This window comes from Budorcas taxicolor, chromosome 4, assembly GCF_023091745.1.
Source record: "Budorcas taxicolor isolate Tak-1 chromosome 4, Takin1.1, whole genome shotgun sequence".
In the NCBI taxonomy this organism is placed as follows: domain Eukaryota; kingdom Metazoa; phylum Chordata; class Mammalia; order Artiodactyla; family Bovidae; genus Budorcas; species Budorcas taxicolor.
Window position 1 is genome coordinate 121,648,658 of NC_068913.1, and position 71,250 is coordinate 121,719,907.

At 46.5% G+C, this 71,250-nt stretch overlaps 2 protein-coding genes across 2 annotated transcripts in view; one reads left to right on the forward strand and one right to left on the reverse strand.

The window, feature by feature from the left end:
- The first annotated feature begins 28,069 nt into the window (after positions 1-28,069).
- LOC128046853 (rho guanine nucleotide exchange factor 5-like) lies at positions 28,070-50,181 on the forward strand. Its single transcript, XM_052639046.1, has 14 exons — positions 28,070-31,181; positions 31,743-31,800; positions 32,227-32,291; positions 32,491-32,744; positions 39,740-39,900; positions 40,541-40,693; positions 40,992-41,121; positions 41,351-41,425; positions 41,829-41,918; positions 43,247-43,404; positions 44,220-44,381; positions 45,838-45,908; positions 48,992-49,096; positions 50,024-50,181. The coding sequence occupies exons 1-14, from the start codon at positions 28,070-28,072 to the stop codon at positions 50,179-50,181; spliced, it is 4,752 nt and encodes a 1,583-aa protein (XP_052495006.1).
- Positions 50,182-68,200: 18,019 nt separating this feature from the next.
- LOC128046371 (homeobox protein NOBOX-like) overlaps positions 68,201-71,250 on the reverse strand; it is a 12,089-nt gene continuing 9,039 nt past the window's right edge. Inside the window, exons 6-10 of the mRNA XM_052638440.1 lie at positions 71,166-71,250; positions 70,618-70,691; positions 70,159-70,381; positions 69,392-69,690; positions 68,201-68,496 (exon numbers count right to left, since the gene is read on the reverse strand). The exon at positions 71,166-71,250 is cut by the window's right edge and continues 25 nt beyond it. Of these exons, the coding sequence (XP_052494400.1) occupies positions 68,201-68,496; positions 69,392-69,690; positions 70,159-70,381; positions 70,618-70,691; positions 71,166-71,250 (977 nt within the window). The remainder of the gene's footprint in view (positions 68,497-69,391; positions 69,691-70,158; positions 70,382-70,617; positions 70,692-71,165) is intronic.

Here is a 71,250-nt window from a genome sequence, read left to right on the forward strand (position 1 = left end):
TAACTTAACTAAAGCCTCACAGCTAATAAGTACCTAGTCCAGAATCAGACCTAGGCAATCTGATTACCAAACCCATAGACATACCTATATATAAAAATCAAATAGCTTATGATGTTCCCAGAGAAGAAGGAAGTGCAGGAAAAGAAAAACTTTCAACATCCAGTCAAAGATAGGCCTTGAGCTTCACGAAGAAAAGGTACTTAAGTTTGTTAAAGAAAGCAATTTCACTTTATACTGGTGTAAAAATGAGGGAGCAAGAAAGGATTGGGAGTCCAAGGGTCCAGAGTAGAGGAAGAGCCTGTGAACTAGGATAGTTAAACAGAGAAAAGTGCAAGAAAGAGATAACAATGAAGTTTTAAATTGATGGTTTGCCAAATTCAAGAGCATTAGAAAGAGTGCTTGTAATTTGTCCAACATGGATATAATTTTTAATTCCAATAATTCCTAACACAATATTTAAATGGTTGTTTCATTTTATGACAGATGTTGCTTACTACGTTGCCATGTGCAGAAGCATATCCCCTTTAGCAGCACAGGGCTTGGAGGGAACAACGTGATAAGGGGTCCCAGCTGGAGCTCAGATTCAGCAGCCCCTTAATGAGTCAGTTGGCAGAGGCTCCAGGGGACTGACATCTCTCCCCTTGAACCTGTTCCTGCTGCTGCTACTAAGTCACTTCAGTCGTGTCCGACTCTGTGCGACCCCACAGACAGAGGCCCACCAGGCTCCCCCGTCCCTGGGATTCTCCAGGCAAGAACACTGGAGTGGGTTGCCATTTCCTTCTCCAATGCATGAAAGTGAAAAGTGAAAGTGAAGTCACTCAGTCGTGTCCGACTCAGTGACCTCATGGACTGCAGCCCACCAGGCTCCTCTGTCCATGGGATTTTCCAGGCAAGAGCACTGGAGTGGGGTGCCATTGCCTTCTCCGTGAACCTGTTCCTAGACAACCAAATACTAAGAAAACATGTGAGACCTTCCCTTGGGCAAAGAGATTCACATTTTGTTTTCTTATTTCCAACATTTTCTGATCTTTCACCTGGGATCTATAGAACATTTCTCAGTTACGTATTATCTCTTCATGTGGGGAAGGACAAGTATCAGTTTCTCTCTTTATCCTTACTGCCTTAACGCTCCTAACACAAATAAGCACTCAGCAAACACTCCTTAAATAAAGGATGCTTTAACTATCAGCTGCATTTCCAAATTTTCAGTGGAGCTATCTTCTGATTGCTAATCTTCCTTAAGTCTCTCTAATTGTGAGTTGTAGTTACAAAGTTTGATCATCTGATAATTATGAAGTGCTTACTGTATGGTAAGCACTACATAAAATACTTTTAAAATAATCTTCGTATCAAAATCTGTAGAGTGGGTACAATTGTTATCCTTATATAATGATGAAGAAAATGAACTTCAGGAAAGTGAATTGATTTACTCAAGGACACAAAATAAAATAAATAAATTTATTTCCTTGAATTTTATTTATTTTAAAAATCAAGGAAATAAAATGCAAGTTCAGGCAGTTTGGCTTTAAAATAATTCTAAACCACTCTTTTGTAGAGGATCTGCTGATCTTCATAAACTGAATGGCTGGCATCTGTCCTGTTCATAGCAGACCCTCAGTAAACTGAATGAACAAATCACAGTCCCTGTGTCCTAATTTCTACCCATAACTTACAGGCCTGGGAATGTGTTACCTTGTATCCGTTTAAGTCAAAGATCTTACTATCCCTTAGATTTATCCAGTTCTTGTTTTTAGTGTATTCTTATTTGATGAATATTAATAATCAAGAATGCAGTATTGGTCTAGGATCACAGAGAGGAAAGGAAACACATTTGGGTAGAAATTTAGCATTTACTGTAAAAACTGCTAAGGCTGTTTATTCATTTCTCTCACAAGGAACAGTGGTCATTCGCTTTGCAGAGGAGCGTGTCCACCTGCTGAACCTGTGCTTCTGGAAGGCCAGGATGGGAGGTGCTGTCCTTAAAAAACCCAAGCAAGAGGGTGGAGGCTGTTATCAGTAATAGCTGCAGTAAGGATAGGAACGGGAATCCACGTGTGGCGGCGGGCTCACTTGCGGCCTGAAATTGGCACCTGCAGCATATTTGGCATGTGGACTGGGGATTGCCAACCGCAGACCTGTAGGATTGCTGTTTACCACTTACTGTGAACGTAGATTATCATTGTTAATATGGGCTGTTGAAAGAGGGCAAAAACAAATGAGCAGAGAGCTGGAATGCTGTCTGACTGGGTGAAAACACAGCTGTTTTCCCAACCAGCAAGGGGAGTGTCTTATGCTTCTTACATTCTTGACAAACTTTGGATAGCATTGGCTCATTTTGATCTTTCTTTAACCTGTGCTTCTCTTTGTTTCTAATTTTTGAAGTTGTGTTGGGCCAAAAGTAGAGGTGGATCCTTGAATACAGTGTGATTCAGTCAACAGAGCACTGGCTTAGATTCAGGACATCCCAGTTCCCATCCCAGTTCCCCCACTGACTCGCTGTGACTTTAGAGAAGTTTTTTACTCCTCTGGCCTATAGTTTCCTCATCTATAAAATGAGAAGTTGAACTAGACACTCTTTGTGGGTCTTTCTTATTTCCTACTTTCTGTCTCTCTTAGTTTCCTCACGTTCCATTGGAATTTGGATGTTGAATTTTTCCAAAGGAATACAGAATGAGTTCCATGCAGAGACAATGAAATGGATTCTTAAGATAATTGAATGTCTTGGGCTCTAAACATAGTAGGAACACAATAGTAATGGCTGAATTAATAAATGAGTTGAACATTTAATGTTCCAGGAAATAGGAATTGTATAAGGCTGGCTAAAGCATAAGGTGAAATGCCCACTCTAAGAAAAGTTTAATTTCATTAGCCTTCTCAGATGTTGTTAAGAGTAATTTCACTGGATAGGTTCTGGGACCTGGAATAAACTTAAATAATGTCTAATTTTGTATATCTAAAATAATCATTTTAATATATGGTATTTATTGAGCATTATTAAGTTTCAGATATTGTAGTGAGATACATGCATTATGTTTTTTTATGCCTGAGCACCTTTGCTGTCCACCTGAAACTATCACAACAGTGTTTTTTAAATTTATTTATTTTTAATTGAAGGATAATTCCTTTACAGAATTGTGTTGCTTTCTGCCAAACATCAACAGAGATACGTGCATTATTATCTTGTCTAAGCTTCGTAACAGTTCCGAGTTTACTACTTTTATTACAGTCATTTTTAAAAAGAAGAAATGGAGGCACAGGGATGGTAAGAGTTATAGGAAAGTGTATGACACAACCTGAGTTCTAATCTAGGTCAGCCTGACACCACAACCACATCCATAATCACTAAGCATACTGCCTCCCTGTAGCCTGGACTTCGGGAATCTTTCTCTACATATAGTAAAGTTAGACTCAAGAAAATCACCCTGACTATTCTGAAATTCCGTTTAATAAAAAGATAAAAATATAGCTAACAGAGTTTCAAAATAAATATAATGAACAAAGTAGTAATATACAAACGAATTGTTTAACTGAGCAAAAATTCCTGGATACAGTAGAGACAAATGAACCACACAGAGGAGAACAAGTGAAAACCACTAATGACTATGATGAGAGATGTACAGCCTCTCCAGTGATTAGAGGAATTAATTTTAAAGCATGAGATACCATTTGTTTGCCCATCAGCTGGACAAAAAGAAAAAGATTGATATTTTATAGTGTGGCTGAGCATATGGGCAATTAGGAATTTCCCCATAGTCTTGGTGGAAATATAAATTGATTTCATGGTTATTTGGGAATATGTCTTCCAAAATTAAAATTTGCACACCTGGTATGCAACGATTCCAATTCTAGAAACATATCCTATATAAATATTCACATATACATGTTAAAAATATGTATGTGTAAATTTATTTTAAATTGAAAATTTTGTAGTAGCAAAATGCCACAAATAACCTTATATCCTTCAACAGTGCAGTTGTTAAATATTATATAAGCCTACATTTTGGAATATTTTATATAACTATTATAATAAGTTTTAGTAATTAAGTTTAGTATGGGTAAACAAGTAATATTTGGAAGATTCTCATAAGTAAGAAAAGTCATATTGATATAGTACTTGATCATAAAAATACACAAAGAAGTCTGGGATATATGGTCAGCGCATGTTATTTCCCAGGAATAATAGGAAACGGTTTTCTTAACCATCTAGCAGTCTCTGCCACCAGTAACCAGAGGCTCTGAGTTCCTAGCTCTCTGGCCCTTTAGGGCATCAGTGAAACTCAAGAGGCCTGGTGGTACTAAGGCTGGAGAAGAGAGACTTGAGTCTCCTCCCAGGTGCACAGCAGCAGCTCTGCCAGTGATACAGATGGATTTGTGTCTGATGTTATGTGAAATACAATCCAAATAAAGCTTCAAGGCAAATCCTCTAGGCCCCACTACAGCAGACCTTCTGAATTGCTAATACTCCCCAGATCACTTCCTGAGGGCTGGTGTCAGCCTTGATCATCAAATCTTTAGATAGTAGGAAATCCCATGGACCTGAGTTCAGGTATACCAGTTTTGGAGGAGGGTGGGGGTTGCCCCATCTTTGAAGTGTTAATAAGATGCCACCCACCCTGTCTGTTCCAAAGAGGAGCTGGTAATTCCAAAATGGTAATATACACATCAACAATTTTTAAGCTGAAAAGTACTAAACATTATTTTTAGATCTATAAAATTGAAAATCATCAGTTCTCTCCTCTCACCTTATTTCTTTTCTCCTCCCCTTTCTCTATGTACTTTTCCAGTTCAGTCGCTCAGTTGTGTCCAACTCTGCGACCCCATGGACTGCAGCACACCAGGCTTCCCTGTCCATCACCAAACCAGAAGTTCACCCAACCTCATGTCCATAGAGTCAGTGATGCCATACAACCATCTCATCCTCTGTCGTCCCCTTCTCCTCCCGCCTTCCATCTTTCCTAGCATCAGGGATTTTCCCAATGAGTCAATTCTTCGCATCAGGTGGCCAAAAGTATTGGAGTTTCACCTTCAACATCAGTTCTTCCAATGAATATTCAGGACTGATTTCCTTTAGGATAGACTGGTTGGGTCTCCTTGCAGTCCAAGTGACTCTCAAGAGTCTTCTCCAACACCACAGTTCAAAAGCATCAATTCTTCAGCCCTCAGCTTTCTTTGTAGTCCAACTCTCACATGCATACATGACTACTGGAAAAGCCGTAGTTTTGACCAGACAGACCTTTGTCGGCAAAGTAATGTCTCTGCTTTAGGCATCATTACTTTTTCCCTGACCCCTTATAAAACACACAGGATTTAAAATGTGCTCTCTTTAACTAAAACCTACTATAATTCGATTCTGTACAAGATATTGAGGAAGACCCAAAGAAGATTGTCTGAACAAAAGTTATAACTGGGCAAAGGGTTAGATTTGGGATAACCCATTAGACAGATAAATGATCCTTTCTTCCCAGAAGGCAGGATATAATAGGAGATTGGACACTGATGCTTGAAGATGATGGAGAGAGTGGAGAAGTCTGCATTTCCAGTTATCCAAAATGCTTTTCCCATGTTGTTCGTATTGAACTGGAAGAGCAGAAAGGAACCAGAGAGTGAAGTTGGTAAAAAGTCAAGATGCTAAATGATTGAATCTTCCAGTGTGCAGTGGTCATCCAGTACTCCATGCCTGGATCTTTCTCCATGGCATTCAGCAGAACAAATTATTAGTGTGTGTGCAGTGGGAGTCTTTCTGTGGGCTGCAGCAATGCTACTGATAGAGCAATATGGACTTCCTGAGCTATTTTTCCTTTTATGAAGCCAAGGCCTACCCAGTAGGATTTTAGAGGCACCCTAGAGTCCCTTGGACGGCAAGGAGATCCAATCAGTCCATTCTGAAGGAGATCAGCCCTGGGATTTCTTCGGAAGGAATGATGCTAAAGCTGAAACTCCAGTACTTTGGACACCTCATGCGAAGAGTTGACTCACTGGAAAAGAGTCTGATGCTGGGAGGGATTGGGAGCAGGAGGAGAAGAGGATGACAGAGGATGAGATGGCTGGATGGCATCACCGACTCGATGGACGTGGATCTGGGTGAACTCCGGGGGTTGGTGATGGACAGGGAGGCCTGGCGTGCTGCGATTCATGGGGTTGCAAAGAGTCAGACACGACTGAGCAACTGAACTGAACTGAGGCTTACAATGATCAGATCTCTTCCTCTTGCCTTCAGATACCCAGAATTGCTTTACCAAGACTGTCCTTTGTTTCACAATCACAAATAAGCATGCAGATGCATATATTCATGCTAAGTTATAAATAGTAGGTATTAGGGAACTTGTTTTGATAAGAGTTACAGTCCTAGATACCTAGAGACTGACATTCTCTTGCCAATTTCACCTATTTTAATCCTCACCTCTTCTGAAACCAGTGGCCACAGGAGATTTTTAGCTACTGTCTAAGTTAGCCTAGACAGCATATTAAAAAGTAGAGACATTACTTTGCCAACAAAGGTCCATCTAGTCAAAGCTATGGTTTTTCCAGTGGTCATGTATGGATGTGAGAGTTGGACTATAAAGAAAGCTGAGCGCGAAAGAATTGATGTTTTTGAACTGTGGTGTTGGAGGAGACTCTTGAGAGTCCCTTGGACTGTAAGGAGATCCAACCAGCTCATCCTAAAGGAAATCAGTCTTCAATATTTATTGGAAAAACTGAAGCTGAAACTCCAATACTTTGGCCACCTGATGTGAAGAATTGACTCGCTGGAAAAGAGCCTGATGCTGGGAAAGATTGAAGGCAAGAGGAGAAGGGGACAACAATGAGATGGTTGGATGGCATCACTGACTCAATGGACATGAGTTTGAGCAAGCTCCAGGAGTTGGTGATGGACAGGAAAGCTTGGTGTGCTTCAGTCCATGGGGTCGCAGAGAGTCGCACACGACTGAGTGACTGAACTGAACTGAAGTCTCTAAAGTCTCTAAAACCTGCCAGAAGACAACACAATGGCAAAAACAAAACCATGCAAAACAAATATCCATTAAGTTTCACAAGCGGGGGCCAATTACGTAAAGAGCAGTAATCCCCACCCTCCATACAATGGAAGGTCATGCAGTTAGCAGCAAACAAAAAACAATGTGGAGGAACTTGCCTGGTGGTCCAGTGGCTAAGAGTCTCCACTCCCAATGCAGGGGGCCCAAGTTCAATCCCTCGTCAGGGAACCAGATTCCAGATGCCACAGTAAGACCTGGCATGGCAAAAAATATAACAAACAATGCGGATGCTCTTCTGTATCTTATACAGAAAAACCTCCAAGTTACATTAAGAAAAGCAAGTAATAGGAGGTATGGATAATCTATGGCCATATGTGCTTATATACACATAAAATAACTCTGGAGAGATACAGAAGAGACCATAATAGAGAGTCTGGAAACTGGAATGATGGTGACAAGCAACAGCACAACTAGGTTGAAGTTTATAAAACTTCAACTTCTTTAAGAAAAAGAGCATACATTTATGACTATCAAATTAGTTCTGGCCTTGAAAGGGGCCCTTGGTAGGGACGCTGAAGCTTAAGTTTCACCAGCATCACAATAAATCTACCTCTTAAAACAAGTAAAGGAAGCAGAATGTCAAGAAAAACTTTTGAAAGCTGTTTGCCATTTGAGCCACTTTTACCTACTGAAAAGCTAAATTAACAAAACAATCTATAAATTGTATCAATATTTCCTCAGATTAGTCTTCCAAGGCAAAATAATTAAAAGTAAAATAAACAAATGGGACCAAATCAACTTATAAGCATTTGCACAGCACAGGAAACTGTCAACAAAATTAAAAGACAACCTACACAATGGGAGAAAATATTTGCAAAAAATGAAACCAAGTGGTTAACATCCAAAATATATAAATAGCTCCTAAAGCTCAATATCAAGAAAAAACAAACAACCCATCAAAAAATGGCTAGAAGACCTAAATAGGCATTTCTCCAAAGAAGATATCAGTTCAGTCGCTCAGGCGTGTCCGACTCTGTGACCCCATGAATTGCAGCACACCAGGCCTCTCTGTCCATCACCAACTCCTGGAGTTCACTCAAACTCACGTCCATTGAGTCGGTGATGCCATCCAGCCATCTTATCCTCTGTCGTCCCCTTCTCCTCCTGCCCCCAATCCCTCCCAGCATCAGAGTCTTTTCCAATGAGTCAACTCTTCGCATGAGGTGCCCAAAGTACTGGAGTTTCAGCGTTAGCATCATTCCTTCCAAAGAACACCCAGGACTGATCTCCTCTAGAATGGACTGGTTGGATCTCCTTGCAGTCCAAGGGACCCTCAAGAGTCTTCTCCAACACCACAGTTCAAAAGCATGAATTCTTTGGTGCTCAGCTTTCTTCACAGTCCAATTCTCACATCCATACAGGACCACTGGAAAAACCATAGCCTTGACTATATGGACCTTTGTTGGCAAAGTAATGTCTCTGCTTTTAAATATGCTATCTAGGTTAGTCATAACTTTCCTTCCAAGGAGCAAGCGACTTTTAATTTCATGGCTGCAGTCACCATCTGCAGTGATTTTGGAGCCCAAAAACATGAAGTCTCTCACTGTTATCATTATTTCCCCATCTATTTGGCATGAAGTGATGGGACCAGATGCCATGATCTTCGTTTTCTGAATGTTGAGCTTTAAGCCAACTTTTTCACTCTCCTGTTTCACTTTCATCAAGAGGCTTTTTAGTTCCTTTTCACTTTCTGCAATAAGGGTGGTGTCATCTGCATATCTGAGGTTATCGATATTTCTCAAAGATATACAGATGGCCAAAAAGTACATGAAAAGATGCTCAACTAATTATTAAATTAAAATTACAATGATGTAAAATTACAATGATGCAATCAGACTTGCTATCATCTAAAAGTCTACAAATAATAGATGTTGGAGAGGGCATGGAGAAAAAGGAACCCTCCTCCACTGTTGGTGAAAATGTAAACTGGTGTAACCACTGTGGATTATAGGAGTATAGAGTTTCCTTAAAGAACTAAAAATAGAGCTACCATATAATCTAGCAAACCCACCCCTGGTCATTTAACCAGGACTTGCATAACAGGAGGGGCTTCCAGGTGGCACCAGTGGTAACGCAGCTGCCTGCCAATGACATGAAGACATAAACAACACAGGTTCCATCTCTGGGTCAAGAAGGTCCCCTGGAGGAGGGCACAGCAACCCACTCCAGTATTCTTGCCTGGACAATCCCACGAACAGAGGAGCCTGGCGGGCTATGGTCCATAGGGTCGCACAAAGTCGGACATGACTGAAGTGACTTAGCATGCCAAGTATATCAAAGGATAAGTTTTATACCTTTAAATTTCCAAACATGTCAATGTGTAACGTGTGATTTTTGAAAAATCGTATTTTGAGAAAGTTAAGACAGATTTTTATGCAAAATTCACACTAACTAACCTAAAACTCTAAAGCAGCGTGAAACTGTTTAGAGGGCAGCCTGTTGAAGTCCCAAACCTTCACAAGGAGAATCAAATCCATATTTGATGTAAACCAAACCAGAGTAAGGAGAGATTGAGAAACAGAGTGTTCACATTCAAAAGTCTCAGTATTTACTCAATGATGGAATGCATTTATTATTTGAATTAAGACATAGTCCCAGGGATTTTTTTTTTTTTTTAGTGGAACCAACAAAATTTCTAGAAAATGATTCTGTAAGCTCCTGGCAACTATTAATTCTTCCCTGAGCTCACCATCACAATGTTTTAGCTCCTTTAATATAAGGGACCCCCTTTTTCCAACTCCTCTGCAGAAGACTGAAAAGAGCCATTCAGTCAGCATTTCTTCCTTTTATTTTCTTTGGGGATTTCGAGTTGCTTTGGTAAATTCAAAGAGGACAGGATCCCTTGTTGTTCAGTGGCTAAGTCATGTCCGACTCTGTGACACCATGAACTACAGCATTCCAGGCTTCCATGCCCTTCACTATCTCCTGGAGTTTACTCAAACTTGTGTCTATTGAGTCAGTGATGCCATCCAACCATCTCATCCTCTGTCACTTCCTTCTCCTCTTGCCCTCAATCTTTCCCATGAACACAATGAAAAGGATCCCTTGGGACATGTTTCAAACCCAAGTCTGAGGATGCAGAGCCTAAAACAATTCTGAGATAAGAGTATAGAGGACCCTAAGTATATGGAAGTATTCTGAAAATGAGAGAGCTGCCACTGATTAAGAGCTGCTAACTTAACCATTAGAATATATGAGATCAAGATTTAGAATATATTAGAAACCTTTTGTTACTTAAAAATGGTGTGTTCCTAGCACGATTTAAAGCCAAGATAGCATTTCAAGATTGATCTGTGCAAAGACAGCTTCTGTGACCAGAAAGGCTTGTGACCTAAAGCATTTATTTCCACCAGATGGTGCTATAGCTTCTGCCAAGCAGAAGATTCAGGTTTCCTTCAGGAGCTAGGAATCCTAAGTATGCTAGGACTGGGGACCAAACTGGTTGATGAGTCTTTCAAAGAAACACTTTGTACAAAGACATTCTGGTGGAGCTTGATGCGGGCTACGAGGGTGAAGCCTGTTTCACATGATCATGGTTCCACCACCTCCACACATAGCCGGGTCAATGTCTCAAGGCTTCACGCTCACCTGCTGCCCAGCCTTTCCAAAATGCTGCTCTAACCGCTGTCAGGCCCGTGTCAGGAATGGAACGTGCATATTAAGGAGTGGTGTACAGTGTCAGCGATCATGGGAATCTATCTCCCACACCACCCACACTTTCTATCCAGGGGCAGCTCAAGACTCAGCCTTTCCTTACCACTTTACTCATACTTTCCTTTAAGTTTCCCTGGGTTGGTATTTTTAATCTCTCTTTGGGCTTATCAGAGGCTGCTTTAGAATATTATCATTTGCATCTAAATTCTCCAACTTCTTCTGGGACAGAGTCCATGTCATAATTGCCCTTTGCCTATCCCACAATGAGCACCTTACCTTGAATTCATGCACAGTCATGAGATCATGAATGCAGACTGTCTAAAGAAAGTGCCCAGTTGCCTTGGCAGCCTGAGTAATCAGGCGGATGCTAACCACCTGGCCACTACCTAGGAGCTACGGGTGTGATGTCTTAAGTCACAACCTCTGCGGAGCTCTTTGATCGTCACCAAAAGGATAGAACTCTCCACCTAACCCTCAGATGTTTTACTTCTGTATTTTTAATGGCTTCATATCCCTGTCTTGAGGGAACCACAGAAGCAGGACTATCTGCATCATAAGGGAATTAGGACTTTTCTGCTACAGTGAATAGCATCTCTGTCTCTCTCTCCATCTTTATTCTCATCTCATTTTTCTGTCTCCCATTCCATGCTTTAACGATCAAAACTGGGACAGAGCAATACATGGCTGGTCACTCCCTCTCCCTCTTGTTGCCGCAACCTCTCTGCCCCCACAGGGAGTTACAGGCAGGTAAGTGGGAACCTAGGGGTGCAATGTCAAGAGGAAGCTCTGGGTCTGCTCATAGGAGTAAGACAGAAAAACTGCTGTGGGGCTAAGGGAGTCTTGGCTGCCTTCTGAAGAATAATGGAATAATACGAATAAAGGTAGAAGAGTTACACTTACACCTAAGGACAATCCCTGGGGACTTTGAGAGCTGGAGCAAGATCCTTCAAGAATTAGACATTAAGGGCTTGAGATTAAAAATGAGGCCAATAACAATGTTATCAGTTTTTACTTTCAGAAGGAGAGGTCATACACAAAAACCCAACTCTTTCTTTCAATAATATGATGAGATTTTCATCTAAAAAAGACAAAATATCAAAAAAAAGATACAATGCACATTTCCCAGCTTCTCCTAAATAAGAAAAAAATCAAATATATATCTACAAAATGATAGGAGAAATATTTAACTTTCTGTATATATGAGCACGTATTAGTGTATGCATGTACAAAAAGAAAATAATATGGCTCATAAACATACATGCACACACACATTCACACATGAGGTAAAATTAAAGGTGGGTAAAAGAAGAAAATAGGGCTAAAGCAAAATAAAAGTAGAAGGAATCAATTCAGTTTAGTCACTCAGTTGTGTCCAACTCTTTGTGACCCCATGAACCGAAGCATGACAGGCCTCCCTGTCCATCAGCAATTCCTGGAGTTTACCCAAACTCATGCCCATTGAGTCGCTGATGCCATCCAACCATTTCATCCTCTGTCGTCCCCTTCTCCTCCTACCCTCAATCTTTCCCAGCATCAGGGTCTTTTCAAATGAGTCAGCTCTTCGCATCAGGTGGCCAAAGTATTGGAGTTTCAGCTTCAACATCAGTCCTTCCACTGAACACCCAGGATTGATCTCCTTTAGGATGGAATGGATTGATCTCCTTGCAGTCCAAGGGACTCTCAAGAGTCTTCTCCAACACCACAGTTCAAAAGCATCAATTCTTCGGTGCTTAGCTTTCTTTATAATCCAACTCTCACATGCATACATGACCACTGGAAAAACCATAATCTTGGCTAGACAGATCTTTGTTGACAAAGTAATGTCTCTGCTTTTTAATATGCTGTCTAGGTTGGTCATAACTTTCCTTCCAAGAAGTAAGCGTCTTTTAACTTCGTGGCTGCAGTCACCATCTGCAGTGATTTTGGAGCCCCCAAAAATAAAGTCAGCTGCTGTTTCCACTGTTTCCCCATCTATTTGCCATGAAGTGATGGGACTGGCTGCCATGATCTAAATTTTCTGAATGTTGAACTTTAAGCCAACTTTTTTCACTCTCCTCTTTCACCTTCATCAAGAGGCTCTTTAGTTCCTCTTCACTTTCTGCCATAAGGGTAGTGTAAGGGTTCACAAAGAAAAATGACTAGTGAAAATCATAAAGAGTTGTTAGCACAACAGCATTCATGTAAACTGAAAATACAAACAACACAGAGTTCATTTCTATAATACAAAAGGAGTAAAGACTCAAAAAAAAGGAGGAAACTCGAAACCCATGGAACCAGAGGAGACAGTGTGCCTTGAAGATTGTAGTCAATCCACTTTCTGTACCCGTTCATCCCAAATCAAAGTTAAACAGGTAAATTATAGTAAAAGACCTAGGAAGTGCCATTATGGAGATTAGCTCCAAAGGGTGTGGAAGTTCAGAATAGAGAAGAGGGAAACTTCACCAAATAAAGTGACCTTAATGTTGAATCTTGAAGGATTTGTGTAAGAGTTTGCAGAAAGTAGGAGAAGGGAAAGTATAAGCTGAGGGCGATGGAAAAGCAGGTTTCTAAGTACAATCAAAAGATAAGAAAGGAAAGATTAGAGATCATTTGTTATACCCTTTTTTTTTTTTTTTAATATTTATTTGTGCCAGGTCTTAGCTGTGTCACGTGAGATCTCCAATCTTGTTTGTAGGATGTGGGATCTCTAATCAGCTGGCTTATGAGATCTAGTTCCCTGACCAGGGATCATACCTGGGCCCCCTGCTTTGGGAGTGCAGAGTCTTAGCCACTGAACCACGAGGGAAGTCTCAATTTGTTATACTCTTAAGTAACCATGTTGAGATGCAGATCCGGCCCTTAATCCCTGCTTTAGATCTTTCAGTGGCTTCCCCTGCCGTCAGGATAAAGACTCAGATCCTAAATGTGGTCCAGCCAGCCACGCCCAGGATTTCTGGTCTCCACTCACACCACAGTTTCATTTTGTGCCAGCGTCTCTCCCCCACCCTCTAGATCTGAAACACTCTAGCTTCTGTTCAGTTCCTAAAATGAGCCAGTGACTTTCCGGCCTTGGGGTTCTCCAATCCTTTACCTCCGCCTGAAACCCTCTTCCCCATCCTCTTTGCCTAGTTCATTTCTATTCATCCTTCAGAGTCAGCTGAAATATTACTCCCATCCTATTGATTTCTCCACTTCCACAGACTTATTCTCTTAAGTTAAACATATAAACTTCCTGCACCAATTAAAATTATAATAGCTATTAAGTAATCACTTGTTTAATGTTTATGTGCTGTCGTAATATAAGCTGATCAAATTTGCCTGTTATTCCAGGTATCTCTTGACTTCCTACTTTCGCATTCCAATCCCTGATGATGAAAAGGACATCTTTTTTTTTTTTGGTGTTCTAGAAGGTGTAGGTCTTCATAGAACCATTCAACTTCAGCTTCTTCAGCATTAGTGGTTGGGGCAGAGACTTGGATTGCTGCAATGTTGAATGGTTTGTCTTGTTAGCGAAACGAGATCATTCTGTCGTTATTGAGATTGCATCCATGTACTACATTTCAGACTCTTTCATTAACTATGAGAGCTACTCTATTTCTTCTAAGGGATTCTTGCCCACAGTAGTAGATATAATGGTCATCTGAGTTAAATTTGCCCGCTCCCATCCATTTTAGTTCACTGACTCCTAAGATGTCAATGTTCATGCTTGCCATCTCCTGCTTGAACATGTCCAATTTACCTTAATTCATGGAGTTTATAGCACTGGACTTTACTTTCACCAACAGACACATCCACAACTGAGCGCTGTTTCCACTTTGGCCCAGCCACTTCATTCTTTCTGGAGCTATTTCTCCACTCCTCTCCAGTAGCATATTGGACACCTACCAACCTTGGAGACTCATCTTCCAGCGTCATATCTTTTTGCCTTTTCATACTGTTCAGACACGACTTAGCAACTGAACAACAACAACAATAATATAAACTGACATGGTAAGGACTATGTGGACCATAATACCCCCAGCCTCTTATTCAATGCCTTGCACAAAATGGAAACACAACAAATATGTTGAATAACTGAGGAACTTAAATAATTGAATGAGAGTGCCTACTTGGGTTGAAGAGGGTGACTAACTATTGGAGATGGTAAAATCTAAGAGTTGAGGGTCCAACTAAGGAAATATTCATCCCATTCTCTCTATAAGGAATGAAAGGATATCCACAGCAGGATGCTCAGTGGATCTACTGGGAGAATGGGATGAAAATATTAGAACTTTTCATTATATTTATTTTCATCTCATTATTATTTGGTTTCCCTGGTGGCTCAGATGTTAAAGAGTCTGCCTACAATGCGGGAGACCTGGGTTTGATCCCTTGGTTGGGAAGATCCCCTGGAGAAGGAAATGGCAACCCACTCCAGTATTCTTGCCTGGAGAATCCCATGGACAGAGGAGCCTGGTAGGCTGCAGTCCATGGGGTCGCAAAGAGTCAGACACGACTGAGCGACTTCACTTTCACTTTGTATATTATTTACAACTGAATAAAACACACTGTAACCATTCTAGGGAAAGATGTGGTTGTTCTCAGATATTATTTTCCAGGTGTTTTTTCCATGGGATTTCCCAGGCAAGAACATTGGAGTGGGCTGCCATTTCCTGCACCAGGTGGTCGTTGTTCAGTCGCTCAGTCGTGTCCAACTCTTTGTGACCCCATGAATCGCAGCACGCCAGGCCTCCCTGTCCATCACCAACTCCTGGAGTCCACCCAAACCCACATCCATTGAGTCGGTGATGCCATTCAGCTATCTCATCCTCTGTCGTCCCCTTCTCCTCTTGCCCCCAATCCCTCCCAGCATCAGGCTCTTTTCAAATGAGTCAGCTCTTCGCATCAGGTGGCCAAAGTATTGGAGTTTCAGCTTCAACATCAGTCCTTGCAATGAACACCCAGGACTGATCTCCTTTAGGATGGACTGGTTGGATCTCCTTGCAGTCCAAGGGACTCTCAAGAGTCTTCTCCAACACCACAGTTCAAAAGCATCAATTCTTTGGTGCTCAGCTTTCTTTATAGTCCAACTCTCACATCCATACATGGCCACTGGAAAAACCATAGCCTTGACTAGATGGACCTTTGTTGACAAAGTAATGTCTCTGCTATCCCCTTCCTCCAGGGGATCTTCCCAACTCAGAGATCACACCTGTATCTCCTGTATCTCCTACACTGCAGGTGGATTATTTACCTGCTGAGCCATTGAGGAAGCCCAAATGAGATGCAGAGGTCTATATATTAATATTATGCTATGATATATGTGCCCAAGCTAAAAATACCTATAGGTAAACTTTCAAGAACTGTGAACCTCTAGAGACCTAGGGAGAGTGTGAAGTCAAGCCATGAAGGATCTTGAAGGTCATACAGGCTACTGAATTTGGACTTTATGCTTCCAGAGATGGGGTCTCCTAAAGGGTTTTGTTCAGTTTTATTGAGGATAATGGACAAATAAAAATTGTATGTTTAAGGTACACAACTTGATGTTTCAATATACATACATATTATGAAATGATCACCACAATCAGCTTATTAACATTCATCACCTTACATAGTTACCACTTCTTTTTTGTTTTTCTTCTCTGCTAATTCTTTACACACTTCATGGTGAAAGGGGCTTCCCTGGGGCTTATGCTTCTATTTTGGCATATTCCATTCCTGCTATTGGTATGCCTTTCCTCCTCTCCACCATGAAGCAGAATACTTTTTAAAGACAAGTCAACTCAAACATCATCTTATCCGTGAAGCTTTTTCCTACTCTCCAAGCAGTACGCTCTCCTTTATGCCTGCATCACACTTTGCGTGGATCCCAGCATAATACTCCTTACACTCTGTTATCCTTATTTGCTACTTTTTCTCCTCAATTAGATTGAGAGTTCTTTGGGGGCAGAGAGCTGGTTTTTGTATATTGAGTTCTAAAAAAATGCATATTAAGTAAATGAAGGGGAAAAAAAGTGTAGGCAATCACTATTTATACCTTGAATAGCATTACATTTAGGCTAGAGCCAAAGTGCAAAGTTTGAGAAAAGAAATAAAGGGAAACCTTGCCTGGAGAATCCCAGGGACGGGGTAGCCTGGTGGGCTGCCGTCTGTGGGGTTGCACAGAGTCGGACACGACTGAAGTGACTTGGCGGCAGCAGCAGCAGCTGTTTTTCACTTCAAGCACCATTCCATTCCAAGGGTGAGAAAGAAAAACATATTCATCAGAATAGAAAAGGATAGTTAAGAACCACACTGGTCAAGTCAGGGTGGATTTAAAGGAGAAAGATGAAGAGACCACCGTTGGTCAAATTAAGAAAAGAACTGAGTTCAAAATCATTCCAAGGTGGGTCGGGGATCAGGTAAAAAGCAGAATCAAAAAGGCCAGAGAAATATAGAAAGAACTGATCCTGGATGAGCTGAGGGTCATTTAACTAAGTGGGAGGCCACAGAGCCAACAACGTGGGATGGTGGGACCGGGAGGACATGTGGTCAGGTCAGTGACAGCCCAGGGGAGAAATCTGATGCTTCAAAAGGTCACTATAATAATCCCTTTGCTCTCAAAACCTAGAACTACACAGGACAGTTCTCTGTCCTTTCCACACCGTGCTGGATCTCAAAGGCACTGACTCCAGTTAAAATGCACCACCTTCCCCAAATCCAGAACCCTTTTTTCCCCCATTGAATACATCTCTCATTTTAAAATAACTTTACTTTGAATTAGTTTACCTTTCCCAGCTCTTATCGCTTTCTTATTGTAAATGTATTCATTCAACATGCATAATTATCAGGCACTGTTAGGAAAGGAAACCAGCCCAGATCTTCTACCCTTGTACTAAGGTGATTCTATATATTAGCTTAGTGAATCACCACAACAACCTAGGGAGGCAGGTATTATTAAATATTACTTTCCCCACGTAAGACCGTAGGAAAACGAAGCCTAGAAAGATAAAGAGGAAGCACAGGAAGGTTAATAATGCCCAATTTTTGCATTAAGTAAGTGGTGAGCTGTGCTGTGTGTTCTCAGTCATGTCTGAGTCTTTACGACCCACTGGACGGTAGCCCACCAGGCTCTTCTGTCCATGGGATTTTTCAGGCAAGAATACTGGAGTGGGTTGCCATTTCCTTCTCCAGGGGATCTTCCTTGGCCCAGAGACTGAACCGGCGTCTCTTGTGTTTCCTGCTTTGCTGATGGATTCTTGACCTGCTGAGCCACTGGAAAGTGTTGAGGGTGGGATTCAGATCCACCCCTATCTGAATCTAAATTCCATCCTCTTTCTACTGAATCATTCTCTCTCATCTCTGGTCCTTTATAGAGGAAACGGCCCAAGCAAAATATCAAGATCTTGGAATAGGATGACTGGCCTTATTAAGAAGCCCGCTCACCAAAAACATGGAAAAAAATTAAAAAAAGAAGAAGACCGCTGTGCACAGTGAAGGGAAGAGACAACTGGGGTGCCGGATGATTCCCACATTGCAAACACCCCACAGACAGTGTTGCTCCATGGGGAGAGTGGTAATTTTCAGCTTTCCTACTTCCTAGTAATTTTCATCTTACTACTAGTCGAAAAGTCAGGTCAAGCCTTGTATGCCTAGCTCTCAATGACCCCAAGATCACTGACTCAAGGGTAGTGACTTAAGAGAAAAAAAAAAAAAAACGCCGCCGATAGGTCAAAGCTGGCAGATTAAGAGAAGGTCAAGTCTCTGAGACTTGACACTCAGAGAAGATGAAGGGCTAGAAGGAGAACCAAGGGAAGTCAGAGTGGAGCAGGAAGAATAATCAGGCTGGTTTAGAAGGCAGTGCCAGGAACTTCCATGATGGTCCAGGGATAAGACTCTGTGCTTCCAAGGCAGGGAGCGTGAGTTTGATCTCTGGTTGGGGAAATAAGATCCTACATCCCACATGCCGCATGGCACAGCCAAAAGATTAAAAAAGAAGAAGATGAAGGCAGTCCCAGCACCTCTGACCACACTACCCACCCCTAGGAGATAGGACGAAACAGCAGAGATCAGTCACTTCTGCCCAGGATCCAACTGGCTTGGCTCAGCCATTAGAAATCAAGGGCTATCTCACACTCTGGACTGAATTCTGTCTCCCAGTTGAGAACTAGACAGCTCTAGCTTAAACTTTTTGACTAACTGCACTCCCCAATCTTTTTCTCTTGCTGAGCATATGGCAAGTGAGAGGCCTGTGCTTACACACCTTAACTCTGAGTCTCCTGGTTTTCCCCATGTCCACCCACACCTTACACAGCAGCTCGGAGTAGGTTAAAGGCTTCTGGACTACTTAGGGCTTAACTCCTCAGAGTAATACAAAGTAGCACACTCTTTAAATATAGAGATGTATCAGGACCCTATTGGAGAAGAGACCAAGTGGCATTCTGTCCTAAAGCCTGTTCCAATGCTGGTAGGCCTGGTCAGCTGGGATCAGTGCAGTAGCCACTGGGCACAGTAATCTGGAAATGGTCTAACCAACTAGCTGTTGGGCTTATAGAGCATGGCAGTCCTAAGAACAAAACAGTCAGAAAGCCCATAAAGATTCTACTTACCTTCTCAAGTGATGCTAGTGGTAAAGAATCCACCTGCCAATGCAGGAGCCGTGGGAGATGCAGGTTCAGTTCCTGGGTCGGGAAGACCCCCTGGAGGAGGGCATGGCAACTCACTCCAGTGTTCTTGCCTGGAGAATCCCATGGACAGAGGGGCCTGGCGGGCTACAGTCCAGGGGTCACTCAGAGCCAGATATGACTGAAGCAACTTAACGCACTTGACTTATTTCATCATGGAAACCCCTGGAGTAAGGAGTGAGGTTAGGGGCTGATCTAATTGAAATGAACATACCAAAAATCTCTGTCCCCTACATGTGGGATTCTTGCCCTATGTGTGTAGGGGACTACACCATAGAATGCTATGGGTTCCCTGAAGTCTATGAAAGTGAAAGTTGCTCAGCTGAGTCCGATTCTTTGTGACCCCATGAACTAATAGAGTCCATGGAGTTCTCCAGGCCAGAATACTGGAGTGGGTAGCAGTTCCCTTCTCCAGGGGATCTTCCCAACCCAAGGACTGAACCCAGGTCTCCCTCATTTTAGACAGACCAGCTGAGCTAGCTACCAAGGAAGCCCTCCCTGAAGTCTGTGAAGCGGCATAAAGATAGACCCACTCAACCTTGGTCTCAGAGACCAGGAAAACACAAAGTGTCCCTGAAAACATCAGAGGAGAAATATATAGGCAGGAGAAAACGCACAGGCCTGAGATGTAGGCTTAGATACTTACATACCAACACACATACTTGTCCTGGGAAGAAGCCAGAAGGAACCCACGTCCTGGGAGATGTGAACTCAGGTCATACAAAGAGGAAAGACATGGACAAGCTATTTTGGAGAGGCCTGGCACTGGGAGAGATGGCCTCCTAGAGAGGCAAAAGCCAGCAGGAAAGGGAAAGATGGGGGCCTGGGGGATTGAGGGGTAGGGGGCAGGAGTGCAGGCAGAAAAGTGAAAAAGGAGCCGGATACACCCTTCCTCATGTAGGAAGAGACTGGTAGCCAACAAGGAAGAGAAATTAACACTGAGGCCTCATGATAAAGACTCAAATACAGACGAACACAGAAAACTCAAGAGACAGACTGGCCAAGAGGTGAGCTTCAGAAGAACACCGAAGCGGGGGCGGGGGGCGGTCAGGGGCCAGCTCAGGTAAAGACCTGGAGAAACACCCGGGAGAAGAAACCCCAGGCAGATCTGAGAGACCTAGCCGACCCCGGGGAGGCCCCGCGGTCGGCTCTCCGCTCCCACGCCCTCGGGCCGGCCCGCGGGCCCAGGGCTCCCCGCCCGGCCCCGGGCTCCCGTCCCGGCCGGGCCGGCACTTCCCAGCTCTGACGCGGGCGCTGCCTTCACACCAATGAGGCCGCGGCGCGGACCGGCCCCGGCCCTCCCCCAGGAAGGTGTGTCCCTGGTTTCCTCACCTGAAACTTCCGAGGAGAACCAGATCCCTCCCTCCCGGCCGGGCGGGGCGGCCGGGGCCTGCGCTGGGGACGGCCGGCCGGCGGGGGACCCGAGGGGACGCGGGGGGGCGCCCGGACAGCATGTGACACCGACCCAGGTGGGTGCCCGGTGCCCGGCTCCGGGCGGGCGGCTGTGGCGCCCCGGCGGAGGGGAAGCGAGGGGGCGGGAAGCCCGGGAATCGAGGCCTTCACCTTGGGAGCAGCCCCCGCGGGCTCCGGGGCGCGGGCTCCAGAAAGCGGGGGGGAGCGCGCCGGGCAGGTGGGCGGAGGTGGGGTGCGGGGCCCGAGCACCTGGCCTGGGAGAGGGGAGAGAAGCGGGAGGAAGGGCTCCTGCCTGGAAAACTTTGCTTCCGGCCTGGTCCCCGCCTCGGAAATGGGCACCCTGCCCTTAAGATGTTCCGCGGGCCGGTGATCAGGGCTCTTTCTTCCAAGTCCAGGCCCTGGGGAAAGCCCGCTCCTGTAATGAGGTGTAGCTGAGATTCCCTTTGTGGACGGACGCCCTCCCTGGAGGTGTTTTGCTGTCTGCTTTTTCCTACTCGGGCCGGGCCTTCCTTCGCTTATCTGCCTGTGGACTCGCCTACTGTGTGTGTGTCTAAGCTATTCGCTGGGAGCCGAGGAGGTGCCTCAACCTGTAAACAAGGGCTCGCGCCCTGCCCCCCTCCCGTTTCCCCACACCCGGGGAGGGCTCCCAAAGCTTCTTGCGGATCCCAGCATTGCCTTCAGAACCCGGCGAGGTAGGAAGGGAGCTGTGCAGAGCTGGGCTGGGGGCGGGGGTGTTAGAACACCCTTCTGAGCCCCGATTCGGAGCATCCCCCCCTAGCTCCGTTCCGCAAATCTCAGATCTAAGCCCCTGCTCGCCTTCCTGAATCTGGGGTTCCCAAGCCAGATTTGCCCTCCTGTCTGCCTAGACGTGAACTCTGGCCAGGACTCTTGTCAGATTGAGGGGAAGGGTGTGTCCGACAGACAGGGAGGGAGCGTGACTTTTCTATCTTTTGTCCCCTTCTGTTCCCCTACTGCTGTCCAGGATCTTGCATCCTTTGTCGACTCCAGAATTCCCAGCCCCTGACTAAAGAGCTCCTGATGTGGCCTCTTGTTCAGACTTCCTGGTTTAGCTCCCTACTCGCCCACCCCCACCCACCTCTGGCCCTGGCAAAATGGGGATCATCTATTCGCCAGTCTGTGGGCCTGAAATTGGAACCATGTCCATGGTGGGGGTTTCTTGGGGAGCTGGGGAGGGGAAGGGATGTGGGGCATCAATCAAATGAGATGTCCCACAGGAGGAATGTAGGTCGCTGTCCTGGTGGGGCAGAAAGAGAAGGCAGGAGGTGGGAGGAGGAATCTCTTATCAGAAGGATACAGTGGTTCTTAGTCAAGAGTCTTTATCATTTTGGGGTTCTTGGAGTGTATGGCTGTCCACAGTGTGGTCTGTCTGGGGTTGTCTGCAGCCTCATAAGCACAGTGCTTGTGGGATAGACAAGGAATATGTCATTCGTGGTGTCTGGAGCGGTCAGTCACACTGTGGTGTGGACAAGGACGGGATCGGGGTTACTCAAGTGGTGTAGACCCAAGCAGATGATTTACAGCATCTGGTGCAGACAGGGCTGAGTCACTCACCATGTCTGTGGAGTGAACTGGAGCTGGTCACGTACAGTGTCAACAAGGTGACCGTCAGGGTCTAGGTTAAGGACACAAACAGGTCACTCACACTTCTGTGTGGATGGCACCAAGGCCACTGGTGGGTCTGTGGGCTCTGTGTTAGCATTGTCACTAATGATGGTCTGTGTAAGCCCATTGGGGCTACAAAGCACTGAATGATGTGGTGTTTTCAGGCATTAGGGAATAGATAGAGGTGTTTATTACAGCTTTCACTTGGATGGTGGGGCTTTCCTCAAATATGTAGAACACAGATCTTAGCAGTTAGTGGTCCAGAAAGCTACTCTTATTTTGATGTAGCATCGAGGGCAGTAATGTCAAACAATGAATAAAGGCATCCATCTATGGGTCTTATTTTTGAAAGCAAAATGAGAATGTGTCTTTTGATTTGGTGGGTATTTTCCTAAAATAGAATATAGATGACACAGTGTATATGCAGAAGTATTGTAATCGCTAGAGTACTTCAGTGATTTGTGGTGTAAGTCAGGATATTTGAAACTAACACTGCTGCAAAATCCACTTCAGAAGTACGCTTGGCACTTGGCATTGGACTGAAGAAGCCGTAGTGTGATGAGGGGTGCAGGTGAGGAGGAGGGGTATCTTTGAAATACGAATTCACATCTGGTGAGTTGAAATAGGCCAGAGCTAAGGTATTGGGGGCTTTATGGTGGGGGGGCATTGAGTTCTGTCACACACTGTCATTGGAGTGACTTGGAGTTTTGTCCTGAAAGAAGTCACGTGTGAACAGGGGCAGCAGATGCAAAGATGACCTTGGCCTGGAGGAAGACCAGGTCACCCGTGCCGTGTTCTGTCTTTGCCTGTACTCGGATAAAAATGATCATTCACCCCCAGTGCAGAAAGCGATGAGGCGGTGGCACTAAGATAATGGGAAGTGCAAAAAAATCTCTCTTGATGCCTTTATGTGAGTAAAACTGCGTTTTACAGATCTCCTTTAGCTCTGTCACATTCCTGGTTTGTAATGCCTGATTCCCATAGGATTATAGCACAGGACGAAGAATAGGCATATGAGGGCTGAGCCGGTGACCACCAGTAATGCCAAAGGGGTAAAGATGGTGTTAAGAATAGTGTCAGTGGGAGACAGACATGCACTATGTGACTAGGGTGGAACGGAAGATGTCCATGCAGCACTTACTGTCTGTAGATAACAACCTGAATGTAGCAGAAATACACTTATGTATTTAGAGGCTGCTTGTTTAAGGACATGCCAGTGTTTGGGCCTGTCTGTTGTTGTTTAGTCGCGAAGACTCTTTTGCAGTACCATGGACTGTAGCTCACCAGGCTCCTCTCTCCATGGGATTTCCCAGGCAAGAATACTGGAATGGCTTGTCCAGGCAATCTTCCCCACCCAGGGATCGAACCCACATCTCCTGCATTGGCAGGCAGATTCTTTACCCCGGAGCCACCAGGGAATCCTGTGTATGGGTATAGGACCGGGACAATACACATGTCAGGGAGGCGAGACTACAGCTTTAATCACAGGGTCTCCTTAGGCAGGTAGGAGCCAAGTTTCAGAAAGTGTTTACGGTGAGCAAGTATATTATTTAACATGTGGCTGGGAGAAGAGGGTCACGTCACTGCAGGATCATCTATAGTGATTATACTATTCTGTACTTAGGCTGAGTGTTGGGGGCAAATCACACACTGTGTCAATTAACTGGAAAAGGACATAAAAGCCCTTGTACACAGTATGCGTGTGTTAGACATGGCCCCTTAGCCCATAGAGATAGTATCTGTGTGAAGGACCAGGAGCTTGTCACATGCGACAGCTGCAGGGTGGCTAGGGACATGCTCGTTTGGTTATGTCAAGCTGTCCCCATAGAATCTGCAAGGGTGGTTTAGTGTTTTGTATGTGTGTGTGTGTGCGTGCATGTGTGTGCTTATGTGAGTGTCTATGCACGTGCAATGTCTCAGCCAGACAGCCGGCATTGGGGGTGGTGGGTTTCCTCTCTCAGCTTAGATCAGACAGGGTAGGGTGAGTCCAGGTGGAGCTGTGAGTTCTATAGGACCCCAAGGTCTCCTCTAGACTAGTGACCAGCTAGCTTTCTTACAGCTGGACTTCCGGTTGCTCATGGTAGACTGAAGTCAGGAGACCATGTTTTGAGTTCACCTGTACTCAGGACACTTGAAGGTTAGCTGACTTTCAGTTTCCTCATCTGTAGATTAGGCAAAGTTTTCTGTGTGTCTCCAAAAGTCCATCCTGCTCATAAATCCAATATATGTCTCTTACACTTTCTTTCTCCCAAAATACATACAATTCTTGACATGTCTGCTACCATCAGTGTTACCAATCCTTTTTTTTTCTTCATTTTTTATGTTGCCTTCTTTAATCTTTATTAGGACTCTTTGCAAATGCTATTATCCCCTTTCTGAAAATAAGAGAAAAAAAATGTTCAACTACATGATTTCTATAATTATGTTAAAATTAGTAAGATACGAAAAAGGCAGGACTAAAAGCTGGACAACGTTCTTGTAAGTCTATGTTCTTGCTTCCTTCATCCATGCAATAAATGTTTGTTGAGGGCCAGCTAAGCTGCGGGAAGAAGGAATTGAACAGCATCTGTGTTTTCATGAAGCTCATGGTCTGGCCCAGAAAATAGACATTACATGCAGAACTCCAAGTGTGAAAGAAGTAGTCAAGTGTCCTCTGGGCAGGAGAAGAGGACTCCAGGTCTCAGAGCCACATCTGTGAAGGCCTAAGGGTGACAGGAAGGGGAGCTGAAGGCTCTGGAAGCCAGTGGGATGGGGGTGGTGGTGACCAACGAGGATGCTGCTGGAGGGAAGACAGAGGCCAGATTGTGGAAGGCATGCTCCCCACATATATTTGGGTTTCACCCCAATAGTTAGAGATTACTGAAGAAATTTACCAGAAGTGGGGCCTTTAATCACTCAGGCCGTAAGGAGAGAATGCCTCGGAAAAAGGGCAAGAGAAGCCGTGTGGAGGCCAGCAGCCAGCTGCAGTGACCTGGGTGCGAGAGGGCAGCCGCATGGACCAGACTCTAGCAGTGGAGATGGAGAAAAGTGCACAGACTTGAGTGAGATTTCGGAGAAAGGATCCAGAGGAGTTAATGCTCGATTAAATATGGGGAATGTCGGCCAGGAGGGAAACAAGAATTTTATTCTATCATGAAAAAATATTTACTGAGTGCTTAGTATGGGCCACGTATTATGTCCTGTTGTTCAGTTGCTAAGTCGTGTCTGACTCTTTGCAACCTCATCATGGACTGCAGCTTGCCAGGCCTCCCTGTCCCTTGATATCTCCTGGAGTTTGCTCAAGTTCATGTCCATTGAGTTGGTGATGCCATCCAACCGTCTCATTCTCTGCTGGCCTACTCTCCTTTTGCCTTCAATCTTTCCCAGCATCCAGGTCTTTCCCAGTGAGTCGGCTGTCCTAGGTATAGGCAATTGAGCAAAACATATGTTGTTCTTGATCTTCTGAAGCTCATTGTTTGAGATTGATGATAAACTAAAATACACACATAGCTACATAATTATAATTGCACAAGTGCTACAAAGGAGAAATAAATTGAGCTCAGTACTCTTGCCTGGACAATCCCATGGACGGAGGAGCCTGGTAGGCTCCATGGGGTCGCTGAGGGTCGGACACAACTGAGCGACTTCACTTTCACTTTTCACTTTCATGCATTGGAGAAGGAAATGGCAACCTACTCCAGTGTTCTTGCCTGGAGAATCCCAGGGACGGGGGAGCCTGGTGGGCTGCCGTCTATGGGGTCACACAGAGTCGGTCACGACTGAAGCGGCTTAGCAGCAGCAGCAGCAGCAGCAGCAACTAGATGATAAGTGCTACAAACAGGAGCAAAGTAACCCAGTTAGAGGGTTCAGTCAGTCAGTCAGTTCAGCCACTCAGTTGTGTCTGACTCTTTGTGACCCCATGGACTGCAGCACGCCAGGCTTCCCTGTCCATCACCAAACCCGGAGCTTACTCAAACTCATGTCCATTGAGTCATTGATGCCATCCAACCATCTCATCCTCTGTCGTCCCCTTCTCCTTCCGCCTTCAGTCTTTCCATCAGGGTCTTTTCCAATGAGTCAGTTCTGATGAGTCAGTTAGAGGGTTGGGGAAAACTTAAGAGGAAAAAATGTAGTCTCACAAATAACAGAAAAGGGTATGTGTAATGTCAAATTGGTGTCCACTGCAGTGTCAAATGTCAAATGCTGGCAAGAACCACCGAAAATAAGCATCCACAGAGTCTTGTTTAGAGTTAGAAAGTTGAAGATTGTAGGGGAGGTGAGCAAAGTGGCGCTGTTAAAGTTTGGTTGGAGGTAGGGGAGATGCAAGGATATGAGGAGAGTAGGTATGAAGAACTTCAAGTACATCATGGGAAGAGAAGAAAGACACAAACATGCTTAAAGGCTGGTGGGATGGTTCTAACAGAAGGTGAAGGTGCTAGAGAATGAGCTAGCCACTGCATCAGATCCTGAGAAGGCAGCTATGGAAGATGGCACTTAGAGATGAGGGTGCTCTGGCATAGTCAGAGGGGAAAGATGGACAGAGTGAAGTGTGGGTTGCTCTGAACTGCAAGAAACGGAAGCAATTCCTCTCTATTGGTTTGTAAATTCTTTGCAAAGTAGCAAAGAGAGGTGGGAAGATCAAAATATGACCAGTGATGAGATGAGTTCATGCTAGAGAGAAGGGGAGAGTAAGATGGTGAGGGGTCCCCAGTTTGATGGACCTCATTGAAGTGGGTACCCTTTGTATCACTCTCGTTCTCGTCTAATCTCATCTGGTTCTCATCTAAGTCTAGTTATCATTCCACTTTACTAAAGCTGTTCTATAATTGAAACACAATTTTTTTGTTGTTGTTAATTAGTCACAGGCTTTGCTAGACACTCTGGAAAATAAGGTGAGTGAAATTCAGACCCTCTATAAAGGAGATTGGGCTTCCCTGGTGGCTCAGAGGTTAAAGCGTCTACCTGGAATGTGAGAGACCCAGGTTCAATCCCTGGGTTGGGAAGATCCCCTGGAGAAGGAAATGGCAACCTACTCCAGTTCTCTTGCTTGGAGAATCCCATGGAGGGAGGAGCCTGGTAGGCTACAGTCCATGGGGTCGCAGAGTTGGAGGTGACTGAGCGACTTCACTTTCACTTTCATAAAGGAGATTATACGGTGCTGTGGTATCTCAGACACCGGCCATAATGGCCAGACCTGTTTAAATCCCATTAGCAGTTTAGAAGGAGGATTCCCCTCCAGACACTGCTCCTCTGGGCTGTAAGATCTAGGGCGTGTCACTCACAGTGTTTGTGAGTTATACCGGCCTGAGTCACTCTTGGTGTCCAGAGAGTCGACGGGGAGACACCATGACGTCATACCATCTAGAGCTTAATGACCACTGGGGAATGCTGGGAGCTCTCTGACAGCGGTCTGGTGCCCTAACGTAATTGTTTTCACCTGTCTCCGTCACAAGCCTGCAGGCTCCATGAGGACACGGTCTTTGTTTGCCTCCTTTGCTACTGAATGCCCCACCCTTGAAAGGGTGACTTGGCAAATATTTATAAAATGAACAAATCAATGATAAATTTTATAGAAGCCATGGCTTACTTTGTGAAGGACTTTTTGTCTCAAAGAAAGACTGCAAATGAAACCAAAGAAATGCCCCATGCTTGTTCTTTATGGTCTGTCCCTCTGGATGAATAACAAATAAAGCGGAAGAGGGGGTGGAAACTTGGTCTCTTATTCCTCTTTAGGATTCAGCGCTGATGGAGGCAGAGGAGCCCCAGCACGGAGCCTTGACTCCCATCCCTGCCGGAGCGGAATTCCCTGTTATCCGGGCAGCTCCCATGAGGAGCAGCCAGACCCCTGCCTTGGAGCCTGCAGCCGAAGAGGGCGAGGACCCAGGGTGTCAGTGGGTTGAAGGCTGCACACTCTTGGAGACCCAGCAGAGACACGTGAGGGATGCGAATGACCATGCAGCTGAGAGCATGACCTCTCTCCACAACGAAGCCTCTCCAGAGGTGGAGACTGACCAGGAAACCCTGACAGCTGAGGCCTGTAATGATACCCCCTCATGCCAGGAGGCCGGGCCCTGGAGCCTGGCAGACAGACAGGCAAGGACGCCAGCTTCCCTGGAGCTCCTGGCCTGTCCTGACCAAGGTGACTGTCTGGACACGGCCTCGTTATCCAGGGACCTGGGCAGCAGCGTGGAGATAGACTTTAAACCAGAACTCACGTCTTTGATATTGGAAACGGGACAAGCAGAAGGGAAGGAGGAAACATCCTCCGACACCTATGCCCAGACCAGACGCGGGCCTTCTTGTGATGACAATCACCCGGCTGAGACCAGGCGGCCCATGGAGGACTCGGAGTGTGGACCTGCCAGGCAGGAAAGTCCAGGCCTCGTGTGTCTCCAGGGAACTGAGGGGCTGGAGGAAGGGGGACCTCAGGGAGAGGCTGCTGGCTCTGCTGGGCTTTCCGGGGCTCCAGAGCAGATAGGAGAGCAGGTTAAAGGTGCAGAGGAAGAAGGGAGAGAGAAACAGCAGCAGATTCAAAATGACATGGTACTCGCAGGTCAAGGAGAAAGAGAGGGGTGTTGCCGTGGGGAGTTGGGGGATCTGAGTTATGGGGAGTGGGACTGGAGGGCTTGGAGCCACGGGGATCCAGAAAAAGGGGAGCAGAAGGGGAGGGAGTTAACAGGGCCAGAGGAGAATGAGGTGGGTGCTCAGGATGGGGAGAATCGAAGCTCAGCAAGTAAGTCAGAGAAAGGACGTGGAAAGCCGGAAGATCCAGGTGCACAGCGGGAAGCCAAGGCAGCAGAGGGGCAGGAGGAGGAAGTGGGGTCACCGGAGGAGGAACCAGGGGGCGGGGAGGGGGATACACCGGGGGGAGGAGGAGAAGAGAGCTGCATAGGACAAGGAGAGCCTGAGGGTCCCCCTGCGCTGGCTCTGGTCGCCCCTGAGGTCTCTCCTCTCTGTGGCCTGTCTCTAGAGACCTCTTCCCCCCCGACCAGGATCCTGGGGACTCAGACAGAGCCTGGAGCCGAGGTTCCATCCCCCGTCGCTCCGAGTCCTGCCCCAGAACCCACAGGATGCTCCCACCAGCCCTTTTCTTTACCTGGTTCCTGTCCTGCCGAGGAGTCCCCAGACCCAGAAACTGCTCATCGCCACCAGCAAGAGGGCTCTGAGTTGGGGCAGGAGACCACATGTGGTGGGGGGGCGGAGGAAGTCTCTGCCTACAGTCTCTCCGCGACCCCTCCAAGGAGCCCAGAGGCAGCTACACCCGGTCCCCCTGAAGGGCCCCCTGGCACAGCTGCCACACCGCCGGCCCGTTCCCTGGCTGCCTCTCCCAGGAGGGAGCCTCCTGTCCTTGCCAGTTCTCCAGAAACCTCCAGAGCCTCTCCCCTGACCGACAGTCCATCTCCCTGTGGGGCTCCTAAGACCCCCCCAGCAGCCCGCTACGGCTTCCCCTTGGCGGGCTGGGCTAGCCCCCCAGGGTCCCTGGGCAGCCCCACCGGAGCGGTCCAGCCCATGAGGAGCAACTCCTTCCCCGGGTCTCACGGGACAGAGCCAGCCCCGCACCTGGTGGGAATATCCCTGTCCTCCTCCCACTCAGAGTTGCCCCAGAGACCTCCCAAACCTGTCATCTATGGCTCTGTGCTCCCAAGAAGGGGCAGGAGAACTGTAAGGGACTGTGCCATCATTCCCGAAGCCTCGAGTTCCCCACCCGCTCCGGGGCAGGATTTTGGAGAACCGGCTTCAAATCCAGCCACGGCCGGCAGCCCCCCCGACAGTCAGCCGTGGGGCCCCACGAAGCACTGGGCCTTTGCCCCCGGGTCTCCTGCCTGCAGCTCCTCCCCAGCCCCTGGCACCCCCATAGACCTGATGATCCATGAACCTCCACCCCTGCCTCCCCCGGAGAGGAGGCACGTCCAGCCCTCCACGGTGGAGCGAGATGGCCATCCCCCTACGGTGGTCCCCATGCTAAAGCGGTACAGCCATCCTCCACCACTCACCCTGGGTCCGGGGCCCCACGGCCCCCCCAGGGCCCCCCCAGCCCACATTCCCAACCCCGTGGTGGCAAGGGAGCACCGACCGCTGCCCTCCACGCCAGATGCGCCACTCCACACTCAGCACTCTGTCTCTCCCAGGCAGAGATACAACAAGCCATTACCCCCCACCCCCCACGCCCCCCAGCCCCACCACCCCCTTGTCTTGTCGAGCATCTCAAGGATCTACAAGCCTCTCCCTCCTGTCCCCATCCTGGATCCTCCTACTGAACCGCCCCCTCTGCCCCCAAAGTCCAAGGGGAGGGGCAGGAGCTCACAGGGAGGACTCGTGAACTCAGGGGATCAAGGCAGGCCGAGGCCTGATTGTCAAGAGTGGACCGTCTCCACCCCGCCTTCTGCAGGACGGGTCTCCTGGCCTCCAGCCACAGGCCGGTCAACCCACCCTTTGGCTTCCGTCGGCAGGTGTAAGAGTGATGCACCCCCGGGCCTCGCTTTCAGTAACATGACGGCCCTTCTACACCCATCTTCCCCAACCACCCCATGGACTCCAGAGGTCCAGCAACCCACCTCTGAACCCGGGCTCTCAGAAGAGTCTGAAGCCCCTGCCAGAGGGTCTTGGAGAAGAACAGCCCCCCAGGAAGGAAGCAATGGCCTGAGGAAGTCAGAGGTAGGCCCAGCGAGGCAGCCGGAGAAATCGGGCCACATCCCCCTGGAGAAGGCATCGAGCTGGCCCCATCGACGGGAGCCGAGAAGGCCAGCGGAGGACGGCAGTGAGGCGGTGGCGGTCCCCGGTGAGGGGTCGAGTAAGCACAAGGACTGGCACCGGCAGGGCCTGCGAAGACCCTCCATCCTCCCCGAGAGCCCTGTAGGTGAGTGCGGAGCCTGGCCCACGGTGACCCCGCCTCAGAGCAGACTCTGTCCCGCTCTCCCCTCCTCATCCGTCTTCCGTCCTCCAGGCTCCTGCTGGTCCCCCTGCTGGCTTCCCTCACCCACATACCCAGCCCCAAGCAGAGGAAAGTCCTCTAGAACGTCTCTGAGCTCATGGCGAGGCTCTTTCTTCTCCCCTTCCTTCTCTCTCGCTCTACTGCGGTGTGTACTTTTATAGTGCATCTCTGTTTACCAACGTTGTTCTGGAACCTTCCCCCCCACAACCCCCCACCGCCGCTGCATACCTTCATTACAAACACTTGCTCGATGCCCTTCCGCTAGCAGAGAAGGCATCTTCTGCTTGTCCAGTTCACACTCTGCCGCAATGGGTGGGGATAGATCTCAAATGCTTTTGACTTGGGCTCTTCCCTTTCTCACAGATGCCCAGTTGAACCTTGAACCCACCTCCCCATGGCTACAACTCCCACTCTAGGTCTTAGGTTCCTTGACTCTGTCTGAACACCCCCTCGAAATCTGTTACTTGACCCGTTTTCCATTTTCAGACACAAGAGGTCCCGCCATGGAAGGATCCCCTGGCCTGTTGGATGCCATTGTTTTCCGGTGAGTCACCCTCTCTCCCAATGGGCACAGTTTTCTCTCTTTCCTAGGATACTGAGATTTTTATTAGCTGACAAAGGTGCAGAGACCGTGTCTTTTCCAGGCATAGGGAGGGGAAGGGACCGACACCAGGATTCCAGGGTAGGGAGATCTTTCGTCTACCCTGTTCTTGCAGCTGAATCCCAATCTCCCATCCATCTAGACCCTTTGGCCATGAACTAAACCCTGCTGTAAAATTTCAACCTGACATCCATAAGAGCGTCGAACTATGCAAAAGTGCGTCAGGCTACAGCTTGCCTCTCCAGAGGCTCTGGCCATGATAGTCTGGCACATGTCCCAGTGGTCAGAGATTATCTTATTTATAGTCACTTGGGGCTTCTCCGTGTCTGATGGTCAGCAAACACCATGGAGCCCTTCTTTATCCCACAGGGAGAAAAAGCCAAAGGAGGTGATGGGAAACTTTTCAAGACGGTGCTCCAAGCTCATCAACTCCTGTGAGTACCTTAAAACAGGCCTGTGGACCCGCGTGAGTGTTCTGCTTGAGCCGGAGAGGGGTTCGTGGTCATCAGCGGTGGGACTTGGCCATCTGTAGGGAGAAATGCCAGGAGACCACGGGGCTTGGTGACCTATCTCGGAGCCTCAACTCCCATCTCCCTAACTCCCTCCCTCTCCTGCACCTCTTCACCCCTGTAGCCCAGCTGCTTTACCAGGAGTACAGTGATGTGTTTCTGAACAAGGAGATTCAGAGCCAGCAGCGGTTGGACAGCCTGACGGAGGCACCGGGGCCCATCTCGCCCCGGCAGCCCCGAAAGGCCCTGGTCTCCTCGGAGTCCTACCTGCATCGCCTCTCCATGGCCTCCAGTGGCTCGCTGTGGCAGGAGATCCCCGTGGTGCGCAACAGCACCGTGCTGCTCTCCATGACCCACGAAGACCAGAAGCTCCAGGAGGTACCACCAGGCGGGGTGGGGCAGGGGCTGCGGAAGGGAAAGCAGGGTCTCCTCTGTTCACGCCCGTGTCTCCTACTCAGCACCCCCACCCCCACCCCCACCCCCACCCCCACCCCCACCCCCACCCCCACCACAAGCGGGCTGTCCCTACCACACTCACCACCGTGACACCGGGTCACCCCCCGCTTGCTGGGTTCAAGTTGCTCTGTGAACATCACCACTCTCCCTCCTATCTACCTCCTCCTCGCTCCATCAACCATTTACTCCTCCGTGCTATTGGTCTGAGCTCATACAAAGTGACCATGCCCCTGAATTTGATGGGAGGAGTATATACTCAATCTCATTAGTCTAGCTTCAGGCTAGACTTAAATTTCCCTCTGCAACCAAAGGTTCAGCCTACACTGAAGTTTTCCTCTTCAACCAAGACACATGCAGGGGCTTTTTGGTATTCCCTTGGTGAGTGGCCCTTGCAGCTGTTCTGTGGTTCATGGGTCTCAAAGAGGCTTTTGAATGACCATCAGGCTCTGCTTGGTCCTTCCTTCCAATAGCAAGACTACAGTAAAGGCTGTTGGTCTCATGTTAAGTTACTATCATTAATATATTTTACATGGAGCACTTATCTTAAAAATCAATCTAAAGTATGGGTTAAACCTTTCTTCCTGGAAAGACGGTATGGCACATTGGAAAGGCATTATGGAACAATGTTTAAGCATTAGGTTCTGGCTTAAACGACCTGGACCCACTTTAATATTTGCTAGCTATTTAACTTGGGCCAAATTATTGAGCTGGCCAAAAAGTTCATTCAGGATTTTCCATAAGATGTTATGGAAAAGTCCAAATAAACTTTTTGGCTAGCCCAATACTTGATCTTTCCAAGCTTCTGTTTCATTTGTAAAAACTCGGTTGCAAAGAATTCCTGGGAGAATCAGAAAAAGATAAATTCTATTTACAGTATTTATAGCAGTATAATTTACAATGGCCAAGACATGGAAGCAACCTATAAGTCCATTAACAAATGAAGGGCTAAAGAAGATGTGATGTGTATACAAACAGACTCACAGACATAGAAAACAAATTTATAGTTACCAAGAAAGAGTATGAATTAGGAGCTTCGGTTTGGTAGATGCACACTACTATATATAAAATTATAAACAAGGATTAACTGTGTATCGGGGACTATATTCAATATTTTGTAATAACCTATAATGGAAAAGAATCTGTAAAAGGATATATAGGTTTGTATGCATATGTATGTATCAGTCAGTTCAGTTCAGTCGCTCAGTTGTGTCCAGCTCTTTGCAACCCCATGGACTGCAGCATGCCATGCCTCCCTGTCCATCATCAACTCCTGGAGTTCACTCAAACTCACGTCCATTGAGTTGGTGATGCCATCCAACCATCTCATCCTCTGTCGTCCCCTTCTCCTCTTGCCCCCAATCCCTCCCAGCATGAGGGTCTTTTCAAATGAGTCAGTTCTTCACATCAGGTGGCCAAAGTATTGGAGTTTCAGCTTCACCACCAGTCCTTCCAATGAACACCCAGGACTGATCTCCTTTAGGATGGACTGGTTGGATCTCCTTGCAGTCCAAGGGACTCTCAAGAGTCTTCTCCAACACCACAGTTCAAAAGTATCAATACTTCAGCGCTCAGCTTTCTTTATAGTCCAACTCTCACATCCATACATGACTACTGGAAAAACCATAGCCTTGACTAGACGGACCTTTGTTAGCAAAGTAATGTCTCTACTTTATAATATGCTGTCTAGGTTGGTCATAACTTTCCTTCCAAGGAATAAGTGTCTTTTAATTTCATGGCTGCAGTCACAATCTGCAGTGATTTTGGAGACCAGAAAAATTAAGTCAGCTGCTGTTTCCACTGTTTCCCCATCTATTTGCCATGAAGTGATGGGACCCGATGCCATGATCTTAGATTTCTGAATGTTGAGCTTTAAGCCAATCTTTTCACTCTCCTCTTTTACTTTCATCAAGAGGCTCTTTAGCTCCTCTTCACTTTCTGCCATAAGGGTGGTGTCATCTGCATATCTGAGGTTATTAATATTTCTCCTGGCAGTCTTGATTCCAGCTTGTGCTTCTTCCAGTCCAGCATTTCTCATGATGTACTCTGCATAGAAGTTAAATAAGCAGGGTGACAACATACAGCCTTGACGTACTCCTCTTTCTATTTGGAACCAGTCTGTTGTTCCATGTCCAGTTCTAACTGCTGCTTCCTGACCTGCATACAGATTTCTCAAGAGGCAGGTCAGGTGGTCTGGGATTCCCATCTCTTTCAGAATTTTCCACAGTTTATTGTGATCCACACAGTCAAAGGCTTTGGCATAGTCATTAAAGCAGAAATATGTATGTATGTATGTATGTATTTTGCATGTGTATCTATCTGTGTGTAACTGAATTCTGTACTCTGCTGTACACTTGAAACATTGTAAATCAACTATACTTCAATTGAAAGATAATTTTTAAAAAGTTCCCAGTGCATAGTAATCAGTCAAAAAATGTCACTTTTTTAAATTGAAGTATAGATGATTTACAGTATTATATTAGTGGTTCAGTATTTTTATAGGTTATTTTTTATTTAAAGTTATTAGAAAGTAATGGCTATATTTCCTTGCACTGTGCAATATATTCTGTTGCTTATTTATTTTGTACATAATAGTATTTACCTCTTAATCTCAGACCCTTATCTTGCTCTTCTCCTCTTCCTTATCCCCACTGGTGATCCTAGTTGTTCTCATATATGTGAGTCTGTTTCTCTTTTATTATATACATTTGTTTCTTTTATTTTTAGGGTCCACATACAGTAGTCTATAGAACATAGACTATTTGTTTTTCTCTTTCCAGCTTATTCCACTAAGCATCATACTCTCTAGGTCCATCCATGTAGTTGGAAATGTCATGATTTCATTATTTTTATGGCCAAGTAATATTCCATTGTGCGTGTGTATGTGTGTGTGTGTGTGTGTGTGTGTGTGTGTGTGTGTGTGTGCATGTATTTGTATGTATGTGTACTACAGCTTCTTTATCCATTCATCTGTTGATAGACAACTATCAGCAACTTAGGTTGCTTCGATATCTTGGCTCTTGTAAATAGAGCTGGTATGAACATTGGGGTACATTAATCTTTTTGAATTAGTGTTTTCATTTTCTTTGATATATACCCAGGAGTGGAATTCTCGAATTATGTGTTAGTTCTATTTTTAGTTTTTTGAGATACTACCATAATGTTTTCCATAGTGACTGCCCCTATTTACAATCTCACCAACACTGTGCTAGGATCCTCTTTTCTTCAAATTTTTGCCAATAATTATCATTTGTAGACCTTTAGATGATGGCCATTTGACAGGTGTGAGGTGATTTCTTACAATTTTGGTTGCCATTTCTCTGATGATTAGCAGTGTTAAGCATTTCTTCATGTGCCTGTTGGCTATCTGTATATTTTCTTTGGAGAAATGTATTCAGGTCATCTGTCTATTTTTTAATCAGGTTGTTTGCTTTTTTGTATTGAGTTTTATGAGCTGTTTATATACTTTGGGTGTTAAGCCATTATCAATCACATACTTTGCAATAGGTTGTCTTTTTGTTTGTCAGTGGTTTCCTTTGCTATGCAAAAGCTTTTAGGTTTAATTAGGCCTCGTTTGTTTATCTTTGCTTTTATTTATTTTGCCTTAGGTGACAGATCCAAAAACATGCTGCTACAATTTATGTCCAAAAGTGTTCTGCCTATGTTTTTAAGGCATTTTATGGTTTCTGGCCTTACATTTAGGTCTTTAATTCATTTTGAGTTGGTATATAATGTAATCCCTATCAAGAGACCCATGACATTTTTCACAGAACTAAAACAAATAACCCTGAAATTTATGTGGAACCACAGAAGACCCCAAATTGCAAAGGAATTTTGAGGAAAAAAGAATAAGCTAGAGGTGTCATGCTCCTTGATTTCAGACTATACTGCAAAGTTTCAGTAATCAGTATTATGCTGGCACTAAAACAGATACATAGATCAGCGTAGCAGAGTAGAGAGCCCAGAAATGCGTGCATCCACTTACGGCCTATTTGTTGTTGTTGTTCAGTTGCTCAGTTGTGTTGGACTCTTTGTGACCCCATGGACTGCAGCACACCAGGCTTCCCTGTCCTTCACTATCTCCCTGAGTTTGCTCAAACTCATGTCCATTGAGTCGGTGATGCCATCCAACCATCTCATCCTGTTTTCCCCTTCTCCTCCTGCCCTCAGTCTTTCCCAGCATCAGGGTCTTTTCCAATGAGTTGGCTCTTCGCATCAGGTAGCCAAAGTATTGGATCTTCAGCTTCAGTGTCAGTCCTTCCAATGAATACTCAGGACTGTTTCCCTTTAGGATTGACTGGTTTGATCTTCTTGCTGTCTAAGGGACTCTCAAGTGTTCTCCAACACCACAGTTCAAAAGCATCTATTCCTCAGTGCTCAACCTTCTTTATGGTCCAGCTCTCACATCCATACATGACTGTTGGAGAAACCATACCTTTGACTAGACGGACCTTTGTCAGCAAAGTGACGTCTCTGCTGCTGTCTACCTTTGTCATACCTTTTCTCCCAAGGAGCAAGCACCTTTGAATTTCATGGCTGCAGTCATCATCTGCAGTGATTTTGGAGCCCAAGAAAATAAAGTCTGTCACTGTTTTCCTTTATTTTATGGTCTATTAATTTATGACAAAGGAGGCAAGTCTATGTAATGGAGTTAAAGACATAAGTGGTGTCTTCATAAGTGGTGCTAAGAAGACTGTACTGCTCCATGTAAAAGAATGAGGTTGGAACATTTCCTGACACTATATACAAAATATTTACTATTTAGTTTCAAGTCAAACTGAGCTGAATTTGAATCCTATATTTACCACTTACTAGCAGTGTAACCTTAAGTTATATAACTTGACTAAATCTGTTTCCTCATCTAAAAATCAAGGATGATAATGACCACTTTTCAGAGTTGCTGTGTGATTTAAATGAAACTACTCTCATATAACTTTGAGCATGGTGTCTGGTACATTGTTATTGTTTAGTCACCAAGTTGTATCCAACTCTTTGCAAGTCCGTGGACTGTAGCCTGCCAGGCTCCTCTGTCCATGGGGATTCCCAGGGAAGAATACTGGAATGTTCCTTTTCCAGAGTATTGTCCCAACACAGGGATTGAAACCCGCATCTCCTGCATTGGCAGGTGGGTTCTTAACCCGGGAGACACCAGGGAAGCCCACCTGGTGCATAGTTTGATACATGTTAGTACCATACTCTTCCCCCTTTTCAGAAGTGGGAAGGAGTAAAATTCTGGCTGTAAGGACTTATAATAGCAGTGCTTTTACCAAGCTAAATCGGTAAAAAATTTTAGGTTTTTTGAAGCTCAGACCTGAGCGCCTTGTGCTGACCTCAACTTTAAAAGCATGTGGGAGATATTTAGAAAATCACTAGTCTGCGCATATTTATGGACCAGTGAGTGGGCAGGTGATATGAACCCTATAGCTCTTTCACCAACACCGGAATTTAAGGAAGTCTGCCAGCATTCCTGGGCCAGCGCTGGTCTCATGGTTCTGAGAAGAAAAGCCTCTGTGCTTATACACATATATTCCTTTCCTGAATTAGCACTTCTGGGAAAAGGGGCTTTTACTGACTGCATTTCTTTTAACTGTCACAACATTTTTTTGTGTGACGAGGGGGGTCACTGTATCAACACAGACAAGAAACCTGAGGTTCAGAGAGGTTAAATGAGCCACCCGAAGTCATATAATGAGTGGATATTTGAGCCAGGATGCAGGTGAAGTGCTGTGTGTGAGTGGCCTCCAGCCATGTCATTAGTTATCCACGTCATCTCCCAGGTGTGTGCGTGCCCTTTCTCTTTTCTGTCCATGCATCTGTCTTGAAGCTGCATGCTTGGGTGATGAACTTGACCAGCCCAGCTAGAGAACAGGGCTGTGAGTCATTGTGCATCCTGCTGGAACTTCCCAACAATTGGGCTGTTTCCATTAAACCACAATTGCACCATCTAAACCTCAAATATCCTGCTTCCTTCCATGGTTCCTCAAACCCCAAATTACCTTCATCGCCTAAATCTCTTCCTCTTCCAGAGATCTCTATCTAGTTCATTTAGGAACTTTATCACTCACCCAGTTGAAGTGTGTTAGCCTCTCAGTCGTGTCCTCCTCTTGGCAACCCCATGGACTGTAGCCCGCCAGGCTCCTCTGTCCATGGGACTTCCCGGACAAGAATACTGGAGTGGGTAGCCCTTTCCTTCTCCAGGGGATCTTCCTGAGCCAGGGCTCAAACCCAGGTCTCCTACATTGAAGAGAGATTCTTTACCCTCTGAGCCCCCAGGGAAGCGCCAGTTACCAAACTCAAAAACAGGCATTAGCTGTGACTCTTCTTGTTCTTTCAGCCTCTATTTCTAGCAGATAACCAAGCGCTTCCAGATCTCCCTCCTGTATCATTATGAAATTGGCGTATATCTCTCTGTCCTCATGGCTCTTTAGGCCTTCTTCTCTCCTCTGGAATTACTATCACGGTTTCCTCGTGTGTCTTTCTTGCCCCTTCTGATCTTTTCTCCATGGTGTCCTCAGATATATCTTTATATAAAACAAATTAGACCAAGTTATCCCCCTACATAAAGGCTCTTTTCATTTCCCCATTGTCATGTCTTACCTCGTTTAGACAATCCTCAGACCTCCTCACTGTTTGCCTCTCCAGCGTCCTCTCCTTTGATACCCTTGCTTTCAATGATACTCAGTGTATCTGAGTTTCCTGAAAGCTTCATTTTCTCTTCCACCTGAGAGTCTGCACATGTCTTTCACTCAGCTTCAAATGTTCTGTCTCCTGAGATCAGGTTGGATTCTGGTATTGACTATGAACTCTAATAGGATGTGTCGTGTGTCCCGCTCTATCCCTAAAATATTACACAGTGGCTAACATGCGCCAGGGATTCAATAAATGTTTCTAATTAGTCTTCCTCCTCCCTAACCTCTTAGGCCAAATTTGAGCTGATTGTGTCAGAGGCTTCCTACCTGCGCAGTTTGCATATAGCTGTGGATCATTTCCAACATTCAGAGCAGCTCCGGGCCACCCTTTCCAACCAGGATCACCAATGGCTCTTCTCTCGTTTGCAGGATGTGCGTGACGTCAGCACCATGTGAGCATCCCCTCCTCCCAGAGACCACTCACTCAGCCTCACGCTCTTAGCCTGTAAACCTCTCGTTGGGTTTTTCCGCTTTCAGAGCCCTCTCATTGCTCCCTGCATGATTCCCAGAGGCTGTAGGGATAAGGAGAGCAAGGAGAGGAGGCGTGCAGGTGGATGGGAACATTAATGGATAAATGAATAAGAAATGCTTCCTGGAGGGAGGTTTTGGATGTCTTAGGGGCGTGCACAGCATTGGAGGTGAGGCGCCTGCGTATTCAGTCATGTCCAACTCTTTGCGATCCCATGGATTGTAGCCCACCAGGCCTCTCCATGCATGGGATTTCCCAGGCAAGAATACTGGAGTGGGTAACCATTCCCTTCTCCAGGAGATGAGATGGGAAATAGCTGATGATCAGAAAGCCAGGACAAGATGGAAAGAAGGACAAGACGTGGGCTATTAGAACCGGAAACTTAGATCAGGGGCAGAGTAGCGGCAGAGGGAACCCTGGTGCGTGGCAAGGACTCTAGAGCTGAGAGTCAGTAGACGTTATGACTAATGGAGAGAAGTTCCAACCTTAAGCTACAGGCGGGGTCAGCCGACTCCTCACTTGAGACCCACAGGTCTCATGAGACGTGTTTCAACTCTGTGCAGGTTTCTTTCTGACCTGGAAGAGAACTTTGAGAACAACATCTTCACCTTCCAAGTGTGTGATGTGGTCCTGAACCACGCCCCCAACTTCCGCCGGGTCTACCTGCCTTACGTCACCAACCAGACCTACCAGGAACGCACCTTCCAAAGCCTGCTGTGAGACCTGATCTCCCATTCGGTCCCCACGTGGGCCCTGCAGTGACCCCCAATAGCCAGCCCAGCTTCCCCCCACCACCCGCTCCGAGAGCACATGCTCTCGTGCCTGCCCTGCGATTGCCTCTCCCGCCCGACTTCCAGGATACCCTCAGCCATCCCCCTTGGGGCTCCTCTGCATTGGGTCCCCACTGGTCTTTCTCTACCTGCAGACGTTCCAATGAGCCCCTACACCCCGCACCTTCACTGCGTCCCCCATATGCCCTGTGCCCCTCCTCACCCGAGGCTCCCTGCCCTGCAGGAACAGCAACAGCAGTTTCCGAGAGGTCCTGGAGAAGCTGGAGAGCGCCCCCATCTGCCAGCGCCTTTCCCTCAAGTCCTTCCTGATTCTGCCTTTCCAGCGCATCACCCGTCTCAAGCTCCTGCTCCAGGTACTGCAAATGCCCCCCTCAGCCCGCTCCCCTGAACCAAAACGCCGGTCCCTCCTTGTGCCACGCTCCCACGCCCGCTGGACAGTGAGCCATCTCCCCACAGCCCCCACCCTCCTTTCCCAGAAAGGTTGGCTGCTATAGCTTGGTTCCTGACCGTCTCCATTGACCTCTTCCTCCTCTTTGCCCATCCCTCTCTCCACCTGCCTCCTGCCTACGCCTTGTTCTGTAGAACATTCTGAAGAGAACACAGCCTGGCTCCGCAGAGGAAGCAGAGGCCACGAAAGCGCACCACGCCCTGGAGGAGGTAGGCGGCCACCATCCCTGCTCGGACCCCCTGATTATCCTTCACAGAGAAGTCTGCCCCTGCCCCGGCCCATGACATCAGGAGGCATAGGTCCTGGCCAATGCAATCGCTCAGCTGCCTCACTGCACCCACCAAACCTCCAAGCATTTCGTGCCTGCCAGCTGCAAGGACCCTCCACACCAAGGGACGATCCCCAGATTACATCTTCCTTGGACGCAGCCAGGAGTGTTCTAGCAGGTCTCCACAAAGTAGACCATCATCCTTGTGCTGTCTTTGCTCGGTTCCAGGCCAGCAGAACGATGAGAGCTATCACAGCCAGTTTCCAGATTTCTTGCAAGGGACTTCAAGCCAAAGCCTCTTAACATGGTTCTCTTCCTCTCTCCTTGCCCTGCTAAATACACAGCTGATCCGAGACTGCAATAACAACGTCCAGAGGATGCGACGGACAGAGGAGCTGATCTACCTGAGCCAGAAGATTGAGTTTGAGTGCAAAGTAAGTTCGTCCCTCGGGTCCCCAAGTGTCACCTTCTAACACAGAACCAGTCTCGCTCACAGTATCCCAGCCTCTAAGCTCCATGCTGCACACCTTCTCTTCTGCTCTATTTTCTGGAATACCCACATGCCTACTTCTTTCTTTTTATATGTATAATTTATTGATTTTTAATTGAAGGATAATTGCTTTACAATATTGTGCTGGTTTCTGCCAAACATCAGCAAGAATCATGCCATAGGTATCCATATGTTCCCTCCCTCTTCATTCTCCCTCCCCATCCCACTCTTCTAGGTTTTTACGGAGCCCTGGTTTGAGTTCCCTGAGTCACACAGCAAACTTCAATCTCCATGATATATTGTTAAGGGGGAAAGGGAAGATGCAGCTGTATATGTATTGTAGTTTCTTACTTTTGGTGAAAAAGTAGGATCAAAATCTATACGTATTTGCTTGTGTATTCATAAAGAAACTCTGGAAAGATACCTAAGAAATAAAGAACAGTGGTTACCTGACGGGGAGAGAGTACCTTTGAGACCTGGGCAGATGAGAGAGAACTTATCAATGTATACCTTTATAAAGATATACTTTCGGTAATTGAATTATTCAGTATTTTATCATGTCTCTATCTAGTCTAACCAAGGCAATATAAAATTGAATCCAGATATAGGGCTACAATCTGGCATCCAAATCCAGATTTAAAATCGACATTCCATGTTCAAATTTCCATTCAGATACTATCCTTACCTCCCCAGAGGAGAGGGAAAATCCCTCGTCCACATGTTCATCAGTGTCCAGCACCCTTAACATTATGCAAACTCCAGGCAGACCCCACTGAGATCTCTGTATTCTCATCCACATCTGTTTCTGACTGCTCCTCTCATGTCTCAGGTTATAATCAAAGAAAGAACAGACGTCAGAAGCACCCTGAACCTTTAACTTCCACGAGACACATCATATACTGGCCTCAGCGCTGGGGCATCGTCCACCCGTCCCAGTCAGATTCTCCCATCTCTTCTTCAGTTCTAGCTTCTACAGCTGAGCGATCTCATGGAGTCATTCTCCTGGGTCGAACCTTAGGGCATCTTCCATTTGCATGCGCTGGGGACATGGGAGCCACCCAGCAGTATTCAGGAGACAGCGGTAGTCAGATGTTTCAGAGAGAAGCAGAGTTTAAGTGGATGGGGTGTGAGCAAGAAGGAAGATGTGAAGGGATCACTGTCAGTGGTGGGACTTCAGAGGAAGAGGCCAGATGAGGAGGGCCGGCCTGGGAGAAAGCCTCATGCATGTCCTGTGTGTGACGCCACCTTCTTTCTCTTCCCGGTTCCATATAGATATTCCCGCTCATTTCACAGTCACGCTGGCTGGTGAAGAGTGGGGAGCTGACAGCCCTGGAGTTCAGCGTCTCCCAGGCTCTGCGGAGGAAGCTGACCACTCGCCCAGTGCACCTGCACCTCTTCAACGACTGTCTGTTGCTGTCTCGGCCCCGAGAGTCAGTGACTGGGATGGGAGGCCGGAACATGAGGGGGAAGTGGGATGAGGCGAGAGGGAAGGACTAAAGGGGACAGAGAAGGGTCCTGGTCCTATAGAGGAACCTTCTCAACGGCTTCCCCCATGGAGTCCACGTCATGACTTAGAGAAAAGGAGAAAAGATCCAAAGCCAAAGAGGGGAATCCCACTGAATTACATCCTGAGATCACCCGGCAGGACCTCGACCATGTTATATAGACAGGACAAAATGCAGCATATTAGCCTATATCACTTTTTCGAATAAGTCTGTGTTGTCTCTGGGCTTCCCTGGTGGCTCGTATGGTAAAGAATCTGCCTGCAATGCAGGAGACCTGGGTTCGATCCCTGGGTCGGTAAGATTCCCTGGAGAAGGAAATGGCAACCCACTCCAGTATTCTTGCCTGGAGAATCCTCATGGACAGGGGAGCCTAGTGGGCTACAGTCCATAGGGTCACAAAGAGTCAGACACGACTGAGTGACTAACACACGTTCTGGGCTGGGCTTAGCTTACTAGCTTAGCGATACTGAGCCAGTTCCAGATCCTAACTCCTTGGTCCTTAGAAACTTTATATTGGTTCTGTTTCTGCAACTTGTTATAGTGGTGAGCATCCATTGCCCTGGCTACGTGATTTGCCAAGCCATTGACAGGTCCTTTCAATACTGACACCATCTTACCATGAGAAGACAAGAATTTACAGGCTGAACATGCTAAGGACAGGGATTTTGAATTGTAAAGATAAGCGGGTGGATGAAGTCTGATCACCCCAGCATCAGTCTGAAAAGCCTTGTGTTTTGCAGGGGTAGCCGATTCCTGGTATTCGACCATGCTCCCTTCTCTGCCGTCCGTGGGGAAAAGTGTGAAATGAAGCTGCATGGAGCTCACAAAAACGTCTTCCGACTCTTCCTGCGGCACAACGCCCAGGGCTCCCAGGCCGAGTTCCTCCTCCGCACAGAGACCCAGTGAGATGGGGCTGCTCAGGGGAGCTGTGGGGAGGGTGGGAAGACAGCCAGGCAAGGAAGAGGGACCAGGGCAGAAAACATGTCCAGGGAGCATCCACAGACCAGCCTAAACCCAGACTCCTAGAGCTGATAGAGGACTTTGAGGAGCCTGGGGGTGGGAGAAGGTGTAAAGTCGCTGTTACCATCAAGGCTTAGCATCTGTTATGCTAAGAAGGACAAAGTGCATAATTGGTTTACTGACATCCATGACTGGATGTGTATGAGCCAGAAATTCCTCAGTGCTCAAGGCTGGAGGGCATATGCGTGAATAAGCCATGAATTAGATAAGCACTGGGTGCCTTTAGCTTTCTTTGCTCCCATCTTCCCACCCAGTCCTCTACTGAACAGAAATCCATAGTGTTGAGAACTATGATTGGCTCATCTCTTTAATAATAATAATATTAATAAAACATATTCACACATGCATACAGTGTAAAGAGTATTCAAAATAATGTCTAAAAGTCTGGTACTCAGTACCTACCATAATGAACAGTTGTAACTATTACAGCTGTTACAGAAGATATAAGAAACCTCCTCTTTGAAAAGTTTGACCTGACACCTAATGGTCTGAGGGTCCTCACATTGTAGACGCTTAACGATTTTGTCCCATTGGAAGACCCTTCAGGGTAGGATCAGTAATGCCTGCCCTCACTTAAAGGACAGAGGGGCTATACAGGTGCAAAATATCACCAAAGTCAGGTCATCGGATACAGACTCACATTCTTTGTCTAGTGCTTTGGGTAGCATCTTCCTGGAACAGTGATAGTGTCAGCTCTCAGTTACTCCAGCGTGGTTGGAGGCAGAGGCTCAGATAATACAGAAACCTTCAGATAATTACAGAATTCGGCTCGGATCATACTGGGTTGGCCAAAAAGTTCATTTGGAGTTTTCTATAACATTGTATGGAAAAACCCGAACAATCTTTTTGGCCAACCCAGTATTACATAACAAAAAAAAAAACAAAAAGAGGTAGGTGCAGCTACCTGACCCAGTTATGATTACAGAATAGTTTCGTCTCTGAGATCTTTGACTGAAGGAAGGTGGGCAGAGTGTCAAGAAGTATGCAGAGTGATAGAGGGAATCTCAACTGAGCTGAACATTTCACTCAGTAGACTTCCCCAAATGGAAAGTCTACATATGCACAATTGATAGTTGACTTTAGGCCTCTGCTTGAAAGACACAAGATGTCCTTAAGAGGGTAAGCTTGGAAAGAGAAAGAGAAATGGTGACAAGACACATGAAAATGTAATTCATGATCCGGTCAAATTTCCATCCAAGCGGAGCCCCACTGATTTTTGTCCTAGATATCGCTGAACTAGACAAGTCTTTCCCAAGGTCCCTCCGCTTCCCCATCACCTGCCCCTATCCTGTACCCCCAGAGCTGCTGCTGAAGCATGACCTTGCTTTGTTTTCTCAGAAGTGAAAAGCTTCGCTGGATCTCAGCCTTGGCTATGCCGAGGGAGGAGTTGGACCTTCTGGAGTGTTACGGTGGGTTAAAGTCCAAGAGAGAGGGAGAGGTGGTCAGAAGTCTGCTTTGGGTGCAGTTTAGGAGGCCGGGTGGTAACAAGATGCATCTGCTTAAAACTGCTCGTGACCGTGGCAGCGCCCCACCCAACCCCCCATACACTCCTCGTCTTGGGCAGTAGTTCACTTGTTTTGAATATTCATCCCTTTAAGTCTATCCTGCTACTTGTTTGCCTAAATTTCACTGACTTGAAGGTCTTGGGGAAATAGGGGGAGAAAGTCCATGTGGAGTGGGGTTTGGGGGGTACAGCAGTATAGCAGATATGTCCTGAGCACCCCTCCCCTATACAGGCTGACCTGAGGCCCTGCCTCTACCCTCGGCTTCCAGGCACCCGCAGGTACCGCAGACACGCACATTAGGAAGTGTCTCTGTTAAGCCTCATAGTTGTCCTCCGGCAAGGACTCTCTAATTCACATCCAGAGAGGGACTGAACTCAAAGGAACACTGAGCTATTAGTGACTCAACAAACAAATCCAGGGCACTTTGGAAAAGGACGTAGGAGAACCAGCATATAAATGAGGCTCTGTTCAGGGTGCGACCCATCTGCTGCACTTCACTTTCTCAGAAGAGAAAGGAAGCAAGACAGTTCTTGCTCCATCACTGTGATCTTGTGAATGGGAAATACGGACAAGCTAAGTACAGGTAACAGCTCAGTTCAGTTCAGTTCAGTCACTCAGTCGTGTCCGACTCTTTGCGACCCCATGAATCGCAGCACGCCAGGCCTCCCTGTCCATCACCAACTCCCGGAGTTCACTTAGACTCACGTCCATCAAGTCAGTGATGCCATCCAGCCATCTCATCCTCTGTCGTTCCCTTCTCCTCCTGCCCCCAATCCCTTCTAGCATCGGAGTCTTTTCCAATGAGTCAACCCTTCACATGAGGTGGCCAAAGTACTGGAGTTTCAGCTTTAGCATCATTCCTTCCGAAGAAATCCCAGGGCTGATCTCCTTCAGAATGGACTGGTTGCATCTCCTTGCAGTCCAAGGGACTCTCAAGAGCCTTCTCCAACACCACAGTTCAAAAGCATCAATTCTTTGGCGCTCAGCCTTCTTCACAGTCCAACTCTTATACCCATACATGACCACAGGAAAACCCATGACTAGATTGACCTTAGTCGGCAAAGTAATGTCTCTGCTTTTGAATATGCTATCTAGGTTGGTCAGAACTTTCCTTCCAAGGAGCAAGCGTCTTTTAATTTCATGGCTGCAGTCACCATCTGCAGTGATTTTGGAGCCCAAAAACATGAAGTCTCTCACTGTTATTATTTCCCCATCTATTTCCCATGAAGTGATGGGACCAGATGCCATGATCTTCGTTTTCTGAATGTTGAGCTTTAAGCCAACTTTTTCACTCTCCACTTTTACTTTCATCAAGAGGCGTTTTAGTTCCTCTTCACTTTCTGCCATAAGGGTGGTGTCATCTGCATATCTGAGGTTATTGATATTTCTCCTGGCAATCTTGATTCCAGCTTGTGTTTCTTCCAGTCCGGCGTTTCTCATGATGTACTCTGCATAGAAGTTAAATAAGCAGGGTGACAATATACAGCCTTGACGTACTCCTTTTCCTATTTAGAACCAGTCTGTTGTTCCATGTCCAGTTCTAACTGTTGCTTCCTGGCCTGTATACAGATTTCTCAAGAGGCAGGTCAGGTGGTCTGGGATTCCCATCTCTTTCAGAATTTTCCACAGTTTATTGTGATCCACACAGTCAAAGGCTTTGGCATAGTCAGGAAAGCAGAAATAGATGTTTTTCTGGAATTCTCTTGCTTTTTCCATGATCCAGTGGATGTTGGCAATTTGATCTCTGGTTCCTCTGCCTTTTCTAAAACCAGCTTGAACATCAGGAAGTTCACGGTTCATGTATTGGAGAATTTTGAACATTACTTTACTAGCATTTGAGATGAGTGTGATTGTACGGTAGTTTGAACATTCTTTGGCATTGCCTTTCTTTGGGATTGGAATGAAAACTGACCTTTTCCAGTCCTGTGGCCACTGCTGAGTTTTCCAAATTTGCTGGCATATTGAGTGCAGCACTTTCACAGCATCATCTTTCAGGATTTGAAATAGCTCAACTGGAATTCCATCACCTCCACTAGCTTTGTTCATAGTGATGCTTTCTAAGGCCCACTTGACTTCACATTCCAGGATGTGGCTCTAGATGAGTGATCACACCATCATGATTATCTTGGTCATGAAGATCTTTTTTGTACAGTTCTTCTGTGTATTCTTGCCACCTCTTCTTAATATCTTCTGCTTCTGTTAGGTTCATACCATTTCTGTAACAGTACATGGTCTATTTATTCTCTAAGAGAACCAGTGCAGTGTGGTGAAATATAAAGAGCCATAAACCCATGTAAGATAGAAGACTGTGGATCAGGCATACTCTGAGGCTTCTTAATTTTGAACTTAAAAACTTTGGAAATTTCCCCTGTATCACAAAACCACAGAAAATCCAGAATGTTCTTGAGTCATCTTGATCAGCTGAGTCATTTATAGAAAAGGAAACTGAAACGAAAGGGCATTCAGTGCTTAGATTATACCGGGAAGCACACTGGATAAGTCTTACTTAGTCCCACAACATATACCATGGAGAAGAATGAAAAATGAGTCTTGGAGTTTACAATGGAGTTGGAGAGGCAGAACACCAGCTTGGAACAATTAGGTAAAAGATAAGTGGTTTGTCGTAGACAGTTTTAAAGGAGTTCAGAATCCACTGTGGATGAAAGACACAGCGAAGATTTCAGTGCTTAGCAGAATCTCAATTCTTTGTAACAGTGGTCACTAAAAGGTAGTCACAACCTGTTTCTCAACTCATCTTCACTAGAAAGAATCTTTGATTCATTTCAATGATGACATTTCTATCTCCTAATCAACCATCTTGTTCCCTGGGAGAAGATGGAGACTTTTCCAATTGTCTCTCTGTGTGTAACTTTCAACAGTTTAAACTCTCTCTCCTCCAAGTCCTCTCAACCTACCACCCCTGCAAGTCCTCCTTCATGCTCTAGTTCCTGCCTTTCCTTACCCCTCTCACGCTCTTCTCTTCCAAGACTCCCCACAAGTGCAGTGCCTTCGAGCCTACAAACCCCGAGAGAATGACGAGTTGGCGCTCGAGAAGGCGGACGTGGTGATGGTGACCCAGCAGAGCAGCGATGGTAAGAGAGGGATCCACAGGGGCAGGCTGGGTATGGAAGGTGGGATGGTGGGGGTGGATGGCCTCATTTCCCAGGGCTGCTCTAACAAAGCGCCACAAGTTGGGTGGCTTAAATGGGTAGAAATGTATCCTCTCATGGTTCTGGAGGCCAGAAGTCCAGAGTCAAGTGCTGCGCTGGCCATGCTCCCTCTGAAGACTCTAGGAAAAGGTCTTTCCTCACTTCTTCCAGATTTGGTGGCCCCAGCTGGCTTGGCTTTTGGCAGTATCACTCCAAGCTCTGTTTCTTCCTTCTGTGTGTGTCTAGGTGTCCAAATTTCCCTCTCTTAATAAAGACACCAATTATATTGGGCTTCCCAGGTGGCTCAGTGGTAAAGAATCCACCTGCCAGTGCAGGAGACCTGGGTTTGATCCCTGGGTCGGGAAGATCCCCTGGAGAAGGAAATGGCAGCCCACTCCAGTATTCTTGCCTGGAGAATCCTCATGGACAGAGGAGCCTCATGGGCTACAGTCCATGAGGTCACAAAAGAGTCGGACACAGCTAGCAACTAAACAACAACCAATTATACTGAATGAATGGCACACTCTGCTCAGGTATGACATCATCTTAACCTCACTAACAATACCTGCAACAACTCTACTCCCAAATAAGACCACATTCTGAGGCTCTTGAGCTTAGCACTTCATCATATATTTTGGGGGAATACAGCTCACGCATAAGAGTGGAGAAGGTGCAGAAGTGGTCAGCTACAGACTGTATCAGACCTAGAGCAGCCAGGGTGAGTACATGGGGAGGCTGAATTCCCCATGCTGGGGACTCTCCAGTTCTCGTAGCCTTTAATTCACAAGTGCGTCCAGGAAGGAGGTCCGGGGGAAATTATTGTGAGTCTTTGCCAGGTAATTCTTCTTCCCACCCACCCTGTGCCCATAGGCTGGCTGGAAGGCGTGAGACTGTCTGATGGGGAGCAAGGCTGGTTCCCTCTACAACAAGTGGAGTTCATCTCTAACCCAGAGGTCCGTGCACGGAACCTGAAGGAAGCCCACCGAGTCAAGACTGCCAAGCTACAGCTGGTGGAGCAGCAGGCCTAGCCGTTTTCTGGGAGGAAACCCCCGAGCTTAAGGATGAGATGTTCCTGGACAGGGCTGGCCCGGAACGCGGTGGTGGAGGCCTTCTGTGCGTCAGGAACTAGGCCTTCTGAAGCCCAAGGACAACACCCAGCTGCCAGGAGCTAGTCCCAGGCCTCCTTTTTTTGTGTGCTTTGTACTTGGTGTGGGGATTTTGAGGGACTTTACACTGGACTCTGAGAACCTTTTCTCATAGAAAAAGGGATCCATGGGGCCTAAGCCAAGGAACTTCACTTCACCTGCCCTGCAGCTAAACGCTTTCAGAGTACAGATTCAGAGCTGACCAGAGTTTCCATCACGGCCGTGTATTAAACAGAATCTGGAGGGAGATGTTTAAGGAGGATGGAAAAATCAGATGGGAGGGTTAACCCAGTGACCTTTTAAGGTATCTTCCAACCCTGGAGATATCCCGTAATTACTGGGCAAGGTCAGTGCCTGGGTCTCTGGGGTCTGTCGGTGGCTATGTGAGGTGATACACTCTCACTCTAATAAAGTTGGCACTTCTCCGAGTATTTTCTCCCCAGACTCCTGAGCACTGAGCGAGGTTCAGAACATGGGATCCCATGGTTCAGATGTCATGAAAGACCACAATGCTGACTGGGTTACAGCAGTGGCCAATTCTTTCTTTGACTGTGGAGAGTTTGGGCAGTTTTTCTGCTTGTTATGGCCTCAGAGTTCGTATCAGGAAGTAGAATGAGTTGATGGGTGATGAAAACTCCAAACCTTTTTTTAACTGAACCCACAAGTTAAGGTCTAAGCTAGTTTAGGTGGATTTGGAACTGTTACTCAGACCCTTCATGGATTTTATATTTTGACTTTAGATACTGGAAGGGTGTCATCGCCGCTGCTTCATCCTCTTTGTGAGAAAGAGCATGGAAATAGCAGAGTCCTAGAATCCAGGTCACAAGACCTAACTTCCAGTTAGTGCCTCACCACGATGCAGCCTGCCTACTTCTCACTTTCCTTAAATGTAAAATGCCGAATGAAGCCACGTAACCTCCAGACTTCCATCCGACTCTGTGATGCATGATTCTCTGTCTTCCATCAGTTTGCCTTTCTCAGGTGGAGAACATCCCTGCTTACATTTTTTTCCTTATGTCGAGTCGTCACACAGCAATGGTACAGTCATCTTTTAAGCGGGCACGTTGTGGTCCATCCCTGGACATTCTACCCCTCGGCTTTACCTCCGGTGGTGGTGGTTCAGTTGCTCAGTCATGTCCAACTCTTGCGACCCCATGGGCTCTCGCCCGCCAGGCTCCTCTGTCCATGAGATTTCCCAGGCAAGAATACTGGAGTGGGTTGTCTCTTCCTTTGCCATGCTTTATCTTTAGAGGGCCTCAGGGTAGAATTGCACTGCAGCTTTATACAAAGGTAAGAATAATACTCTAAATTTGGTCTCGTACCCAATTAACTGTGATATGACATGATAGTATCACTTTTGATAACACATTTTGTTTACAATCCATCCTAAAATGTAAGTTAGCTTACTTAATCTTTAGAAAAGTTGTCACTATTAAGTTAATTAAGTTCAGAATAATACTAATTTATTCTAAACAGTCTGACAGTGCTAAAAGGTCTAAAATAGACATGACTTTGCTGCTGCTGCTGCTGCTGCTGCTAAGTTGCTTCAGTCATGTCCGACTATGTGCGACCCCATAGATGGCAGCCCACCAGGCTCCCCCGTCCCTGGGATTCTCCAGGCAAGAACACTGGAGTGGGTTGCCATTTCCTTCTCCAATGCAAGAAAGTGAAAAGTGAAAATGAAGACGCTCAGTCATGTCTGACTCTTAGCAACCCCATGGACTGCAGCCTTCCAGGCTCCTCTGTCCATGGGATTTTCCAGGCAAGAGTACTGGAGTGGGGTGCCATTGCCTTCTCCGAGACATGACTTTAGAGAAGTTCAATTAAGATTTTACATCTTTTCATAAAGTTAGCTTTTAAGTATTAATATATGTTAAATGTATATATTATATGTAAACTAACAACTGATTCTTCTTAATAGCAATAACAGTAATTTTCATCCAGATCTTTGCTCACACCAATAATTGAACACTGGCTGTATGACTCAAAGAGAGCCATATCCAACCTTATATTTTCTAGGCAAATGCTCCCTTACTCTCCCAGGGAGATAAAATATCAACTTCTGAATGATATATATGTTAAAAAAATGTTTTTTGTTAAATGACTGCTTCTTTGCTTGAAGTTGCTAAGGTTTTCTAAGCACCTTTAAGCTGACTTCTATTAGAGCTGAACTTATCTTGAGGTATTTAATAGATATTTGTTTAATCAGGTTATTCTCACCTAATCTGGGAAATTAAGAGATACTTGACGTCAACTTGTCTTTAGATCCTTCGTTTTAAAAACAAAAAACAAGCGACAACAACAAAAGGGCTTAGGTGTGAATAATGTTTTCTGAATTGAGTTACTAAATTTTTATACTTTGGGTTTCAAACAATGGGGCACAGTTCTTGTTACTGTCCCTTCCTTCTTCAGATTTTCAGGATTTAACTCAATTTCTTCGTTACTCCTCATTGGCATCAGTGCATTAGAAACATAGCAATTCCTTATGAGAAATCATGAAGACAGCTCTTAACCAGCACTTTCTGGACAGACTGTATTTGAGCCGCATACGACGATAGATGGTATTTTGTTGGCATTTTTTTGAGGACAGTGTCTTTAGGAGTCCTATTTATTGCTCCTTTGCTGAACTGTAACAAGCTTGGAGCTTAAAATCCTATAGATATACGCTGAGTCACTTCCTTTGGGCTCTTGATCCCATTAAATTTCGTCTGTCAATTTTATCCACTCACATGACTTAGAAAGCTGTTTTGTAAAGGTTATTTTCGCCATCAGCTTTTCATTTATAGTTAACTGTGATGTTATGATTCTAAGAGTTCAGCACTTAGGCTATCACGGTCATTTACAATGACTTTAATAAGATCAGCTTACATGTCAGTATCTGGATGGCTCACAGTTGGAGATGTGTTTATTTCCCCTGATTTCATCTTCTCTTAAACAACTTCTATCTCCACAACACAAAGTAAAATGGATTTTGGTCCTAGGATGACTGATTTTTTTTTTTTTTAAGATTTTTTTTTTTTTTTTGATGTGGCCCATTTTTTAAAGTCTTTTATTGAATTTGTCACAATATCGCTTCTGTTTTATGTTTTGGTTTTTTGGGCATGAAGCACATGGCATCTTAGCTCCCCAACCAGGAACTGAACCCGTACCTCCTTCAGTGGAAGGCAAAATCTTCACGTCTGGACCTCCAGGGAGGTCCCTGTTTTGTTATTAGTCTTTGGGATAGAAGTTGTTTAAAAGTCTTTGAAAATGTAAAGAAATTACATTCCCTGGCTCTCCTTCTTTCACACACATATTTATCCCCCTGAAATAAACCCAGTTTCCTCTTGGACCCCATGTCAATCTACCCATAATTGTCTCTATCTAGTGATGCTCTCTTTATCATAACTTCTTCTGGTTCATGAAGTCAGATTAGAAATGCAGGATTTTGGTGCAGCAGCTGTTTATAGACAAAACCGAACCTCACCCACCCACCCGGAGACACATCACTGAGGCCTGGGCGTGCTTGCACTTGGTTGTCCACACCTCTAGGTAAATATCCTTCTGCCGGTGGTGACTTGACCCTATCACTCACACAGCTCAGTTACCTTAGAGCCGCATCTGCTATAAATATGACTCAGGAGCTGCGAGATTGCAGCGGCTCAAAGCCTGCTGTTTAATGTAATCTCCTGAAATCAGGTGTGCCAAGGGGCCAAAGGTTACAGGCAAATGAACTAAAGGGAGACAGACGCCAGACTTAGTCATGTTTCAGGTAGACTGAAAACATTCTCTATCCCTAATGGCTTTCGACCCATTTCTTTCAACCCACCCGTTTCCAATGCCAATTACAGAGTGGAAGTTTCTCCAGCCTCTTCCTGGGAAGAGGGTAAAGCACAGCATCCCTTCACTTGCAGAATTTCCAGGGAAACATCCCCAGAGGGAGGCGAGGGCCGAAGGAAGACCCCTCGGGGAGTGTCGGTAAGTGAAAGAGGGTGTCTTGTCTCTTCTTTCTGGGAAGGCTGGGCACCAGCAACTGGGGAAGTAAAGGGGTTGGGTTGGTGTGAGCCGTAAACTTTTTTTTCCAAGCTGGTAAGGGAGCTGGGAGGGAGTGACTACTGATCCCAGCTGCTTGGTGAATGAGTCACAGCCCTGAGGGCAGAGCCTGCTACAGGGAGGGGCCTGAGTCTGGCCCACAGAGCTCCCCAGAAGCACCAATGGGCAGATAGATATTTTCCTGGCGGTTTACCTGAGCAATTACCTCTGAACAATGCCGATGGAAAGCCCAAAGGAAAGCAGGAGCCGCATTAGTTTGCACTGAATGACATGGAGGTTCTGCATCTGCTCATGGGCCTCAGGGCCGCAAAAGGCCAGGGAGAGAGTTCAGACTGCTGGGGAAAGTGGCTGAGGGCCACAGACCAGGGAAGACCCTGGTAGAGTCTGTAAGAGTCCACAAGTCTGGCAAGAGATTCCAGCCATCACGGAGGCAGCCTTGGGAAGAAAAGGAAAATGCTGGGAGGAAAGAGGGCCCCGTGGATGGGACGCATCCAGCCAGTTATAGAGTGTTTTCTTTCTGAGATCCACCATTGGGGATGAGAAAACCACCCGCTGTTGGAGTGGAAAGGACCCTGAAGTTCTTTGTGTCTATCCCGTTCCTGGTCACACAGTAGCTTGCGGAAGGGGGACAATTGGCTTAACACCACACAGCCAGAGAGCTGTAAACTGCAAATCCAAACAGCCTGATGTTTACCTCTAGGATTTTAGCACATGACCTGCGGCATGCGCCATTTGTGTGGCTCACAAAAGGTTGACAGTGACTTGCTCTAAAATGCAAAGGCTGCGTAAACAGAATATGGAGAGGCAGATAAGTTTTGAGAAGTGGCGGTCAGACTTGTGGAATGGTTAATAAACAGGTTTTAGTGATTGGACTAAGCTTGGCCAGGCAACAGACTGGAAAGAAAGATAAGGTGTGGCTTTTGCAGGCGTTCATCATCCTTGCACAGCAGGGCCTTAAGAACTGGAGAGTTTCCTGAGAGCTGTGTGTATGTGAACTGGAAGGTTTCCTGAGCACGGTGTGTGTGAGCGGGAGAGTTTCCTGAGTGGTGTGTGTGTGTGAATGGGAGAGTTTCCCGAGAGCCATGTGTGTGTGAACTGGAAGGTTTCCCGAGCATGGTGTGTGTGAGCGGGAGAGTTTCCTGAGTGGTGTGTGTGTGTGAATGGGAGAGTTTCCCGAGAGCCGTGTGTGTGTGAACTGGAAGGTTTCCCGAGCATGGTGTGTGTGAGCGGGAGAGTTTCCTGAACGTGATGTGTGTGTGTGAACGGGAGAGTTTCCCGAGCGTGGTGTGTGTGAGCGGGAGAGTTTCCCGAGAGCCGTGTGTGTGTGAACTGGAAGGTTTCCCGAGCGTGGTGTGTGTGAGCAGGAGAGTTTCCTGAGGGTGGTGTGTGTGTGAACGGGAGTTTCCCGAGCGCGGTGTGTGTGTGAACTGGAGAGTTTCCTGAGCGCGGTGTGTGTGTGAGCTGGAGAGTTCCTGAGTGTGGTGTGTGTATGTGTGTGTCCTCGGCTTTAGGGGAGGAAAGGACAGGAGGATCCTTGATGGAAGATGGAATGTGTGCAGAAACACTGGAGTTCTTTCATGAAATCAGTGGTATTGGCATTAGCAAATAAAAGGGGAAAAAAAGATGAAGGAGGAGTTTTCCAGTTGAAAATCCAAGAAAATGAATGGGTAAATTTTTTTTTTCCCAAACATTTGACAATAGTCCTTTAAATAAGTTCTGGGGACACATTTTATTTCCCTGGGTATGAAAATGGACCTGATTTCACTGATTCAAATAATGAAGAGTTATAGGAAATAACAGGGCTTCCCTGGAGGCTTAGTGGTAAAGAACCTACCTGCCAGTGCAGGAGGCGCCAGAGATGCGAGTTCGATCCCTGGGTGGGAAAGATCCCCTGGAGAAGGGCATGGCAACCTACTCCAGTATCCTTGCCTGGAGAAACCCATGGATGGAGGAGCCTGGCAAGCTACACTCCATGGGGTCACAGAGTCGGACACGACTGAGTGATTGAGCTTGAGCACCACAGGAAATAAAAAGTCAAACCAAAATGAATAATGGACAAGAATGCAAAATAACGAAGTGGGTGAACTGGAGCGCTTGGGAAGATTCAGTGCTGGCTGTCGACGGTGGCTCGGAGGGGACTTCTGAATAACCGACTGCACTCTTGGCAGTTCTAGGTACACGATTGGGACAAGGGTGTCAAGTGGGAAGTACACACTGGGCAGAACTGGATGGAAAGGATGATGTAAGCAACAGCAGGGCGAAAGTCTCCACCCAGGAAGGATGGGTGGAATGTCTGTGGGCGGAAATTCCATTCTCAGACAATACACTGTGCAGGAAGGGATGTCCTTGAGGCAACTTGACCAGAGCAATGAGGCTAAGAAACAAAATGTGAGAGTGACACGCAGAGACACAGAAGCTCTAAGGCTGAGGCAGCAGCCGGCTCCTCTGGAGTTCCGTATTTTATGAATCATTCTCCCCTTAGATGCCTGGGCACCATAACCTGAGGTCAGTGTGACCATCTCTCCCCGCTACCCAGTCAAGTTCTGTTGATTTCTTCCCGGCATCACTCTCACTGATTGCTTCCCTCTTGTTCTCCTTGTTATTGTTTTTCTGTCATTCAGTCATGTCCAACTCTTTGCAATCCCATGGGCTGTAGCCCACCAAGGCTCCTCTGTCCATGGGATTCTCCAGGCAAGAATACAGCAGTGGGTTGCCATGCTCTCCTCCAGGGGATCTTCCCAACCCAGGTATCAAACCTATGTCTTCTGAAGCTCCTGCATTGCAAGTAGGTTCTTTACCACTAAGCCACCAGGAAAGCCCCCTTGTTCTCCTATGCTGTGCTGGGCTTAGTCGCTCAGTCATGTCCAACTCTTTGCAACCCCATGGACTGTAGTCTGCCAGGCTCCTCTGTCCGTGGGGATTCTCCAGGCAAGAATACTGAAGTGGGTTGCCATGCTCTCCTCCAGGGGATCTTCCCAACCCAGATTCTTTACCATCTGAGCCACCAGGGAAGCCCCCTTGTTCTCCTCAGTTCAGTTTTGTTCAGTCCCTCAGTTGTGTCTGACTCTTTGCGACCCCATGAACCACAGCACACCAGGCCTCCCTGTCCATCACCAACTCCCAGAGTTTACCCAAACTCATGTCCGTTGACTTGGTGATGCCATCCAACCATCTCAGCCTCTGTTGTCCCCTTCTCCTCCTGCCCTCAATCTTTCCCAACATCAGGGTCTTTTCAAATGAATCAGCTCTTCACATCAGGTGGCCAAAGTAATGGAATTTCAGCTTCAACATCAGTCCTTCCAATGAACACCCAGGACTGATCTCCTTTAGGATGGATTGGTTGGATCTCTTTGCAGTCCAAGGGACTCTCAAGAGTCTTCCCCAACATCACAGTTCAAAAGCATCAATTCTTCGGTGCTCAACTTTCTTTATAGTCCAACTCTCACATCCATACATGACCACTGGAAAAAGCATAGCCTTGACTAGATGGACCTTTGTTGACAAACCACTGTTTTAATCTCAATACCTCATTCCTGGACAGTAGCATCATGTCCCCACTGATCTATCTACGCCCAGTCTTTTCACCGTCAATCTCTGTGGAAGAGTACCTTATAGCAATTTCAGGTTTGACTGTATCCTCTTTACCCCTCTGATTAGCTACCAGGTAACAAGTCTGGATCCACCCCAGCCATCCAGCCCCACTTCCCTCCTCTCACATGGTCCCTTATCTATGATTCACTCCCCTCCAGGCCTGTCCCTCTCCAGCTTTGGAATACGAAGCTTCCTCTTCCCTTTCGACAGTGCTGTCTTCTCTATCTTATGTCTCACGACAATGTCCCTACTTCTTTTTAAATCAGACAGAACTGAGTGGATAGGTTACGTAAGTACAGACCAAGGGTCTAGGGAAGGATTTGATTCTAAATCTAATCTAGATCACACCCATTGTTTTCTTACATTCATCCTCACCTTCTGACCTCCTTTTATTAATTTATCTCCCCCAACTCCAGTATTCTTGCCTGGAAAAATCCCATGGACAAAGGAGCCTGGTGGGTTATATCCTATGGGGACACAAAGAGTCAGACGTGACAGCACACACACATACACAGCTACCAAGATACACTGCTTCTTGGAGTTGGCACCCCCTGACATAGTTGACATCCCATCCAAAATTTACTTATTTTTCAACTTTGGACAGATACATAAACCTCTCTGTCTCTGATTTCCGTCTGTCGAAGGATACATTCTGGGGTTGTATTCCCTATTGTATTCCCTAAATTCCCTATTAAAGGGCTAGAAACACAATAAATGCTAAATAAATGGCTACCACCATCATTAATATTTTTTCTGAGGATCAGTTTCTGAGTAAGTGAGCTAGCTCAGTTTTTCCTGTGGTCTCATAAAATATACACAAAACTGTCCATCGCTGATAGCGTCTTATGTATTCAGAGTTTTCAGCTGTTAGGTGATATATTGGCATTCAGGAAGCAAGGGTCTCTATCTGCATTTAGTGAGGTGGAAGATAAAACAAATCAAAAGACTTCTCAGTCAAGGCATTCTTTGGAAATCATTGAAATATCAGTGTCCTCCTCTGTAGACTGGGATAAAGCGATCTGATTTGCACAAGTATTTGTTCAACCTCCTCTCCAGACCCACATGGGCTTTGCATCTTTCCTCACCAGCACCCCTTCCAGCTCTTTCCACCCTAACCCTGACCCTCCTGCATTGCAGGCAGATTCTTTACCCTTGCCCATTCCTCACCAGTCTCGGTGCCACCTTTTCTTCTTATACTTTTCCTTTCATTGGCATTTCCCTGGGTCCATCCTAAGATCACTTTCTTTCTGTCTGTCTGAGCCATTCCGCATGGTCTCTTGACCTCACCTAGCATTTTCTATGCTGAAGAAGCTCAATAGTAACCTCTAGTCTTTCTCACAAACCCTAGCTCCCCATTTTCCTCCCTGGACATGTCTACCCCAACAACCACAGGAACAAAAGCCTCAATGTGCACAAACTAAACAGCCTCCCTGTTCCTGATAGTTGCCCCAACCCCATTATTTCCTTTCACCATCAACAGCATTCTTAATTACCAGAGTCTTTGTCCTCTTCTCTTACTCCTTGAGTCCTTTCAACTCATTTCTTATCATGTCATATTACAGTGCTTCTGATTCTGAAATATTTCTCAGACCTGACCCTCTTCTTTCTTTAGCTCTCTGTAGCCTCTCATCATTTCTCACTTAGACTCACTCCGTAAGGAGCCTGTTCTGATTTCTCTGCGTCTCCTCTCTAAGCCCTCCAATCTTGGGCTCTCTTTGTCTTTCTAAAACCCAAATTTGGGCAGAGTGAAAAATGTCACTGTCTCTCTCATGGCCTGGAGAATACAGCTCAAGCATCTCAGCATTGAATTTGGGCCTTTCCCTCTGGAATAGGAAATGGCAACCCACTCTAATATTCTTGCCTGGACAGAATTCCATGGACAGAGGAGCCTGGCAGGCTACAGTCCAGGGGGTCTCAAGAGTCGGACACGACTAAGTGACTTTCACTTTCACAGTTTCATTCTGTCCTTTACCAGCCTCCTCTGCCACAGTCCCTCCATTGGCCTCTTCTACGGACAAATGCAGCCACTGTGACCTTCTCCCTAATCGTCTTCCCAGTCTCGATGGCTTTCCACCTGGTGTCCCTTCTGCCTGCAGTGCCCTTCCTTCTCTGCTTATCCCACTTCTACTCTAAGAGAAGTGCCCTGGACCCTGAAGCTTTCTGAGCCACAGTGGACATGGCTGCTGCATTTTCTGGACGTATATCTCCCCTTGTTCTCATGGCTGAGTTCCCACGCAGCATCGCCCACCTATAGTGTAACTGGTCATTTGTGTTGTCTGACTCCCCAGCGAGACTGTGAGTTCCCTGAAACTTGGAAAGACAGTTTATTAATCTTGTGTTCATTCACTCGGTGCTGTTGCTGCCCATAAAGCCCTACTGAATGATGGGATGAACATCTGCCTTCATTTCTCAGGACTTTGTTATGAAATTCAAGTGAGAGGGTATTTTTGAAAGAACATTATAAACTAAACTGCAAGTATAAGAATGCTAACTATCCCAGATTTTCTCTCTGGCCTAAAACAATACCACTTCTAGGTGATTGAAGGCAATTCTTCACCTCTAAGAAAGACTTACTCTTAACTAGTCAGGACCATTTACGACTTGGAATGAAATCAACAAAAGCCAAACTGTCTTTTGCAGCCTATTTTCCTGTCTTCTGTTAGTGCAAATGATGTTAAAATATGCATTTCAAAATACATTCAAATGGACTATCGCAGAAATATATAAATGAATAATTAATAATGTGACTAGCAAGAACAGAAAATAGAGTAGGATTCCAAAGGATTTTAGAGCATTTTTTCAGTCGTGTGCGGACCCTGTATTTAGGGTTATGATGGCAGGAGGAAGGAAAATACTAAGTGAACAGGACTGTTCAGAGCCTGAAATGCAAGAAAGCTGAGTAGAGATACAGAGGCCAACTCCCAGCTCTTGGCTCCTGGAGTCTCAATTGTGAAGCTATGGTGGATGTAGCTGTCCCTAGGAAAGCGCTACAACTAAGGTTGCCAGATTTAGCAAATGAAAATACAGAGCAGAGTCTGCAAGAGGTCACCCTCCTCTTGCAGGAAGTACACTAAAAAAAAAATTAGTTGTTTATCTGCAATTCAAATTTAACTGAACATTCTATATTTATCTGGCAAACTAAGTTGCAACCCAAATGACCTGAGTATCTTTAAACCTGATCTCAGTGGCTCTAGGGTGCTTTAGAGAAAGAATTATTATGGGTTTTGTTACTGTGTACAGCCAGGATACTTTAGGGCCACGGTTACAGTGGTGGTGGATCGCCATCTAGTGGAAACATTGTGAGCATGCAGGCTTGAGGCATGTGAAGTTGCTCAGTCGTGTCTGACTCTTCGCGGATCACATGGACTGCAGCCTACCAGGCTCCTCCGTCCACGGGATTCTCCAGGTAAAAATACTGGAGTGGGTTGCCATTTCCTTCTCCAGGGGATGGATCTTCCCGACCCAGGGATCGAACCCGGGTCTCCCACATCGCAGGCAGACGCTTTAACCTCTGAGCCGCCACGGAAGCCCTTGAGGCATAGCAGAGTTTTATTCTGGCACCTACAAGGAAGGGTTCTGTTCTAGCCAGCTGCACACTCTGAGATTGCACTGTTGGAGGGTAATCAGATCCAGAGAATAGGGGATTGGGGGAGGGTTGGTGATGGGGGAGGGTGGTTGTTTAGTGGCTAAGTCGGATCCAACTCTTTGCAACCCCTAACATCAGACTACTCTGTCCATGGGATTTCCCACGCAAGAATAGTGGAGTATTTCATTAGTCACGTATGGATGTGAGAGTTGGAACATAAAGCTGACCGCTGAAGAACTGATGCTTTTGAACTGTGGTGTTGGAGAAGACTCTTGAGAGTTCCTTGGACTGCAAAGAGATCCAACCAGTCAATCCTAAAGGAAATCAGTCCTGGACATTCATTAGAAGGATTGATGCTGAAGCTGAAGCGCCAATACTTTTGGCCACCAGATGCAAAGAACTGACTCTTTGGAAAAGACCCTGATGCTGGGAAGGATTGAACGTGGGAGGAGAAGGGGACGCCAGAGGATGAGATGGTTGGACGGCATCACTGACTTGATGGATAGGAGTTTGAGCAAGCTCTGGAAGTTGGTGATGGACAGGGAAGCCTGGTGTGCTGCAGTCCATGGGGTCACAAAGACTGAGCAACTGAACTGAACTGAATACTGGAGTGTGTTGCCATTTCCTTCTCCAGGGGATTTTCCTGGCCCAGGGATAGAACTCCCCTTTCCTGCAGTGGAGATCCTTTACCACTAAGGCACCAGGGAAGCCCCACATGACTAATATGCGCGTGTCCTGAAAATCTTAAGGAGGAGTTGCCTGGCCCTGGAGCTCTAGCATATAGTATCAGCTCACTCACTCTCACCAAATCCAAAACAAAAGCTAGAGCTAACTTACTCAAGAGCCTTCCAAGTGGGGATGGCTCAGAGGAATGTGGAACTATGATGTTCTGTGTAATCACAGATAATTATAACAAAGAATGAAAGAAGTCATCTAAAAGGTCAAGAGCTAAAAAGATGTAAAAGTTAAAAGGAAGCACATCCTGGAATTTTAAGGATATTATCTCAAAGTGTTCAAAGAGTTCAGAAGAAACTCCGTGCTGCAAACCATGCTAAAAATAAATATTAACATTAAGACCAACAATGGTAATAATAATACAACCAAACTTGGGAAAGGGAGAAAGGAAAACAATAAGTATGTTTCTCGAGGCAGACATTATAAAGTAAACATGGAATTCAGAGAAAGCAAAAACAAATGACTCTCACTTTAGTCGGTCTTCTCCAGAAAGGATAACATTCTAGAAATGAAAAGGATTGGACAAAAAACACAAGATTGTCTTAAAACCCAAACAGGATGCTTATAGCTGATTTAAACAATTCTAATTTCTTGCAGAGCAGAACAGGAGAGGATGCCTAAAATTTAAGAGAAGCAATCATCCTAATTTTCAAAGAGATTATTTGTAGAAACTAAAGGAGAATTAATTTAATGCAATATTTTCATAAATTGCTGGAAGAGATTATTGAAAGATAGTTTATGAACATTTAGATTAAAAATAATCATAAAAGACAATAGGTGTTCCTTATGAATGACTCATGCCAAACTAATGTTGTTAGGTTTCCAAGAATGTTAAATTATTAGGGTGCTATAAAGAGAATTTTTTTTTTTAATTTTAGTGATTCATACAGCAAAGATTTTTTCCCCAAAATCCTAGATATGGAAAAGGATAGCCCTGGACAGCAACAGAGTTAAGGAAGATTTTAGCTAGTTTAACTGTACTAAAAAAAAATGCTTATTAATATTTTCAAAGAGTTAGGTCAGAATGTTCCATATTTATTTGTATCTTGCTTCAGTTCAGTTCAGTTCAGTCACTCAATCGTGTCCGACTCTGTGCGACCCCATGAATTGCAGCACACCAGGCCTCCCTGTCCATCACCAACTCCCGGAGTTCACTCAGACTCACGTCCATCGAGTTGGTGATGCCATCCAGCCATCTCATCCTCGGTCGTCCCCTTCTCCTCCTGCCCCCAATCCCTCCCAGCATCACAGTCTTTTCCAATGAGTCAACTCTTCGCATGAGGTGGCCAAAGTACTGGAGCTTCAGCTTTAGCATCATTCCTTCCAAAGAAATCCCAGGGCTGATCTCCTTCAGAATGGACTGGTTGGATCTCCTTGCAGTCCAAGGGACTCTCAAGAGTCTTCTCCAACACCACAGTTCAAAAGCATCAATTCTTCGGCACTCAGCCTTCTTCACAGTCCAACTCTCACATCCATACATGACCACAGGAAAAACCATAGCCTTGACTAGATGGACCTTTGTTGGCAAAGTAATGTCTCTGCTTTCGAATATGCTGTCTAGGTTGGTCATAACTTTTCTTCCAAGGAGTAAGCATCTTTTAATTTCATGGCTGCACTCACCATCTGCAGTGATTTTGGAGCCCCTCAAAATAAAGTCTGACACTGTTTCCACTGTTTCCCCACCTATTTCCCATGAAGTGATGGGACCGGATGCCATGATCTTCGTTTTCTGAATGTTGAGCTTTAAGCCAACTTTTTCACTCTCACTTTCATCAAGAGGCTTTTTAGTTCCTCTTCACTTTCTACGATAAGGGTGGTGTTATCTGCATATCTGAGGTTATTGATATTTCTCCCGGCAATCTTGATTCCAGCTTGTGTTTCTTCCAGTCCAGCATTTCTCATGATGTACTCTGCATAGAAGTTAAATAAGCAGGGTGACAATATACAGCCTTGACGTACTCCTTTTCCTATTTGGAACCAGTCTGTTGTTCCATGTCCAGTTCTAACTGTTGCTTCCTGACCTGCATACAGATGTCTCAAGAGGCAGGTCAGGTGGTCTGGTATTCCCATCTCTTTCTGAATTTTCCACAGTTTATTGTGATCCACACAATCACAGGCTTTGACATAGTCAATAAAGCAGAAATAGATGTGTTTCTGGAACTCTCTTGCTTTTCTCATGATCCAGCGGATGTTGGCAATTTGATCTCTGGTTCCTCCACCTTTTCTAAAACCAGCTTGTATCTTGCTTACTAATAATAAATGACTTGATTGTAAAACTCATAAAACATTGTGAACAGAGAGAACCAGATTGCAAAAATGTGGCTAATTTATGTAAGGACTCCAAACTACCTTAACAAGCTCAATAATGGACATTTAGGTTGCTTCCACATCTTGGCTTTTGTAAACAGCTACAGTGATTATTGGGGTGCATGTATCTCTTCACATTATGGTTTCCTCTGGATATGTGCCCAGGACTGGGAATCCTGGATCGTATGGTAGTTCTAGCTTTAGTTTTTCAGGAACCTCCATACTGTTCTCCATAGTGGCTGTACCAATTTACATTCTCACCAAACAGTATAGAGAGTTCCCTTTTCTCCACACCCTCTCCACTTTTATTGTGTTCGTGGATTTTTCGATGATAGACATTCTGGCTGGTGTGAGTGATATCTCATTGTAGTTTCAATTTGCATTTCTCTAACAATTAACAGTGTTGACCACCTTTATTTATACCTGTTGACCATCTGTATGTGTTTTTTGGAAAACTATTTAGATCTTCTTCTCATTTTCCAATTGTTTTTTTGTTTTTAATATATTGAGCTGCATGAGCTGTTTGTATATTTTGGAGATTAATCCCTTGTCAGTGGCTTCATTTGCAAATATTTTCTCCCATTCTGTGGGGTTTTTTTTTTTCATTTTATTTATGGTTTGTGTTTCTGTGCAAAAGTTTTTGAGTTTAATTAGGTTCCATTTGTTTATTGTTTTTATTTTCATTACTCTAGAAGGTGGATTCAAAAAATATTGCGGTAATTTATATTAGAGTGTTCTGCCTGTTTCCCTCCAAGAGTTTTATAATGTCTAGCCTTACATTTAGGTCTTTAATCCATTTTATTTTTGTGTATATTGTTAGAGAATGTTTTAATGTCATTCTTTTTAATGTAGCTGTCCAGTTTTACAGGAGCCACTTATTGAAGAGACTGTCTTTTCCCCATTGTATATCCTCACCCCCTTTGTCATACATGAATTTATTTCTGGATTTTTTATCCTGTTCCATGGGCACCACTGTTATAAGGAGCAAGTGCAAGCTCATATTCTCTTGAAAAGAGGCATTTAAGGTGGTGAGAGTGAGACCAGGCCCCTTGAGGCCAGGGCTCTGAGGAATGACATACAGTCCTCAGATCTTTTGATACTAGGTTTATTCTTCATAGCCAAAGGCAAAGCAAAACTCAAATTCAGTTAAACAATATTGACTTCCTCCTAGTAGAAGAAAGAACTTCATTAGAATTAAAGCTTTCAAAATTCTATAGGCTCTTATGTAAAGGAGTTAGCTCCCCCTCAACCCTGCAGCCCCCACTGGAAAGTTAAGAATTAATGATGCTCCATCAGTGGTGGTGTAGAGCTCATTCCTGCATCTGCCAGCTGGTTGGACTTGCCAGCCCAGGATTCTGTGCTTCTAAAATGTTTTCACCATTTTCCCTTGGTTTGATATTTCACTCATTCTCAGTTCACACATTTTGTTTTCCGTATACTATTAGATTGCCTAAGACTTTGTGTATAAGCACAGATCTTAAAGCCCATCACCCTCCAGTTCTTGGCTTTAGATTCTACTGTTTGTTAAAAATACAGGGCATTACTTAAGTTGTTGTCGTCATTTAGTCGCTAAGTTGTGCCCAACTCTTTCATGAGCTGTGGACCATAGTCTACAGGGTTCCTCCGTCCATGGGATTTCCCAGGCAAGAATACTGCAGTAGGTTGCCATTTCCTTCTTCAGGGGATCTTCCAGACCCAGGAATGGAACCTATATCTCCTGCATTGCCGTGCAGGTTCTTTACCACTGAGGCACCAGGGAAGAGCTTACTCATCTGAGCAGCAGGAGCCTAAATCAGTAAAGATCTGGAAGAGAAAATGTCCAGCCTCTTTGCAGGCTTTGGAAGCAGCAGTGTCTTGTGGTAACTAATGGCAAGAGAGGAAAACTAGCATGGAACTGAAGTTACCATCTTCTACCTCTTATGTAGAAAAGTTTTTTCCCCTTACACTATTTTTAGCCTGCTCATTTCATGGGTGTCATGAGACAAATGTGAAAGCAGAAGAGAGAGGTATATTGTAAAAGACCCAGTTACATCATAATTGTTGTTGTTTAGTTGCCAAGTCATGTCTGCCTTTCTTGTAACCACGTGGACTATAGCCACCAGGGTCCTCTGTCCATGGAATTTCTTTAAAACCCTACACAGATAGCCAGACATGTGTCTGTGTAGCTAAGGTGATTCCTCTCCATTTCTCAGTACTTTCTCTTTTCAGTTCTTATGGGCCATGACCCTAGAACTAGTATGATGGATATAAGTTAACACATGTTTTTGAAAAAAATTGTGTTTTCCAATAATCATAGCATTGGAGGTCCAGAATGACACCCCACGTACACTCAAGTGCACGGTGGTTTGAGTCATAGCCCTGAAATTCTACTTATCTGGACACTGCAGGGTCATCAGAAGTGTGTGTGTTCGTTGCTCAGTTGTGTCCAACTCTTTGCGACTCCATAGACTGTAGCCCGCCAGGCTCCTCTGTCCATGGAAATCTCCAGGCAAGAACACTAGAATGGGTTGCCATTCCCTTCTCCAGGAGATCTTTCTGACCCAGGGATCGAACCTCAGATTCTTTACTGTCCGAGCCACTAGGGAAGCCTGCAGGGTCATCAGATGTGGGTACTAAATAAACATACATAAATATATACATACATATATATATATATATATATATATATATATATATATATATATATATATATAAGAGCATCCTCTTCTTGGTCTTCCCACCCCCTCATTCCTACCCAATCCTTTCTCTACTCAGAAAAAGAAGAGCTCTGGGAAAATAAGTCATGGTTCACAATTCTAGAGACTTGACCTAAATAGCCTCAAGCTTCTCTCATCATCCTATCCCTAGTTAAGGGTTAGTTGCATCAGTCATGTCTGACTCTTTTTGACCCCATGGACTGTAGCCTGCCAGGCTCCGCTGTCCATGGGGTTCTCCAGGCAAGAATACTGGAGTGGGTTGCCATTCCCTTCTCTAGGGGGAATCTTCCCTACCCAGGGATCGAACCCCGGTCTCCCGCCTTGCAGGCAGATTCTTTACAGGCTGAGAGCTACCATCTCTGCAGGGCCCAAATTCCAGAAAAAGTCCCAGGCTCAGGTTTGTTCAGGCTCACTTCTGGGTTTGAGACGAGAACATGGTTTAAAGATAGGACCAAACACAAGGCCCAGGAGGCCCCATTCCTCACGCAGCAGGAGAGACAGGCCCCAGAAGGATGCCAGGCTCCACGAGATCCTGCCCCAGGGGGTCAGTGCCTCCTGAGCTGCCCGCGACACAGCTGCCCAGCTGAGTGGGTGGCAGTGAAGAACACGGTGGTCTTCACTAGCGTGAGAAGGGAGACACGTGACTAGAGAGAGAGAAACCCAAGAGGAGACAGTTTACTGCTTATGAAGGCCACTAGCTCATCTGTGGAGCAAGGAGAGCAAACAACATAAATGGATGCAACCGTCAGAGGTGACACAGCCCCACTCCATTTCTCCAGGACCACCATCCGGAGGTGTAGGGGAAGGACGGGCGGGCCAGGCCTCCTCCTTCTCAAATCAGCATTTGGCAAAATGAGCCCTGGAGTCCAGTCTCTCCTTCAGCTTCGAGCCCCGTCTCCTCCAGGGTGCTCCAGCCGTCTCTGGCAGGACGGGCTCTTGGTTCTTGGCTCCACGACTAGGGGCCATGGCTACTCTTGTCTTCTTCTTTGGGGGCCGGGGGCCGCTCCCCTGGGGCGGCCAGTGGTTCCTCCTGGGCCTGGCCGAGCAGGGGTCTTCCCGCTGCAGGCGGGGTGCTCTCGGGCATCTGGGTGAGGCCCGGGGAAGGCGGCCTTCCCGAAGCCTGCGCGTAGGGAGCAGCAAACAGGTCCAGGAAGCAGCTGTCCCCTCCTGGGGGGCCTCCCAGAGCCTGCAGACAGAAGGCGCTGGGGAACGGCGAGTCTGGCAGGCAGGGGTCGGCCCAGGGCACCGCACCTGTGGGGCCAAGCACAGAGCGCGCGGCATGAAGGGGCCCCAGCGCAGTCTCGGCGACGGAGCCCCTCCCTGCTCCACAGAGACATGGGCCAGGACCCCAGAGTGGGCCTCCCCTCAGGACCAGGCACCCACCCCCCATATCTCGAGGGCCTGGGGTTGGGGCACAGTGACACAGAACGCACTGCGGGCCGGGCGCCCCCTCACACGTGCGAGAGGAGCCCGGGAACCAGAGTCTTCTCCCCCTTCTTCTGAGTCTCCTAGGGTGGTAACTGCAGGATATCCGGGGTCCAGGGGGCCCCTCGGACACTCCCATCAGCTGCCATCTACTCTGAGTGTTTCACGCCCGTCACTCCTAGTCCTCACCAAGCCCTCAAAGAGATGGGAATAGTATTCCCACTTCAGAATCCAGGAAGCTCAGGAGAACTAGTGACGACTGAGCTGGACTCCATGCGTGGCTTTGCCTCCCTCCAAAGCTCTCTCTCTTGGAGAAGAAAATGGCAATCCACTCCAGTACTCTTGCCTGGAAAATTCCATGGATGGAGGAGCCTGGTAGGCTACAGTCTATGGGGATGCAAAGAGTCGGACATGACTGAGCGACTTCACTTTCTTTCTTTCTATAGTTCCTTTTGGAGACAGAAATGGTAACCTACTCCAGTGTTCTTGCCTGGAGAATCCCATGGATGGAGAAGCCTGGTGGACAACAGTCTCTGGGGTTGCAAAGAGTCGGACACGACTAAGTAACTAACACATACACAAAGCTCTCTCTTATTCTGCTCTGAAACCTCCAGGAAACTGGAGGACGAAGAGCTTCACCAAGATAGCCCCCGTCCTGGGGCTCTGTCCTCTCACTCTCCTCAAACACTGTGGGGGGGTTTCTCTTCCAGCCCCGACTCACCCACGTTCCCGGCTAGCGGCTGCAGCAGGACGGGCCCCGACGGAGGGCCTGGGAAATAGCCCTGGGATGAGCCCCCGCTGGGGCCACTGGACAAGGCAAAGAGAGGGTCTTCGGGCAGCGGCGGAGTCAGCGAGCTGGGCAAGGGGAAGGGGTGCAGGTATGGAAACTGGGGCTGCGGGGGTTGGAAGAACTGGGTCTGTGGCGCCTGGGAGAAGAACGGCCCTGGCTGGCTGCTGCTGGGTTGGTACTCCTGGGTCTCCAGATCCTCCAAGTATGAGCAGGCATGGGGTGGAGTGATGCTGTGGGGACAGAGGAGAACTTCTGAGGCTCCGATGGTTTCATTCCTACCATGCCCTTCCCCCGACCTGCCTCTCCACAAACCCCAGGCCTGCGGCCTCCTCCCCTTCCTGCTCCAGCTTCTCACCCTCTTCTCCTCTACAGCTGTGATGTCCCAATCCTTCCCCTCCCCACCCCCTCACCCTTTAACCCTCACTACATTGACTAACTCCTTGTTTCTCTCGGGGCTTCCCTGGTGGCTCAGACGGTAAAGAATCCGTCTGCAATGCAGGAGACCCAGGTTCAATCCCTGGGTCAGGAAGATCCCCTGGAGGATGGAATTGCAACCCACTCCAGTATTCTTGTCTAGGGGGCGGGGAAACCCCAACTCTCAGTTACCCTCTCCACTCCCAAGCTCCATCCATCTTTCCTCCTCCTGTGCCTCCCCCATGATAGCTCAGTATGGCCCCCGTGAAATGGCGGACAAGTACCTTGTTCCCCACAACCCACAAGGGCCATCCTTGTGGCTGCTGTCGCTGCTTAGGGTATCCAGCATCAGCTGGGGGGCATGCACAGGGCCGAGGGGAAAGGGAAGGTTGGCTCTTCGGACAGGTGGGGGGCTGAAGAGTGGGGGTGTCACAGGCCTTCTCTGGGGGCCCTCATTCTGCAGGTTTGGGCCCAGAGTCTGGTCAGACTTCAGCAGCATGGACGGCTCTGGGAACAGAAGTCCACGGGGGTTGTGAGAGTAAGACAATGGCGGTGGGGGGGGGGGGGGGCGGTCACAGCCTTGGCAATGCTGGAGGGGGTTAGAGTGCAAGAGGCCTGGGCCCCCCGAAGGGGCCCCACTGAACAAAACTGTGGAGACCTCTGGCCGCTCCCAGGTTTTCCAAGAAAGAGCCCTTTGACTTTGCCGTCTTCCCCAGACAACCCTCAGAAGGGGGTCGGCTCACCTGGAAGGGAATCCTGAGGGAGGGCCCCAGGCTCCAGGATTGTGGACTCGGTAGGTGGCAGCTCGGCCACAGAGCTGGAGGCAGACAGATCAGAGACTGCAAGTCAAGGAGTCCCTGGTCTATGACCGGGGCTTACATGTAGGGAGAGGGACCCACACATTCAAGCTCTGTCTCCCTACGAGGCACTGGCAAGTCCCAATCCCACCTGGTCCAAATCCCTCTAAATATCAGCCAACAACTCGCTCGGACCGTAAAGAAGCCGCCTGAGATATGGGAGACCCGGGTTCAATCCCTGGGTTGGGAGAAGCCCCTGAGAAGGGAATGGCCTTCCGTTCCAGTATTCTTGCCTGGGACATCCCACGGACAGAGGAGCCTGGTAGGTTACAGTCCGTGGGGTTGCAGAGAGGTGAACTTGGCTAAGCGACTCACACACACATGCCCCATTATGTGCCCAGCCTTCCAGCACCTTCCCCCTTCTAGACCCCAGGATCCCAGCTTAGACCCCATGTCCTGCCCACAGGGAGGGGCCAGGAATAGGAGAGTCTTACCTGCACTGGTTGCTGGCGGGGGCTGGGGTAAGGGTGGGACCAGCAGGTGCGTCCTTATTCTCCTTCCCGTTCATTTTTCGCCACT

What these genes read in the sequence shown, in the direction of transcription:
- LOC128046853 (XM_052639046.1), top strand. Translation starts at nt 28,070, where the DNA reads ATGGAGGCAGAGGAGCCCCAGCACGGAGCCTTGACTCCCATCCCTGCC. An exon ending in CTCCAAGCTCATCAACTCCT is followed by an intron (nt 32,292 to 32,490) that starts GTGAGTACCTTA and finishes TCACCCCTGTAG; the next exon opens with CCCAGCTGCTTTACCAGGAG. An exon ending in AAGACCAGAAGCTCCAGGAG is followed by an intron (nt 32,745 to 39,739) that starts GTACCACCAGGC and finishes CTAACCTCTTAG; the next exon opens with GCCAAATTTGAGCTGATTGT.